Source organism: Coturnix japonica, chromosome W (assembly GCF_054131305.1).
Source record: "Coturnix japonica strain WE chromosome W, WE-NBRP24, whole genome shotgun sequence".
In the NCBI taxonomy this organism is placed as follows: domain Eukaryota; kingdom Metazoa; phylum Chordata; class Aves; order Galliformes; family Phasianidae; genus Coturnix; species Coturnix japonica.
The window spans coordinates 2,707,471-2,778,535 of NC_140701.1; the positions used below are offsets into that span (position 1 = coordinate 2,707,471).

Sequence of the window (71,065 nt, forward strand, 5' to 3'; positions counted from 1 at the left end):
CCAGCCATGCTGCACAGTATACAAATGGAATTGAGGAACTGCAGCTTCTGCACCAGATTCTGGCACGCACACAGAGACCGAGGAGTGTGAGTGGGGACAGCCATGGCCAGGGGGACCAGGCGTTGCGGGGTGTGGAGCAGCACAGGACAGCTGCAGGACAGCAGCAGCTCTGCCCGGCCATCAGCCCTCCTGCAGCCTGAAGGCAGAGCCAGAGGGACCGTCTGGAGATGCAGGTATAGCCACGATGGAGATGGCTGCTCTTACCATTTCCATGCTGATGGTGTTGGCTTGGATGAAGTCCACTGCCTCCTGTTCCACATCAGACAGAGGCAGCAATTCAGCATCTGAGCAAGGAGAGAGAGCAGTGCTATAGAGGGGCCAAAGGCAGGCGGGAGCAGAAGGAGCTCTGCCCTCTCCGGCCCTGGGCTCGCTCCCCTGGCACAGTCTGCCCGTGACAAGGGTTCCTGGTGTGGAGCAGGGGGCACTCGCTGCCCCAGCCCTGCCCACCCCGCTTTAGAACCTCACTCACCAGCATGCAGAGGCATCACCTCCGTAACTTGGTAGGGCTCTGCTGGAGATCTTCTGTCCTGGGGAGCCCCACTCTCCTCCCCGGCCATGCACGCGACGCCCATCACAGCAGCTGTGACGTGCTGGAACAGAACGGAAACACATTTCTGTTTTCTGTATTCACACAGCACAGTATGGGTACAATTCGTCAGAACTACCCTCGCATACCCTGCGGCAAAACCATGTGCGGGGACAAAACATGGCACGTACCTGGCAGTGAGATCACTTCAAGCTATCTGCAGCAGTTCCTTGTCGCTTTGCTCAGATGGAATGAGAGCAAAAGCTGCACCGAGGCAGTGGGCGGAGGGTGAGGAGAGGAGAGAGAAAGAGCAGGTCAGTGAGCAGGGCTAAGACATCCATGGAATAACACACACAGCACAACCGTCCCATCCACTTGCTGCAAGACATGCTGAGTCTCAGGCTACGTGATGCCTGTCCACCCAGCAACTTTACAATGCTTCCACTACTGAGCAAAGACAATGGAAGAAGCACGGGACAGGTGCCAACTTTACTGATACCCCCTTTGGAACGTGTGTACCAGGGGAAAATTACGTCTGATGGTCAAGAGTAAGCAATACGGTGCTGTGAGCTCCGACAGCCAGCAGTTCTCAACACCTCATTGCCCACCCATCCATCCAACGCCAGCTCAGCTTACCTACAAGCTGCTGCACACGACGGTGTGAAGAAAAAGGCAATAAAGGCAATAACTAAAGGCACTAACTAAAGGCACTAACTAAAGGTACTAACTAAAGGCACTAACTAACAACACTAACTAACAACCCTAACAACACTAACTAACAACACTAACACCACTAACTAACAACACTAACAACACTAACTAACAGCACTAACGGCACTAAAGGCACAAGACCAACAAGACAACCAACCACTCCGACCACTAGCTCACCCACAAAGGAACACAGAACGCACCGCTCCTCCCCTCATTCCAGCCGCTTATGACATCACCAACGGCCAACAGCCTGGTCCACCATGACCCCCCACAAGGCGGGGAGCCAAGACCACGTGGTCACATCTGATTCCAACACGGCACCACAACATTCCAGGACTCAGTGTGGGCTTGGAATTCTATCCTGGTGTGGCAGCGCAATGGGAGGCGTTAGGGCACAGTTGAAGAGCTGACAGACAACGGACGTTTCCAAAGGAGGGTGCCAGATTAACTCTCAGCATTCTCTTGCGGGGCTCTTAGGAATGCTTCAAACCCATTTTCACTGCCTAGCTCATTTCTAGAAAGTCCAGTTGAGAAATGCTCACTTTGTCTGGGGAACGCCTCTATGCATCATGAATGAAAAATAAAATAAAATGGGCACGCGACCCTATGAAACTTACCTCTCTGCTCTTGTTGTCAGCCAGACACCTCAGATGAGCATGACGTGTCCCTGCTCCTGAATGAAGATTCACCCAAGTCTGTGTTCCTCTCTGCTCCATCTCTGGCTCTAAAAGAAACACAGACAGAGATGATTACAAGATCCTTTGTGCAGACGAAAGACAAGGGTGCACACGAATTCTGTTTAGCAAGAAATACTACAGTCCCAATGGACTGCTGTGGTAGTATTTGAATCCTCATTTGGGGCTGGAGCTCAACAGGTCACACATCAGAAATAACACAAAGTGCATCTGGAAGACGTGTCTCAAAGCCCAGAAAATCCAACACGGGAGGGGGCTGGACAGTGGACCACAAGTGTCCATTTCCATTGCAGCTCCCTGTAGAGAACAGCACCAATCAGCAGGCGTGAATCAATTCATTCACAAGCTGCCCAATGACTCTGTTCTTTACGTGATAAAGAAACACACAGAGATTCCTGACCAAAAAGTTGGGAGTTAATAACGACCAAAGAGGTTCCTGTTCCTACACCTCATCCTCTCACCCCAACTCCTGGGTGATGCCCACAGGCTTCAAGTCAGCTCTCAAATCCATTGAACTCCAGTCACAGAACTCCATCAAAAAGGATGTCACACATGTGACACTTACATACATTTTGCATCAGAAACAGTGACGCCAGCAGGAGCAGAGAGGTGACTGTCCCCCTGTAGTCAGCACTGGTGAGGCCACAACTCTAATTCTGTGTCCAGTTTGTGCCCCTCACTGCAAAAAAGACACTGAGGCATTGGAACGTGTTCAAAGAAGGGCAACAAAGCTGGTGAGGGGTCTGGAGCACAATGGGGCCATATGAGGAGAGGCTGCAGGAGATGGGAATGTCCAGCCTGGAGAAGAGGTGGCTCAGGGGAGACCTCATTGCTCTCTATAACTTCCTGAAGGGAGGCTGCAGTGAGCTGGTGCTTGGCCTCTTCTCTCGTGTCATTACTGATAGAACTAGAGGGAATGGTTCCAAGCTGCGGCAGGAGAGGTTCAGGCTGGACATTAGGAAATATTACTTCTCAGAAAGGGTGGCCAGGCACTGGAATGGACTGCCCAGGGAGGTGGTGGAGTCACCCACCCTGGGGGTGTTCAAGGAACGTCTGCAGAAATCCCTGCTGAAATCCTGACCTCTGCCACAGGTGGCTGAGTGACACAAAAGCTGTGTCCTTGGTTCCTGGCCTTACCTTCACATGCCGTTCATCTTGCTCTGCAGCTCCTGTTCTGAATAATCTTCTTATATTCCCATGTGATGTACCCTGAAATACATCATTTAGTGAGTCTGAACAAAACCTAAGACATTAATTGGAACTGTGAAGAAATGTTTTTTGCACTTTACTTGGAGGATGTTACATGCTATACCTTCTTTTCTCAATTGTAACACATGATTTTTTATAAAAAGAAACATAGCAAGTCAGCTTTTCAGTGTGCACATTGATGAAACTTGGTGAAATACAACTTTAGAAAAAGGTAATTTGAAAATTTAAATATTCTTATCAGAATCTCTGCTATTAGTTACCGTTCCCATGTTCTGATTTGATGATGATTCTCTCAGAGCTGTTTTGTCACTCCCCACCTCAAATGCACTTCAAGTGCTTTAGGAGCATCACTGGAATTTTGAATAAACTCGATATATTTTAGCAAAGCTGCTACAGATGCACGACTGCAGTACTTTGGAAAAATATAATCTTGATTGAATGCTGAACAGTGTTATTTAATTATATTCCAGGTAATTAAATTAATTAAACCAAGGGAATCACCTCCCAGTCAATCAGCTCCCAGCACGGAAATCGCTTCCCTGCCAAGCAGATGCAACCAAAACAAGCTGCTACATCACTCTAGGGCCCCACTGAGTCTTCCCAAGGGGTCTCCAAAGGCTTCCCTGTTGACTTCTGGGAACCTGGGAACACTCACATGGAAGCCAGTGCCCCCTAATGTGCCCCAGAGGTTTCTCAGGGCCCCGCAATTAGCTCTACAGACATCCAGACATGCCCCAGAGCAAGCATGTGTGCTGTAGGGAGCCCAAGAGACATTCCAGAGCACCCTAGTACTCCTCAGTGCGCTCAAGGGTTCTTCACCTGTCTCTAAATATGCCCTATTGGACTTTGTTTTCTCTTCTGGAGCCTTCCTTACTTCTCAGCTTTGCTTTCTCATGCCATTTATCTCGCTCCACAGCTACTGCTCAGAATATTCTTTCTTGCATTCCCACATTCCAACAGAATCACAGAATTGTAGGGGTTGGAAGGGACCTCTAGAGATCATTGAGTCCAACCCCCCTGCCAAAGCAGGTTCCCTACACCACGTTGCACAGTTAGGTGTCCAGGCGTGTCTTGAATATCTCCAGAGAAGGAGACTCCACCACCTCCCTGGGAAGCCTGTTCCAGTGCTCCGTCAGCCTCACCGTAAAGAGGTTCTTGCACACATTTGTGCGGAACTTCCTATGCAGAAGTTTCACCCCATTACCCCTAGTCCTGTCCCCACGCACTACTGAAAAGAGACCAGCCGTGCCACTATGGCCCCCACACCTCAGGTATTTATAAACCTGGATCAAATCCCCTCTCAGCACCGCCAACGACAACCCTCTGCACTCTGCCAGTCAGACAGTTCTTGACCCAATTCACTGTACACTCATCTATTCCATGCTTCCTCAGCTTTGTTATAAGGATGTCATGGGGGACAATATCAAAAGCCTTTCTGAAATCAAGGTAGACTACATCTGCCACTCTCCCCCTGTTGCAGAACGGCGGGAGAAAAGCAGACGACCACACCTGTCATTGACATATGATCAGCTATTCTCGTTTATTCCTTGGCTGCGTGTACCTTTATAATACGGATAATTAGCTCATACATATTGCAAAAGTGGAGCTCATCATTGGTTCCCAATTACATACCATCCCCGAGTATCTTTGCAGCTTGTTGTTATCATCCTGAAAGTTACTCCCTTGCCGAGTTCACAAAACCATGGTTAGTTTCTCACCATCCCAGGGCATCCTGTTGATCTCACTGTCCTTGCAGGTGGCATGGCTGCTTGATTAACTGCACCGTGTTTACGACCCTTCTCAGCTAGCTGTAAAAAACACTCTCTACATCCCCCTATCCACCCAGCCAGTGACATCTTCATAAAAGGCCACCAGGTTGGTCAAGCACGACCTCCCCTTGGTGAACCCATGCTGAGTACTCCTGATAACCTGCTTTACTCCCAGTTCTCTGGAGATGGCATCCAGCACAAGCTGTTCCATCACATTCCCTGGGACAGAGGTGAGGCTGACTGGCCTATAGTTACCTGGGTCCTCCTTCTTGCCATTTTTTAAAGACCGGAGTGACACTGGTCATCCTCCAGTCTTCAGACACCTCCCCAGTTTCCAAGGCCTCTGAATGACTACAGAGAGCGGCTCAGCAATGACCTCCACCAGCTCTCTCAGCACCCGTGGATGCACCCCATCAGGTCCCATGGATTTATGGACCTTAATGTTTCCTAGGCACTCACGGACCACCTCTTCCCTGACTAAAGGGAAATCTCCCATTCCCCAGACTCTCTCATTAACCTCCAGGTTCTGGGATTCCTCAGGGAATGCCTTTTCACTAAAGACAGAAGCAAAGAAAGCATACAGTATTTCCGCCTTCTCAGCATCCTCTGTTACCAGGACCCCTTCCTCTGTTACCGACCCCTCCAACCCCCCCTTGTTTTTTGTTTATTAGCAAACTGCTAACATACTACAAAATAATAGCACTAATTACATAAGTAACATCATCATGCCAGCATCCCGACCACCTGCTTTAGAGATTTATCCTTCATTTTGTGTAACACTTCAAACACTGCAAAGAAACAAAGCAAGTGCAGAAACAGGACGCCACTTCCCTCAGGATTTTACAGTCTCATTCATGTCTGACAGATGGAGGCCCTGACAACAAGAGCTGTGTCTGTCCATAACAAGGACTCACCTCTGCAGGTGCAGGGGCAGCTCTCAGAGAAGCCTTCTTCATTTCTGCTTTCTTCTCTTTTTGTCTTTTGTCTGGGAGCTGGTGTCAATCTGCCTGAGGGAAGGGAGGCCCCTTCAGAGGGATCTAGATAAGCTGGATCAACCTCACTGGGCTGAGGTGAATGGGATGAGGTTCAGTGAGGCCAAATGCCAGGTCCTGCACTTTGGCCACAATAACCCCATGCAGCGCTATAGGCCTGGGGCTGAGCGGCTGCAGGACTGTGCAGAGGAAATGGACCTGGGGCTGTTGGTCGATGCTCAGCTGAACATGAGCCAACAGTGTGTCCAGGTGGCCAAGAAGGCCCACGGCATCCTGGCCTGTCTAAGAAATAGTGTGGCCAGCAGGAGCAGAGAGGTAATCATCCCCTTGGACTCAACACTGGGGAGGCTGCGCCTCAAGTCTTATGTTCAGTTTGGGGTTCCTCGCTACAAGAAGGTCATTGAGGCACTGGATCTTGTACGTGGAAGTCTGTCCCTCGAGCAGCTCCCATTCATCATCAGCTCCCATTCTGAACCCCACTGTGCAAAACAGCAAAACTTCTACTGCAAATGGCTGCAGTCACCAAAGCTCAGCCCACTATCCAGGTATCAGCCTTCTCCCTTCTGTTTTCCATCTTAGCCCATAGTTTTGCTTCCAGAAATGGAACTCCTCTTTAACAGCCAAAACACAAACTAATACATCACTTTCACTGCTCCTTCCCGCACCCCCATAGGAATGGTTACCTGACATCCCCTACAGCACAGCACCTGCTCACAAGTATCATTCAAACTCTATTCTTTCATACTTCTTGAGAGAGGACGGTAAAAACTCACTTATGCATGGCGGTAAGGACAGTCTGTCCCCATCACATCCCTCTGTGTGCTGAAAGCTGCCATTGGATCTCTTGCAGCCTGCTGGCTGCTGCTCACAAACACAGGGAACTGCACCACACTGATTCTAAAGAGAGAAAGGAAGAAACTCTGGTGGGAATGAGCACCCAAGGTTTGCAGAGATGCTCCAGATTGTGACAGAGATGGAATATCAGAGTGCTGGGACATGATTGATCACTAAGGAAAACACTTGGAAGCACATTCAATCTGCAGAAGCTGTAATTACTGGGCACAGTCAGCTTTCCTATGGCTCATCTGGAGGAGGCGGGTGCTCTCACACATCTGCTCAGGGGCTTCAGCTGAGACACTTGCACAATGCTGGGATCATTCTGATGGAAACTATGTCTTCAGATACCATGGTTAAATCCATCCAAAATGATCAAGCCGAGCCTTAGCTCTTGAGCAGCACTTCTTCCCCACCCTTCACTACTCCAAGCAGCTCCAACAAACTTCTCAGAAGAAATCCAGGCCAGCACAGACCTGGAAGACCAGAACCAAGTGCCGCTTGTGGGACGGCAGTGCCCACTCCTTGCTTCCACCCTGCTCCAGCAGGTTAAGGAGTCTGAGCCTCACTGGCCTTTGACAGCTCAAGACTTTCAGCACCTCATGCCAACATTTCTCACTAAGATACACCTCAGGCATTGAATTCTCTTCTCACTACCTCCTCCCAGTCCTCCCCTAGGAACAGAAACCATTCAGATTCTACAGCAAACTACAGCATCTGCACTGCAAGAGCACACTGAACCACCTGCAACAATGAAACATGGTTTTGGAGAGTGGGTTTGAAAACACACCTTTAGACAGCTGTCTCCCTGTAGCCAAAAGGAAACCAAGCAGCAAAAGAAGAGTCCAGCCTGAAACATGCCCATGCTACTAGCCCAGGTTTTTCACAGTGAATGTAAAATCCATCCTGCTCTTGAAGTAACAAATGACCAGTGGGTCTCCCCTTGCTCCACCCCTTCTCCTTCAAAGCCAGAAAAAGAAAGAAAAAACAAGCAGAAGAAACCCAGACGTACCTTTCCACACACAGAGCAGAAAGTGGAACAGCAGTTGGTCTCCTTCCTGAGACATGGTGGGGAGCATCCCAGAGGAAGCCCAAGTTCTTTGCTTCTCTCCACAGGGACTTCAAGCACTCTTGGCAAGAGCTGCTTTGGTTCTTTCTTCAACTGCTTCCATCACCAGAATCTCCTTTGGAAAAGGAACACTAAAGAAAGAATCAGCAAATGAGAAAGAATGAGCAATAACCACTTTCCCAGCTTTCTTCTGACATGCAATTAAGACTCACGACTTGGGCAAGGTCTTAAAATCAGCTGGTTACAAGAACTGTCCCAAAATATATCCAGCTTCTGTACAGCTGCCGTTATTTCTGACAGCGAGTGTAATCACAGAATCATAGAATGGCCCGGGCTGGAAGGGACCTCAAGGATCATGAAGATCAATCGCCTCCCTGTCCCTGCTGGCCATCCCCTCTTCTGATGGAGCCCAGGGGACCATTTGCTCTCTGAGCTGCAAGAGCACGCTGATGGCTCACGTTCTGTTTTTCATCCACCAGGACCCCCAGGTCCTTCTCTGCAGGGCTTCTCTTAAGGACTGCTCCTCCCAGGCTGTAGAAATGCCTGGGATTCCTCCAGCCCAAGTGCAAAACCTTGCACTTTGCTGTCTTGAACCTCATTAGATTCACCTAGGCCAACCTCTCGGTTGAGCTCCCTCTGAATGGCATCCCTTCCTTCCACTGCATCAGCCGCACCACTCAGCAAACAGCAGAGGGTGCACTCCATTGCATCATTGGTGTCACTGATAACCATGTTAAAAAGCACTGGTCCCAAGACAGATTCCTGGATGACACCACTTGTTATCAGCCTTCACCTGGACATCGAACCATGAATCACCACCCTCTGTCTGTGGCCTTTCAACCAATCCCTTATCCACCAGGTGGTCCACCTGTCAAATCCACATCCCTCCAGTTTAGAGATAAGGATGTGGTGGAGGGCCATGTCAAAGATCTCGCTCAAGTCCAGGTCAATGACATCAGTTTCCTTCCTTTTGTCCACAAATGCCGTCACTCCATCATAGAAGAGCACCAGATTGGTTAGGCATGGCCCTCCCCTGCTAAAGCCACGCTGGCTGTCTTGGATCACATGCTCATTCCTTATATGATCAAGCATGTCTTTGAGGCGGATCTGTTCTTCAGCATTTTCATCACAGTTCTACATTTGAATCAAATAATTGGTGTTGCTGCCACCAAGAAAACCTCTTTGTCTTCTACTCCTGCTGCAGCTTTCACCAGAAGCAAAGGGAGAGGCCACCTCCTAGATCCAAATTTTAAGAAACCAACACCCAATAGGTGTCATCTGAAGTAAAATAGGAGAGAAATCAAGATGACTCTTCTGCATCCAGCTTGGATCACTCCCTCACTCAGGCACACCACCATCAGATCAAGGAGATGCTGCCTTCAGCTTAGAGATTGTATGGGAAATCACACCTTGAACCTCTGATTAATCAGCTGAGGCAAGTGTTGGGTCAGCTGCGGGAGCACAGGTGAGAGTAATGGAGCTGTGCTCACAGAAGGGGTGGACCTCGACTCCACCTCCTCTGAGACCTCATTTAAGGGCTGACCACCACTGAGGCAGCATCTCTTGGAGATTGCTCCCCAGTTGAGACTGCCTCAGCTTTCTGGTCAAAACATCGACATTGGTGAGTTTTCCTTTGCTAACAACCTTTGACTATTTACCACCATCTTGGTTAACATCTTTTTATTAGCCACCCTTACAGAGACCATAAGGGTTTGGGCTTCCAAACTCTCAGCAAGCATTTGGATCAGCCAGCTTCCTGCTGGGGAGCCCCCTGCATCACTGCTGCCTCCTTTGGTACCGTACCTGCAGATGCTTCAGAGCTCATTAGCATGGACTTCCTTCCTCCCCTCAGCAGCTGCTCCTGCACTCACCTTCATTCCTGCTCAGATACCGGCCACTTCCAGCACCAGCTGACCTGCAAGACACAGAAAGGAAAGGTGGGAGTCATGCAAATCCCCAAGAAGCCCAAGGCTGCATCACCACCATGTATGGCAGCCTCAGGAAGTCAGCTGCAACTACAGCCTTTGTCAGAATGGAAACAGGAATCGTCAATTAAGTATGACCTCTGAACTCATTGCCACCATCAGAAACAGGCACTGAAATCACTCACTTCACTGCAGCTGGTTACCTCCAAATTCTTTTACTTTTAGGAAAATGCGGACACGGAATTGAAGGACACTAGAAAAGTGACATCTACTTCCCCATAGGTGGTTAAACTTGGAAGCAGGACTTGAGCAAGAAAAGCTTCTCAGCTCAGAATCACAGAATTATCAAGGTTGGAAAAGACCTAGAAGATCATCTGGTCCAACCATTGCCAATACTTCCCGGATAAATCATATTCCATACATCACATCCAAACGTTTCTTGAACACTCCCATGGTCGGTGACTCCACCACCTCTCTGGGCAGTTCATTCCAGTGCCTGACTACCCTTTCTGAGAAGTAATATTTCCTAATGTCCAGCCTGAATCTTCCCTGGCGCAGCTTAAAACCATTCCCTCTAGTTCTATCACTGATTACTCGAGAGAAGAGGCCAACCCCCAGCTCACTACAACCTACCTTCAGGAAGTTATAGAGAGTTATAAGGTCTCCCCTGAGCCTCCTCTTCTACAGGCTGAACAATCCCAACACCGTCAGCTGCTCCTTGTAAGGCCTGTGCTCCAAATCCCTCACTACCTTTGTAGGTGAAGACATTCCAGAACCGCAAGGTTTTCCTGCATGGAGAGGCTCAAAACTGAGTAGGTCAGACCTCCTTCTCTCCATCATTGCTGTCACGTGAAAGGCTGTCCTTGGAACTGCAGTGACTCATGCATCCTAACTGCACTCCATTGATGGAAGCACACCGTGCATCATCGCTACTTGCTGGGGTGTTCCTGTACTGGCAAGGGATGGATTCACCTGGAAAGAGTAGATACACAGCAGTTAGTGTAAACTTTCACTATCCAAGGAGGCAAAGGCTTGGTGCTGCCTGTCAAGCAGGTTTCAAGCAGCTTGCGAGACTCATTTGGGAAAGACAAGTGTCAACCAAAGATGTCAGGCACGGCTCGAACGCAGGAATACAGAAAGAGGTACAAGCCCACTGAAAGCATGAATTCTACCTGTGTTGCTGACAAGCAGTGTTTTGAAAGCTGGATTTGCACCCTTACCTGCCAGGACCAAGACTTCAGCTTCAGAGGGCTCCCTGGCACTGCTCTGCAGTTGGTTCTCGGCCACAGGGGATGGTTTGCCCAGGCAGAAGCAGGAACGCCAACTGCCAGCTGCTGACTCTGCCCTCTTACTGGGAGAACTTGGTCTGGAGAGAGAAAACAGAGCATGCTGTCAGTCGTGGTGCAGGGTGAGGGAAGAGCTGCACCGAGCCCTTGCCAATAGTTGCCTGTTCCCAGCACTACCTGGTTTCTGCTGAAACACAGCTTAGAAAAGCGCTCTGTTTCAAACAGCAGAGGACGCTTTCATTCCTACAGCTCAGCCCTCAAGTCCTGCTGGCTACATTTGCTTTTCTCTGGGGCTGGATTCTATATGAATTTGGTCTTGTCCCACATAACACAGCCAAACAACTTCTCAGCCTGACATTTTATTGAGTCTGGCCCTCCAGAATAATTGGTGCACTAACAAGCTCACAACATGCTTGATTAAAGCACGGAATTAAAAAGAAAGTCAGCCAAACAGAGGGTCACATAGAACAAAAAATGACAAATAAACACTCCTGAAAGGCTACGTACTGCAAACAGAGGGAACGGTGCGGAACAGGCTGGGTAGGGTTTATTCCACATCGAGCACAACAAAATCTGCACTAAAATGGGATGGGGGAATTCCATTCCACCACCAAATACAGGTGTCTCCAAGAGGCAAAAAAAAAAAAAAGAAAAAGAAAAAAAACAACCCAGAAGTTTGAACTTCAGAAGTTCAGTTCCTTTTCCCATTTCTGTTACTGTGAAGAAAATAATGCCATTTGTGTCCAAACTAAGGGCAAAAGAAATAAGTAACTCACATGACAAATGCACAGGTGTTGAATCTTCAGCATCCATTAAATCCAAGTTCCTTGTTTTTGTGGGTTTTTGTGTGTGTGTTCTGCTTTGTGTTGTGGCATTTATTTATTTATTTTTTTGTTATTTTTTAGTCAAAAGTTATTAGCAAAGGAAAACTCACCAATGTCGATGCCTTGACCAGAAAGCTGAGGTAGTCTCAACTGGGAAGCAGTCCCCACATCCCCCTCTGCCCCCCCCCACAATGGCCACTCCTGCGCACTGTGGCTCAGCCAATCGGAGCCGGCGGAGCTGCCGCTGCCCAATGGGAGGCCGGGGGAGGCCGGCGCTGGGACGGGGAGAGGAGAGAAGAGACAGAGGCAGCACTGAGGTGGGATGGGCTGATGGGGAGTGCGGGGAGGACAAGGGGGTGTGGGGCTGTGGGGGGGCAGAGGGGGATGTGGGGCTGCAATGTGTCAGCGTCAGGAGCACAGGTGAAGGCAGCTGAGCTGTGTGAGCAGTTGTGTTTGAGTCTGGCTGCAGCTCTCTTAGACCCCACTGAAGGGCTGAGTGCCACTGGGAAAGGATCTCTGTGTGGAGATTGCTTCTACTAGAGGTAGTTCTATCAGACTGTTCTATAGAGCTGTGCAGGGGCTGTAAAGGGAGCTGAGGGGGACTGTAGGGGGGATATGGGGCTGTGGTGGGCCATAGGAGGACTAGGGGCTCTAGGGGGCTCTGAGGGTGTGTAGGGGTTGTGGGGAGCTATTGGAGGATATGGGCAGGTATGGGGCTTTAAGGGGTGGTGTATGGAGAGATAGAGGGTTGTGGGGGCCTTAGGGTGATATGGGGCTACTGGGGGCTGTCGGGGGCAAATATGGGGAGGAATATGGAGTTGTAACAGATTGTGGGGGTGTAGGTGTGGTATATATATATCTATATATATAGATCTGTCATTGTCTTCATTCGAAGAAATCTGAAAATAAAGAGACCCAGCTGATAGTAAAGACTACCCAGAGGGATGGGATGACCATATGGACTGTGCTGAGGATGCTTTATAATGTGTGATAAACACTGTGAAGCAGTGTTGCTCCAGGAAATGGCCCAATACGACACAGAAGCAACTTTAAATATCTTCCAGTCACAAGCTGTTCATATCTAATGTCTATTTTACCCAATGTTTTCCAGTTCCAGAAGCAGAGGATGCCTTTATCAACAAGCAGAAGGTGCAGAAGGAGGTGAAGGCTGCACCAACAGAAAATGCCACGCTGAGCTGCGAGGTGGCCCAGGAGAAGATGGAGGTGAAGTGGTACAAGGAGGGGAAACTGATCACCTGGTGCAAGAAGTTCAGGGTGGAGTCAGAGGGCAAACAGCGTCGGCTGGTGGTGAGCCAGGTGGAGAAGAAAGATGCAGGGGAGTACAGCTGCGAGGCTGCTGGCCAGAAACTCACCTTCAAGATTCATGTCACAGGTAAGACAGGTGTTGTCTGAAATACAGCAGAGAACAGTATAGTAAAATCTAGTTTCTATTATACAGTGATCCAGGTGCAGTAGTCTGTGCTGAGTTTTTTTCCCTAGACTTGATTGCCTGGGTTTGTAGAAAGTATTTGGTTTTAGTCTCGCACAAAGTGCTGTTTCAGTCTGTCTGTAGAATAATAATTACTGATATATGTACAATGGAAGCAATATTCAAGATATTATTCAAATCTCTCCTGTGCCTGAGGTCCCAAACTGTAATTCCTGTTCACCGAAACATTTGACTAAGCTAAGTATGTGCAGTGAGGCTGGAGTGCATGTTGTGCGTGCAGCCTTTCATGGCAGGAGAAGCAGGAACTTCTCCTAGTAGTACACTGCCTTTTTACTATGCCTTTATGTTGGAGGCTGCATCTGGATAGGTGAGTCTGCTACTCACAGTAAGAGACCTGGTAGAGCTGACTATTCCCAGAGCTCAAAGTAAAATAGATATCTGCAAATCACACACAAAGAACAAAGGACTGCGTTGGTGAGCATATTTCCTTTGTGCCTTTGACAGTCACAGTTGTGGCAATGGTAGAGGCCATGAGGAGTCTGTTCAGGAAGCCAGGAGTACTGTTCTGGGTCATGAAAAGGCAGCCAGTGGTTTGACTATCACATGTTTATATGTTTTGATGTTTCACAGTAGGTCTTAAGTAAAAGGAACTCAGGTTTTGGTTGCCTGCAGGACAGATGTTCTTTTGGGTTCAATATGTTTGCATAGTGACTTGCAACCATGGGACTGGTGTTCAAGGACCCTCTTGGTTCCTTCAGTTCCTAGGTTCTTTCTTGCCTAGATTTGACACTTTGTTTCAACAGAAGAGCTGATATTCTCTAGTGAAGGTTATTAGTTTGGGCACAAGTGGTAACCTAAACCTGTTCCAACCTGTACATACAAACCTGCAAGATGGTCTCATTTCAGTCCCTCAGTCAATACTTTTTCTTTTCTTCCCTCAGAGCCAAAACCTGTGTTTATAAACCAGGAGCAGGTGCAGAAAGAGGTGCGTGCTGCCCTGGCAGCAAGTGCCTCCCTCAGCTGTGAAGTAGCACAGGATCCAACCGAAGTAAAATGGTACAAGGATGGAAGACTGCTTGCCTCCTCCAGAAAGTTCAGAATGGAATCTGTGAGCAAAACACGGCATCTGGTTGTGGAGCAGCTGGAGAAGAAAGATGCTGGAGAATACATCTGCGAGGCTGCTGGCCAGAAGATGACCTTCAAGTTGGAATCAACTGGTGAGCATTCGCTTTGGGAGCACTAAGCAGCTTTGGTGGGATGTGGTTGGGGTGGAATGGGTGGTTTCATTGACATGAGAGAACAGGCAGTGATGCTGTGAAACCAGATGGATGATGCTCAGCCTGGCCATGTGCCTCAGAGCTCTTTGCTCAAGGAAGCCAAGTGTAGTTGTGGGTTTGCTCTCAAGAGCACAGTTTGGTAGGGATGAGTTGGCGGTTGGACTAGATGACCTTAGTGGTCTTTTCCAGCCTTAGTGACTCTGTGGTTCTCTGCTTCAGGAAAGACCTGCTCTCTGACTTACACACGTGTCCAAGTCAAGGATGCAGCAGAAATCAAATCTGTAGCAGAAAAGGCAGAATCTCGTGCCCATCTCACAGTTAAAGGTAATTATGCTTCTGATGACGATTTTGCTTAAATTATCTTATATTATAAACCAGCTAACATCCTTTGCTTTAATGTCTAAGAAGTTAAACACCACCAGGACCTTTCACAGAAATAAAAACTCCTACCTACCTACCTTTCTGCCCACAAAGTATCCACCTTGTCTTTTGGGATTTACTTTTGCTAAGTAAAACAGATTATTTTCTTAGGAGGTTGATTTTCTACCGCTAGACTTGAGATTTGTGTTTGAACGTTGAGGGATAAAAAACATAGCTTGACTTTTTCTTCATTTTTTCTGTCTGTTGTAAAAGAGCACAGGGTTCTTTTTTTAATATATACAATGTTAGGGTATATATATGATGTTAAGTGCGATAAAGAAAAGGGAGACATTTGAGTTAGCACACTACTCAAGAGTTCAGTCCCCAGCTTTGCCACTGTTACAATTATAAGGGCAAGAACATTCTGGAAAATGAATTTCTCTTAAGTAGAGTCATTACGTTTGAGCTACAGAGACCTTTACTAGGAGAAAACTTGTTGTTCTGAGCTAAGTTGCTGTATTTAACCAAAGTAATTATCAATGTCCATGTTTCATTGAACCTCTTTTCCATTTTGTAATGCGAGGAGTTTGATATCGGGATGGGAAGGTCATGGTTTGATTTGGATGTTGGAGTAAGAATCAAAAGATCTGGGCTCTCTTCAGGTTGTCAGTCTTATTGTCTGACTTCTTAACATTCCTTTCTTTCTATTATTTTTTAATGATGTTTTAAGGCATTTTGAGCTGATAGGTGTAGTGTTCATGTGCAGTAATGCTGACATGAGTAAGTAGGGTGATAATGTAAGGGTTTTTTACATTCCTTCTAAATCTCTGCTTTCTCTTGTTCCATCTTTCTTAAAGAGCAATCCATTAATCTAGTAAAGGAGCTGTGTGATGAGGATGTGACTGAGCCTGAAGAAGCCAAATTTGAATGCGAGGTATCCATTCCTTCTGTGAAACCTCGCAGGTGGTATCTACGTGGGAAGTCTTACAGGCTGGCGGAAACTTGATTATGCAGCAAGAAGGCACCATCCACCGGCTGACCATACTGAAAACCACCACTGATATGACAGGCACCATTCAGTTCTCAATTGGCAGATCCAAATCCACAGCCAATCTGCTTGTTAGAGGTAACATATCCTGGCTTGGTTTACTTCATGAAGATGAAGAATTAATTAATGTCCAGTCTTCCTTCACTGGGGTCTTTGAAATATTGTGTGTGTGTCTGGAGGTTCTGCTCCATTTCCAGTTCAAAGTCATTGGACACTAAATGAGACAGCTGCGTCTCAGTAAAAGATCTGTATGAATAGTTGTGATGTGCTTACTATTCAGATCTACAGAGCTGAGGTTTTGTCCTTGGCTATACCAAAGAAGTTAAATCAGGTGAAATTAATTGTATTTCTGAAGTAGACAAGTTTAAGTTTGGTAGCACCTAAATTTGATGCAGTTTGTCATTGATTTTATCTGAAAGAAATTTGCAGGCTTTTTATCTCCTGTTGTCCCCAGTGTAAGAGTCTTCATTCACATCCTAAAGTACTTATTATATTTTCAAGTCACTCTTATTTGAATAAAAGCCTCAACTGGGAGCAATTTAATAAGCACAGAGCAAGAGCTGGAGCTTGCATTTGGTAGATACTATACAGTATTACTTTATAGAAATGTAATCAATGGCCTTCCCTATAGACAATCATTTGTTTTATCTTTAGAGTTGTTCAAAGAACCATTGTGAACATGAAATTAATTGGAATGGAATAGATGCAAGAGACTTTCCTCTTCTTCCAATTGTCCTCATCCTTTCTTCTCTTCCACCCCTGCTTTTCAGATTACCATATACAAATCACCAGGAAGTTGGAGGACAAGACAGCTTTGGAATGTCATTCTGTCATCCTGTCCTGTGACTTCAGGCCTTCTCCAAAGGTTGTGAAATGGTTCAAGGGCCACACACCCATCGAGCCCTCTGAGAAGTACAAGATCAAGAGGGATAAGCATTCAGCAGAGCTCCAGATTCTGAAGCTGAAGCCCAATGATGCTGGTGTGTACAAGTGCAAGGCAGGAATTGCAGAGACTGAGGCCACGCTGACAGCTGAAGGTATGAGCAGGGAGGGTGGCCTCTTCCATGTCCTATTTCACCTCAGATTTCTCTTCTTGAGGTTGATTTCTGCCGTTCTCTCCTGCTAACTTTGCAAATGTATAAACTTCACTGAGAAGATTACACAAAGATTATCTAGTCCAGCCATTCTACCACATCCCAGTATGCTTTATAGTAACAGTGGTAACAGTTCACCTTGTTTCCCTACAGCCCACGATGTAGAAGTAAGGAAGCACCTGCAGGATGTGGAAATTGAAGAAGAGAGCTCTGCTGTCTTCTCCTGCGAGCTGTCCCATGATGATGAGGATGTGGAATGGTTTCTGAATGGCAACCTCCTTTACACCAACAATTACAAGGACATCAAGAACGTTGGCAACTGCTGCACACTGACAGTGAAGCAGGTTAAGCCTGAGGATGCTGGCCCAGTGACAGTGAAGTCAGACAAGGTGTCAGAAAGCGCGCGCCTGAAGGTGAGAGGTGGGTCTGATCACAGCCCTCCTGGATGTAAGAGATGCTAAGGAGCTCCAGTTCATTCCATTGTGCAGCAATCCTGCTTCTAAAGCTCACCTCTCTGGGGTGACAAGTCATCAGGGGCTTTCTTCCAGTGGAAGGTTCCATTGCAGCAGATATCAACGAAGGAGGATGGTTTTGGTGTCCTGCCAAAGCATTCCATTGCTTTTTATCATCATTTTACTTAACACAAGGAGAGTTACAGGAGCAAATTTTTTTACTGCTTCAGTGCCATGCAGTGTCAATGCTGTTGTCTCCAAGGATTTATGACTGCAGGGAGAGATCATTCAGTGTGTGTTTTGCCTCTGGAATGACTAATGACCAGGCTGTGAGCAACCCGATCTAGCTGTGAATGTCCCTGTTTATTGCAGGGGAGCTGGGCTAGATGGCCTTTAAGGGTCTCTTCCAATTCTAAGGATACTGTGATTCTAATCTGCTCTCCCCAGTAATTAAGCTCTTTTACTCTACGCGCTCAGAGTTTGAAGGATTTCCTCTTTCTCCTTTCTTTTGCATTTGGTGGATCTTTTTTCCCCAGTGTAAACCTCTGATGTGTGAAATAGAAGATAGATAAAAGGAGTCAATAAAGAGGAAAATCAAAAGAGTCAGCAGCTTATCCTCTTAATACTGTGGCCTGCTGTATGAGCTCTGCTCCACGTGAGGGCAATGCCAGCTCTCCAGATTTAGAAGAGCTACATCCCAATTTTTTCATATGATATCAGTCCCACCCACGGCAATGCAGGCTGTCCCTCCTGTTCCCTGTATTCTCCTACTGAATACTTGAGAATTCCATAAAGCGTATTCAGTCAACAGACATGAAACCACTTTAGGTTCTATATTGGTGTCGTCAGTAATGGTAAAGATTTATTGATACCTCTTTAAAAATCTGAACACAACTGGAAATGTCTCAACTTCTGTATCACGTTGTTCTGTTTTGCCTGTTTAATTGCAGAGAAGCCTGCTGTCTTCATGAAGTGTTTGAATGATGCTTTTGTTGAGGAGTGGGGTGTGATTAAATTGGAATGCAAAGTCTCTAAAGAGAAGGTCAAACCAGTGTGGCAAAAGGACGGTGTTGTGCTCACTTCTGGCAACAAGTTTGAGCTGCTACAGTCTGGGAAGACCCTATGTCTCCTTCTCCATGACCTCGAGATGTCAGATGCAGGTTTATATACCTGTGATATTGGCACTGATGTTGCCAAGTCAAATGTCGGCGTTCAGGGTAAGTACTGTGGAAAGTGAAGGAGTGCTAAAAGCACATTCAGTGTGGTCACTATGTCTTACACCTATTCCCCCACGAGCCTTAATAGTTTCTACAATAGAACTGTATTTCTGCAATTTAGCGCAGTGATGTCTGGAAAATTCCCATTGCTTTTGAAGTAAATGTATCTCCTTTTGCCATGAAAATCACAAAACACGTCAAGAATGTCCTGGAAATGTTTCCTTTCTAAACATCCCTAAAATGGAGAAATGGTTTGAATACCAGTAGGGGTAGGATGGTAACAAATTAGCTAATAGAAACATTTAATGTCTTGTCGTAGGCAAAACCCTTTTTCTCACGCAGCATCCTAGAGTTGTCCTCTCTGTTAGGTTTTTCCCTCTGTAGCTCATTGAATCTTCATTGTGCTCCATGGACTGAGCTGCTCTCCTTGTAGTTCTTCCAGAGCAAAGCCAAGAGATTCACGTCTCTTTTTTTTATAGCTTTCTGGTAATTCTGAGTGGAGAATGTCTTAGAGAATACATCAGTGAGGAACGCAGCCATGATCTGCAAATCCTGAGTTCAAACACCAGTACTGCTACTCACATTGGTCACGAATGCCTTTTCTCCATCTAAACCTCATACTAACCTATCTCTTATCTTCCAGAGCTGAATATTGGCATTAGCAAACGGCTGAAAAACACTGAAATCCAGGAGGTAGAAGATTGCACTTTTGAATGCATTCTGTCCCATGAAAGCATTGATGAGTTCAAGTGGACACTGAATGGAAGCAGAGTGGAAAGTGGTGGGCGATTTAAAGCTTCTAACGTGGGTTGGTAAGAGACTCTCCTTATCAAAAGTGTGACTCCTACTGACTCTGGGGAAGTCGTTTTTATTGCCCGTGGTCTAACCTCCAAAGCCTCTCTGTCTGTGAAAGGTAATGAGATGGGAGAGATTCTGGGGTCTGATTCCTTCAACTGTCTTCTGATAAGATTGTCATGAGAGCTAACTCATAATATGGTTAAAGTGAATAGCAACCTTCTACTTGAACCTTGAAGCACTGAGAATTTCTCTTAAAAATAAGTAAAAGGAGGAACCATTTGACACAAATGTGAGAACTACCCAAAGCACTGGGGTAGTGTTGGAAATGGGCATCTCACTACAGCTTGTTCCATTAACAGTAAATCAGGAATGATCTGTTGAGGGAACTGTGGGAGCAAATATCCTCTAAGTATAAGCTGAAGGGATGGTCTTCACATCATCTAGCTGTACAACAAATTCCTATCTAGAACATGTGCATCTGAGAGCATCATCTGAGGCTCCCAGTGTAATCAGTGGAGAGAAGGAAGAGGCAGTTTTCAGACATGGTTCATCATCCTCAATGGGGTAGATTTAAGAGAGAATTAATGGTGCCTGGAATTCTATTGTCTGTACTTTACAGATTACTGCTGGCTGTAGGATGGCGTCTGTTGCAAGTGCCTCTCTAACTTATCTCCAGCATGTAGATGCGTGTATTTTGAGAGAGGCATCCTACCCTAAGTGTATGTTACTCAAAAAGCATGTTTTCTTTCAGAAAAACCTACTGAGGTAACAAAACAGCTGGAGGATAAGACAGCAGCAGCAGGGCAGGACATCAGCCTGAGCCGTGAGCTGTCGAAACCAGATGTGAACATCAGGTGGTACAAGGATGGCAAAGCAATCAGAAAAAGCCAGAAGTACGACTTGCAGCAGGAGGGAACTGGGGCCATTCTGATCATCCATGACTCTACCGCCAAGGACAGCGGGGAGTACACCTGTGAGACAGAGGACTCTGAAACAAAAGCCAGGGTCACTGTGCAAGGTGAGTTGAAAAGCACACTGGGGAAGGCATGTAGAGAAGTCGAGGTAAATATCTGCAGCCTGTGGGTGATGTTTTTCTCTTCTGTTTCCTTGAGCGGGATCAATTCTTAGTTTTCAGAAAATATGGTGGATTAAAATATTTTAGTTAAAATAATCTCTAAACTGAATGATAAATGGCATGAGAAAGCAAAGCTGAGAACTAAGCTCCAGAAGAGAAAACAAAGTCAAGTATGGCATATTTAGAGACAGGTGAAGAACCCTTGAGCGCACTGAGGAGTACTAGCATACTCTGGAATGTCTCTTGGGCTCCCTACAGCACACATACTTGCTCTGGGGCATGTCTGGATGTCTGTAGAGCTAATTGCAGGGCCCTGAGAAACCTCTGGGGCACATTAGGGGGCACTGGCTTCCATGTGAGTGTTCCCAGGTTCCCAGAAGTCAACAGGGAAGCCTTTGGAGACCCCTTGGGAAGACTCAGTGGGGCCCTAGAGTGATGTAGCAGCTTGTGTTGGTTGCATCTGCTTGGCAGGGAAGCGAGTTCCCTGGTGGGAGCTGACTGACTGGGAGGTGATTCCCTTGGTTTAATTAATTTAATTACCTGGATTATAATTAAATAACACTGTTCAGCGTTCAATCAAGATTATATTTTTCCAAAGTACTGCAGTCGTGCATCTGTAGCAGCTTTCCTAAAATGTATCGAGTTTATTCAAAATTCCAGTGATGCTCCTAAAGCACTTGAAGTGCATTTGAGGTGGCGAGTGACAAAACAGCTCTGAGAGAATCATCATCAAATCAGAACATTGGAACGGTAACTAATAGCAGAGATTCTGATAAGAATATTTAAATTTTCAAATTACCTTTTTCTAAAGTTGTATTTCACCAAGTTTCATCAATATGCACACTGAAGAGCTGACTTGCTATGTTTCTTTTTATAAAAAATCATGTGTTACAATTGAGAAAAGAAGGTATAGCATGTAACATCCTCCAAGTAAAGTGCAAAAAACATTTCTTCACAGTTCCAATTAATGTCTTATGTTTTGTTCAGACTCACTAAATGATGTATTTCAGGGTACATCACATGGGAATATAAGAAGACTATTCAGAACAGGAGCTGCAGAGCAAGATGAACAGCATGTGAAGGTAAGGCCGGGAACCAAGGACACAGCTTTTGTGTCACTCAGCCACCTGTGGCAGAGGTCAGGATTTCAGCAGGGATTTCTGCAGACGTTCCTTGAACACCCCCAGGGTGGGTGACTCCACCACCTCCCTGGGCAGTCCATTCCAGTGCCTGGCCACTCTTTCTGAGAAGTAATATTTCCTAATGTTCAGCCTGAACCTCTCCTGCCGCAGCTTGAAAACATTCCCTCTAGTTCTATCAGTAATGACACGAGAGAAGAGGCCGACCCCCAGCTCACTGCAACCTCCCTTCAGGAAGTTATAGAGAGCAATGAGGTTTCCCCTGAGCCACCTCTTCTCCAGGCTGGACATTCCCATCTCCTGCAGCCTCTCCTCATATGGCCCCATTGTGCTCCAGACCCCTCACCAGCTTTGTTGCCCTTCTTTGAACACGTTCCAATGCCTCAGTGTCTTTTTCTCAGTGAGGGGCCACAAACTGGACACAGAATTAGAGTTGTGGCCTCACCAGTGCTGACTACAGGGGGACAGTCACCTCTCTGCTCCTGCTGGCGTCACTGTTTCTGATGCAAAATGTATGTAAGTGTCACATGTGTGACATCCTTTTTGATGGAGTTCTGTGACTGGAGTTCAATGGATTTGAGAGCTGACTTGAAGCCTGTGGGCATCACCCAGGAGTTGGGGTGAGAGGATGAGGCGTAGGAACAGGAACCTCTTTGGTCGTTACTAACTCCCAACTTTTTGGTCAGGAATCTCTGTGTGTTTCTTTATCATGTAAAGAACAGAGTCATTGTGCAGCTTGTGAATGAACTGATTCACGCCTGCTGATTGGTGCTGTTCTCTACAGGGAGCTGCAATGGAAATGGACACTTGTGGTCCACTGTCCAGCCCCCTCCCGTGTTGGATTTTCTGGGCTTTGAGACACGTCTTCCAGATGCACTTTGTGTTATTTCTGATGTGTTGACCTGTTGAGCTCCAGCCCCAAAGGAGGATTCAAGTACTACCATTGGGAATGTAGTATTTCTTGCTAAACAGAATTCATGTGCACCCTTGTCTTTCGTCTGCACAAAGGATCTTGTAATCATCTCTGTCTGTGTTTCTTTTAGAGCCAGAGATGGAGCAGAGAGGAACACAGACTTGGGTGAATCTTCATTCAGGAGCAGGGACACGTCATGCTCATCTGAGGTGTCTGGCTGACAGCAAGAGCAGAGAGGTAAGTTTCATAGGGTCGCGTGCCCATTTTATTTTATTTTTCATTCATGATGCATAGAGGCGTTCCCCAGACAAAGTGAACATTTCTCAACTGGACTTTCTAGAAATGAGCTAGGCAGTGAAAATGGGTTTGAAGCATTCCTAAGAGCCCCGCAAGAGAATGCTGAGAGTTAATCTGGCACCCTCCTTTGGAAACGTCCGGTGTCTGTCAGCTCTTCAGCTGTGCCCTAACACCTCCCATTGCGCTGCCACACCAGGATAGAATTCCAAGCCCACACTGAGTCCTGGAATGTTGTGGTGCCGTGTTGGAATCAGATGTGACCACGTGGTCTTGGCTCCCCGCCTTGTGGGGGGTCATGGTGGACCAGGCTGTTGGCCGTTGGTGATGTCATAAGCGGCTGGAATGAGGGGAGGAGCGGTGCGTTCTGTGTTCCTTTGTGGGTGAGCTAGTGGTCGGAGTGGTTGGTTGTCTTGTTGGTCTTGTGCCTTTTGTGCCGTTAGTTAGTTAGTTTTGTTAGTTAGTTTTGTTAGTTAGTTAGTGTTGTTAGTTAGCGTTGTTAGTTAGTTACTGTTGTTAGTTAGTGCCGTTAGTTAGTTAGTTCCGTTAGTTAGTTAGTGCCTTTAGTTAATTAGTGCCGTTAGTTAGTTAGTGCCTTTAGTTAGTGGCTTTAGTTAGTATCTTTAGTGCTTTTTCTTCTCACCGTCGTGTGCAGCAGCTTGTAGGTAAGCTGAGCTGACGTGGGATGGATGGGTGGGCAGTGAGGTGTTGAGAACTGCTGGCTGTTTGAGCTCACATCACCGTATTGCTTACTCTTGACCATCAGACGTAATTTTCCCCGGTACACACGTTCCAAAGGGGGTATCAGTAAAGTTGGCACCTGTCCCGTGCTTCTTCCATTGTCTTTGCTCAGTAGTGGAAGCATTGTAAAGTTGCTGGGCGGACAGGCATCACGTAGCCTGAGACTCAGCATGTCTTGCAGCAAGTGGGTGGGACAGTTGTGCTGTGTGTGTTATTCCATGACTGTCTTAGCCCTGCTCACTGACCTGCTCTTTCTCTCTCCTCTCCTCACCCTCCGCCCACTGCCTCGGTGCAGCTTTTGCTCTCATTTCATCCGAGCAAAGCGACAAGGAACTGCTGCAGATAGCTTGAGGTGATCTCACTGCCAGGTACGTGCCATGTTTTGTCCCCCCGCATGGTTTTGCCGCAGGGTATGCGCGGGTAGCTCTGAAGAAGTCTGTCCATACTGTGCTGTGTGAATACAGAAAACAGAAGTGTGTTTCTGCTCTGTTCCAGCTGTTCACACTTGCTGTGATGGGTGCTGCGTGCAGTGGGATCAGCCGTGAGCCTGAGTTGGCGGCGCCGGAGGTACAGTATGAAGCTCTGGCCGGTCTTTTTTCCCTGTGTTGAGCCATTAGAAGGAGCTGCAGGTGTACTCTCCTGCAGGAAAGAATGGGCCAAAAAGGGCCTGGCCACCTGTCTGTGCCAGTGCCATTGCTGATTAGTCTGGGTAGAGAGAGATGCATCTTTGCATGGCCTGGCAATGCACGCCAGAAAGGGAAATAACTGTGATGAGACGTGCAGCTCCTTCTGAAGTGCTCCTGATAAGGACGGAGCGCATTTGCTGCAGCTTTCTTTGCAGATGTGCTCCTCACCTTGAAATCCTCCTGGTTTGTCCTCATCTCCTGACCACGGCCTGTGCTCTGTTTTGCAGGCTGATAACATGCGGGAGCCGCAGCTGGTGCGTGCTATGTCATCTTTAAACGTACCAGCGATTGCGGCAGCCCATGTTATTAGGAGCCACGTCGCCCAGGGGCCGGATGAGCTCTCTCTGGAGGTAAGCAGTTCCAGGCGTTCCTTGTTGTTGTGCACAGAATTAGTATAGAGTGTGAACGCCTCGGGAATACTCTCATATTTTGTGTCGTAGAAGAAGGCTTTTGTTTTAGCTGTGGTGAAGCTGGGATTGATGTTTCAATCTTTTGCAGGTTGGAGACATCGTGTGCATTGTTGATATGCCACCAAAGGAGATGAGCCCCTGGTGGAGAGGCAAGCGTGGCTTTGAGGTAGGCACACATTTTTGACTAGAGAGCACAGCTTCAGTAGAGTCGGGAATCTCCGGTTGGAGCTGCTCTGCCTGCACAGGATGGCTTCTGGATGCAAACAGTTGCCCTGTGTCGGTGTCAGAGGACCTTCCCTTTGGCTCTGGGCTTGGGCTAATGCCCACCTGTCTTTTTGTTCTTATTACAGGTTGGTTTTTTCCCTGGTGAGTGCGTGGAACTCATCAGGGGAAAACTGCCCGAGTCCATCCTACATTCATTGCCAAAGCCAGGTGCGTATTTTACATTTGACAATGCGGGTTAGTAAAATGGGGTCTGAACGTGGCTTTCAGGGGGTTCATTAATGCCCGAGTTGAGCAAGCTTAGAAAGAGAACTGCATTAAGCTCCTTGGGCACCTCCAGGGATGGGGAAAATCCGTTCTTGCGTGTCTTTGTTGGGAACATGCTTTCTGTTGTTACGTGTTCTGTTGAATGTGTTGCACTCGGCCTCGTCCAACCGAGCCAAGCCTGAAATGAACTTGTTTCTTTGTTTTGTTGCACAGAGCCAAAGAAACGGGGCAAGTTCATCTCCTGCCTTCGTTCCCTGTTGAAGGCCTGCCCCAGGAGAGCGAAGCAGCCTGAGCCTCCAACATTCTCGGGATCCATGTCCCTGCTTGACATCGTTGAGAGGTATTTAGCCAAAAGGACTTGAGGGCTGAGCTGTAGGAATGGAAGCATCCTCTGCTGTTTGAAACAGAGCGCTTTTCTAAGCTGTGTTACAGCAGAAACCAGGCATTGCCAGGAACAGGCAACTATTGGCAAGGGTTCGGTGCAGCTCTTCCCTCACCCTGCACCACGACTGACAGCATGCTCTGTTTTCTCTGCAGAATGAGTTCTCCCAGTAAGAGGGCAGAGTCAGCAGCTTGCAGTTGGCGTTCCTGCTTCTGCCTGGGCAAACCATCCCCTGTGGCCAAACGCCAACTGCAGAGCAGTGCCAGGGAGCCCTCTGAAGCTGAAGTCTTGGTCCTGGCAGGTAAGCATGCAAATCCAGCTTTCAAAACACTGCTTGTCAGCAACACAGGTAGAATTCATGCTTTCAGTGGGCTTGTACATCCTTCTGGCATTCAAGCCTGTGCCTGACATCTTCAGTTGACCCCTGTCTTTCCCAAATGAGTCTCTTGTCAACACAAGAGCTGGACCTGCACGAGGATCACTTTCAAGACAGTGACACTGTTGCTAGAAGCCTATTTGCTTCTGCCCACCATCACTGCATAGCCAAATGTCAAGAACCTGTTTCAAGATTCATCTTGTGAAACTTTGACACTAACTGCTGTGCGTCTACTCCTTCCTAGGTGACCCGAGCCCTTGTATATCTCCAAGACGCCAGGCATGTTACGATGCAGCATCCTGTGATTCCATCAATGAAGAACTGTTACTAAGCACAGGATGCTGCAGTTCAGATGAAAGCCTTCCGTATAACATCAGTTATAAAGAGAAGAATGCCATCATCGTTGAAGCTCTCGTTCATCCCATACCTGTTGAAGCTGCTGACCTGAGCCTGCCAGACTCCTCAGGCACCAGCCTGAACCGAGTGCCTTTCGAGGACAGCCCAGCCCAAGCACAGCACGAGTGCCCCGACAGCAGCACAACCATGCAGGCTCAGGTCAGCATTACAGAGGAGAAGCCAAACATCTTGGAGGGGGAGGTAGAATCAGGCCAAGAGTCCCAGGCTCCGGGCAACAGCACGACTTCTGAGACACTCTCGTCAGACAACAGAGAATGAGTCCCATCTTTCCTCCAGACCTCACACCCCCTCCTTTTTCCTATTGAATAAAGGCACGCTCGTGCTCAATCAACGCCTTGACTGAATTCTGAGTTTTCATTCGCAGAGATTGGGATGAGTACAAGAAACAGCAAGACAGCTCAGCTTGCAACGCTCTGGCTGTGGGGTGCGTGCAGGGACACTGTAACATACAGGGAAAGGCTTCCACTGCTTCCTCAAGCTGTAGTCCAGCCCTGCTACTGCTCTGTGGCACAAAGCCCTGAGGGATGTTCCATATTGTTAACCTAAGTGAAGCCAGCTTCATGCACTGTGTTTTGTTGTTGCTGGGTGAGAGGGGGATGCACGTTGGTGAGAAGATGAGCATTGCTGGATCTGCCACGAGTGTCCCTTCTGCCTCTAAGAATATGTCCTAAGTAGGATGTGAACACTGCTGGCACTTCCTCATTGCACGTGCTTGGAGGATCTTCAGTTCTTGCACATTTCAGGATGTCTGTCAGTGACTACGAGGAAATTCTCAAGTACTAGGAATTCCATGAAACAGTTGGAACGGGTAAGTGTCATCTTTGTAGAGAAACAGCACGCCTAACAGTCTGTCTCACCACTCTAGAATTAATCTGAGAATAGATTAACAGCTCTTGTCAGTTCTCTAAGTCAGGTTTCATTTGTATAAATTTGAAATTCGTTTTTTAAACCAGTTGGAAATTGTAATGTTATATTAGAGAAGAATTCACACTCAACTTTAAGCATCTGTGTTTTGATTTGTAGGTGGTTTTGCCAAGGTAAAACTCGGGCGGCATCTTCTGTCTGGTGAAAAAGTTGCACTAAAAATCATGGAGAAAGTTACTGTAGGGGTAAGCCAAAAGGCATTTAAATATGATAATATCTTCTGTTGGAGTTGTGGAGTTCTCAAGAACACGGGGGCAGGTGGGATGGTACATACGAATGCAGCCTACTGGTCCCATTGCCTTTTGAAAGATGCTGTAGAGCTGGAAAAAGTTTAACAGAGCACCACAAATCTTGTTGCTGGTTGTTCAGAGGGCAGTATTCTCTGGCTTTAAAATGGAGGAAGTTATTACATCATTACATTACATTACATTATTGTTACATTATTACAGCAACTTTACCAAAATGCCAATGAAAATGCTGAATGTTTTACTTTTCATTTTTCACAGCTCTGTTTCAGAATTTCTATGGGAGTGATGTCAGTCATTGCTGAGTTGATGTTGAATTGTGTACTGTCCCATATGTGCTTGTTCTGTTCCACAGCAGTCAGATGTGGTACCTGGTATGTCACAGTAGTTAGCGATTTCATCGCTTGCTTTTATGGTCTCTTAAGGATGACTTGCCTCATGCTAAAACAGAAATTGATGCCATGAAGAACTGAAGTCATCAACATGTTTGCCCATTGGATCACGTAAGAGAGACATCAAAGAAATATTTATAGTCATAGAGGTAAGAAATAGTTTCTGCTTTCTGTGCTGTCTTTCTTACTTATCTTTCTCTGATACTCTCTAAATGCATTTTCAGATAACCTTATCTTACAGGGAAGCTGTTTGATTGCATTGTTTCTAAGGACCGCCTTTTGGAAGAGGAAGCTCCAGTCTTTTTTTGACAGACTGTTTCAGCAATTGCTTCTGTTCACAGTCAGGGTTATGCCCAGAGACCTCAAACCAGTGAGCCTGAACTGCAGTCAGTCTTCCATAAATAATAATGAATGTGTTTTTATTTTTCTGTTGGCAGAGAGAGTTACAGTACTCCACTCCATTCCAGTGGATTGCAGGAGAGAACTGAAGGGGGGAGAAGTAACACAAAGTAGAACTCATGGGTTGAGATAGAATTATGTACTGAGATAGAGAAAAGGATAATAGTTATGATGAATGCAAAAGCAATTGCTCACCACCTACCAATCAGTGTCCAGTTAGCCTCCTAGTAGTGGAAGAGATTGACATGAAGTTCTACCCCCTTCAAAACTCCTTCCACAATATGTCATATAGTATGGAATATCCTTTGGCCAGTTTAAGTCAGCTGTCCTAGTTCTGTTCCTTCTCACTTCCTTGGGCTCTCAGCTGAGATTGACTGTGGCTCTGTACAACGCTGCCTGGCAGCAACTGTAAGCATCACTGCGCTATCTCCATTGTTTCTCTAGAATGAAAACGTAGTATTATATCAGACACTGAAGAAGATAATTCAGTCCCAGCTGAAACTCAGACAATAACTTGTGCTTAGGATTCTTTCCCTACAGGAAATGTTAGATATTTATTGCTATGTGGTGTTCTGTAGCTGAGCTGGATTTTGTTATCCTTGAAGAAGTATCTTCCTCTGAAAGGGGAGTAAAACATGATGCTCCTAATGAGCGGAGCAGAGACACAGATCTGATCTGAGTGTTGGTTTCACATTTTTGTGATGCTCTTTGCTGCAGTTTGTATCTCGAGAGAAGCCCTTGTGGTGTCAGTCTGTTGTGTAACCTGCTCTAGTTTTGTGCCTCAAGGAAGAGTGATCCTTTAAACAAACGGTGGCTATACAGAGGGTATGGGGTGAGATGCATTCCTCTGGCCCCATCCAATGGATTTTCTGTCACAAAGATCATTCTCCCCAGCTTCTCTTCTCTGAGTGGGAGCTTCAGCCCCCTGCACAGGCTGGAGGTCATCCATAGAACTATCTTCAGAGTTTGTTTCAGGTTGTTATCCTTCCTGGCCAAAAACCAGATACAGTATTGTAGATGTGGTGCAATGAGTGTTGAAGCAGGAATGACTTGTCCTGGTCTGGTTGTGCTGCTTTTTAATGCAGCTGATGATCTTGTTGTACTTCTTTTCTGTCAGAGCACACTGCTGGCTTGCATTCAGCCTGTGGTCTCTCACCACTTGTCCTCCTAGTCCCCAGGTCCTTTCCAACAGATACAAGCTAGTATTTCCAACCTGGGATATTGGAAGATGGGAACTTGCCAGCAGTCAGTGAAGATCTCTGAGACAGCGAGAGCGAGCGAGCTTTGAGTAGACTGGGAACCACTGTCCACAGCAGGAAATAAGAGAAAAGATGTTTCCTTGGGCATTTGGGTGGAAATCATTCCTGACTGCTTTCTCATCCACCGGGAAAATCTGCTGATTGACAATTTGAAGCTGATAGACTTTGGACTCTGTGCAAAGCCAGAGGTAAGAGGATGTGTTAAATCAAATACAATGTGCCCCCAAGTAATGCATGTTTGACCACCGTATGCAACAGGGGCTTGTCCAAACAAACTCCTTAAAATCAAGCTGTTTCTGTGGCTGACATGTCATTGCATCTTGTTTGGAATGGCCTGAACTGTATGAGAGTGGTTAACAGATTGCTCAGAAGCACAGGTAGATAATTTTCTCTAGCTAGACTCCCTGTTTTCATAGTCTAAGCTGTAGATAATCTTGTAGGTATATCACCTGTCTTATGCAAGGGTCTGTAATAGGAGCATGGGGTTGGTGTGCCTAAGGAACCCTCTAAGGAACTGCATGTAGGATGAGATTGTGGATAGAATAAAATGACTTTTGCAGGTGACGTACAAATCCTGTGATTGCATATGCTTGAACTGAATTGTTTCTTGATCTTCAAACTGATTTCCAGAATCCTTTATTAACATGTAAGATGGGTGCTGGTAAGAAAGAATGGGAAGACTGCCTTACTGATTCCAAGAGAATTACTTGTCCTCAAATGATTTTTCCTGGCCAAATTTAGAGCCTCTCACAGGTAATCGAGACCAACAGGCTGTTGTTGCACAATCAACAGGCACAATCTAGATGATCAGCTGAGGAAAATAAAGCATCATGCCAAGGGTACTAGATAAGTGAGCAGCTTGAGATCTGCACATTTATGTGATACTCATGGTCTTAGACAATATTTGTTTAGTGAGGTCACATTGAATGAAAACAAAATCTAAGATTAATGAAAATATACAAAGGAGAAGAAGCCTCTGAGGCTTCTGAAGTGTTATGACCAGAAGACATAAACTCTGTTTTTGAAAGAGCAATTTGCTCTGTTAATTATCCATCATTTTTGTGCAGTCTGTTTTGTCAGACTTGTCTTTAGCTTCCAAGTTGTATGTGAAGACTTGTTTGCACTGTAATGCACAATGTACGAAAAATTGAGAGATGAAAATGTGAAGAGTTTTTCTATCTTTGATTTCATGTCTGGAATTTTGGAACCCACTACTTGCAGTTGTTAATCTGTCCAAACTGGTCAGGTTTGCAATGCCCTCATTACTTCTTGAAAAGCTCTGCTGTTAAAGGCAGAACAATTCCTACAATTGCCATGGCCCCACTGTTGTTCTAATTCTTGTTTCTTTGTTTTCCACACGCTGCTTTTCAAGCCTCCTTTTTCTTTACAGTCCAAGTGAGAATTGCACTGTGAGGTGTCTGAACCTTGTTGTGCCTCTACATAAAGAGAACAGCAGCAAAGCCTGACAGGTGACTGTGCTGACAGCTCTCGTAGCCAGTAACACGTAACTGTGATAAATCCCTTGTGATGGCTTTGATTTAATTTTTGCCAGTGAAATCCTTGTAAAAGGAACTGCAGCAGTGTGATGAGCTAAGGTGAAGATGCTGGTTTTAGTAGTGCTCTAAGCTGAGTGGAAGGGCAATTGAATGAGGGTTATATGCTTTCTGTGGACAATAAGGTTGTGGTGCTGTTGGGGTGGGTCCAGAAGAGGGGCCACTGTGATGATCAGAGGGTTGGAGCAGCTCTCCTATGAGGAAAGGCTGGATTGTGGCTCTGGGCAGCCTGGTCTGATGGTTGGCGACCCTGCACATAGCAGGGGGTTGGAACTGGATGATCTTTGAGATCCTTTTCAACCCAGGCCATTCTATGGCTGTACAGTTCCATACTGGAACAAAGATAAAATGCTAACTATGTAAAACATGGAGTCAAACCTGTGTGATTTGTCCACACCAGGAGGTGATTAGAAAACAATTTTTTAAGCTACAAAGCTGCTTGCATGAAAGGAAAAGAAAATGAAACTACAAGAAAAAGGGAAAACCTTTCTTCCTGAAAATAGGAAGAATAATGGACCTGACATGAAATTTGGGTGAAGCTGCCTGATTTTATGAAGCTATTCCCATTATTTTCTTGGTGCTGTGTTTCCCAAATGAGTGGTTTCTGGCTGTGCTGCAGCACCAGTCTGCATGTGAACATCAGCTCTATTCACCATCTGGGAAGATTAGGACTTCCCTTCTCCCACCAGCACCACTGAATTACAGTTACTCAGTGGTTAAACAAAGGAATCCTTAAAGAAGGGTTTACAGCTGTCGTGTTATCTGAAGTGCTTGGGGCATTCTGATGCTATTAAGCTCTATGTATTAACAAGTTCAAAAAGAAAAGGTAGGCATCTGATTGTTGTGACAGTTTCTAAGTGATTTGGAAAGCTGTACCACCCAACCACTCCTTCTGTTTGATGGAGGTGACAAAGCTCAGTTTAATTTCTGACTGCTGTTTAAATCCTGAAGCTGGAGCTGGTTCCTGGAGCAGAAAAAGCTCGGAAGCTGTCCCTCCTACAAGCAGGCACCTCTGAGCAAAATATGACATCTCGATTTCTGATGGTAAGGTCAGGAGATCTGATTCCAGCGTCTAGCTTTCAGCTTCATGCTATGTTAGTGGGACCTTTGGCATCTAGCACTGACCAACAGCAACTGACAGGCTGGTAACAGTGTACCCCAAAACAGTTATGTGTCTATTTATGTTATGAGGGAAAATTGCATTGCATTGAGATTTCCTATTTTTACACTTTGCAGATCTAACTCGCTGCTGGAAGAATCCTGTACGCCTTATTCACACCATTTTCAATGAGCTGGATGAGTCTGTTGTTGGCATTTTAATACCATTGACCAGGCAGGCAATATGTATGGAGTATTTGGCTCTCTCTACAGTCATGAATGTTTGAGTATCATCAACATGTGGCTCATTGCTTCCATTTCAGGCTGCCCAGAGAAGCTGTGGGTGCCTGTCCTTGGTGTTGAAGGCGAGGTTGGATGGGTGATGGGCAGCCTGAGCTGGTTAGTGGGCAGCCAGCCCATGGCAGGGTGTTTAGAACTTAATGATCTTGAAGGTTTCTTCCAACCCAAGCCCTCCCGTGATCCTATGATTCTGTGATTTCATTCAGGTTTATTAAGATGAGATGAGTTCTCCTGAATGCGCTGTTCTCCATATGATTATAATTGGAGTCTAGATGGGTGACTTAAACCAGACTCCAAACTTTTTGATGGCCAAAATGAAATGAAATCAATCCTTTACTGTGTCAGTAGTCTGTAACTAGAGCCCATCAGGTAACTCCCAGCCTCCTGCCTGTATCAGTGGCTGCACACGGTGAAAAAGTCTGATGGGATTTTAACCTCTAAAATGTTCCAAAGCAACCAGAGGGTGAATATATTCACTATGCAAATACCTGCAGGAATAAGCTTGTCATGTATGTCCTCAGGTACCACAGTAGTTAATGGTGGGACTCAGTAGGTCATGCTGAAAGTTGAGTCTGCTGATCTTGAAGGTCTTTTCCAGCCTACATGACATTATGCTAATATTTCTGTATTTATTTCTGTTCAGCTCCCAGAAAACCTCCCACCCAGCCCCCAACTGACCCCGTGGTGAAAAATAAAACAGAAACCTCAGTGACGCTGGCATGGTCCCCTCCGAAGATGCACCGCCCCATTCCAATTGATGGCTACATTGTGGAACGCAAGAAACTAACTGGCTTCACGTGGGTGAGGTGCCACGAGTCTCATGTCCCCGTCCCAGAGTTCACGGTGAGCAATCTGTCTGAAGAGGCTGATGATCAGTTCCGAGTGTCTGCAGTCAATGCGCATGGATAGAGCCTGTATCTGGAATTCCCAGGGAGCGTGCACCTTGGTAAGCACAAAAACCCCAATGGAAATGGGTCAGTGTGAGCTGAGCAGCTGTGTTGGTTCCCTAAAGATGTTTCATTTGACTTTAAGGATAGCAGTGCATTAACACACCAAAGGCTTTCCTTTATTCCTAGTTCTCCTATCTCCTATCAACCTCCAGCTACCACTGAAGTGATACAAGTTCTGTTTCTGTGACAGAGACGTGAATATCCTTATCTTTTGGTATCTCACATGTGCAAGAGGCAGAACTTTCTGTAACAGATCTTAAGCACAGAAGTGCTTCTTCTAGCACTCATGCAAAGGGAGAAGTAGAAATGTACCCATGATTTAATCTTCCATCTCTAAATGAGATACCAGACTTGCATCTAAAGAGCATTAAGACCTCCATGTTGTTCTTCCTCAGGACCAGTCCTGGTTGTGAAATCCCCCCTAACAACTGGTGAAGCTGTACCTGGAGGGGATGCCATGTTTACTACTGATCTTACAACAATGTGTTGCAGCACTTGGTACCTCAGTGGTAAAGTCTTACAGGAAAGCGAGAGCTGCATCATCAAGAGAACCCAAACTACTCACAGCCTAATCATAAAGAACATCACCAAGAATGATGGTGGAGCAGAAGTGAAATTTGTTGCCGAAAATGTTGATGTCAGCAGCAAGATGAGAGTGAGAGGTATTTGCTTTGATCCTTCTCCTTTCCTCTTACAGTCAAGGCATAGTTGCTGTGATCTGATGATTAGAACTGGGGCTGCAGGCATTCACTGCCTGTACCAAATACCTGAAATTGCATCCCATGGACTGATGTGAGTCCTGGTAATGACCTAAACATGATAGCACTGAGTGTAGGGTAAGCCAGTCTACCCAGCTGCTTGGTATCTGAACCAGATTGCTTCATGCCAGCTGATGAATGTCTGCAGTTCACAGCTCTTGGCCAGTGCATTCAGTCAGCAGGTTTACCACTGCATCACCATAGAGCAGTACTTTCAGCTCCAGGTTCAGACAGCCTTTCTGATTGCACTGGAATAGTTTAGAAGTAGGGGAGCAATCATTCCAATAATATCTCTGTCAATCAGCTTTGCATGACAAAATAGAACAAAGATTCATGATGGGAGGACCTGTTTGTCATTGGGTGGAAACCTCCGCAGAAGCATGTTTAGAGCATTCTTAATCAGTAGAAGGAGATGTTTGGTTGATTTTTACTTAGTAAATCCGGCAAGAAGACCAAATGAAATATCTTGAATTGCTCAGCACTGACACAATGATGAGTGCAGGAACAGAAGGTGATACTTTTTCAGAGATGTTGCAGCAAACATTGACCACGTTAGCCTGATCTAAATTGAAATAACGAGGCCTTTGCTCCTGACAGGTGCTGCAGTGAGATTTACCAATAAGAGCAAAGATGTAGAAAAGATCTCCGCTCGGCTGCGTGAGGAAGCCAAACTGCAGGCTGAGCTTTCAGACACAGGCGCTACTGTGGAGTGGATGAAGGATGGGAAGGAGCTCAAGGCCAGTGAAAAATAGGAACTGCACATTGTGGGGAAGAAACACACCCTGAAAATTCACAGCGTCTCAATGGATGATGCTGGAAGTTGTCAGTGCATCTGTGAGGGGGATAAAATGCTCTATCAGCTTTCAGTGAAAGGTATGTGACAGTCTGGGCTGTCCTCTTCCTGCCCAGGGCCAGCAGACTGCATTCACCTGACTCCCCGACAGTCCAGCTGTTGTCAGACAGCATCTGGGGTGTTTTCAGTGGCTGTTTTGACTTGAACTGGCCAATCTGCTTTGTAGAGCCATTTGATTTCTGTGTTCTGTCCTGTGATTCGTCCCTAAGATATAGAGGAAGTCAAGGGAAAGATAGGAAAAAGAGCATCCCAGCCTTCCTGCTCTTCTCTCAGGGTGGCCATGAGAGATGATGTCAACAGCTCTTTTTGTTGCAGTGATCCAAAATGTAGAAGAGACCTGTGAAGAGTCACAGGGACTAAATTGATGGAGAGCAGAACTTCCTGCCAAGGCTTGTCAGCTAGTCTTAATTTTGCTTTTCTTCTCTCTCTTTGTCATGTTAGCATAATATTTCATACTGGCAGGTCTGCCCCCAGAATTAACCGGCACAGGCTGCTCAGGGAGGTGGTGGGATCCCTGGAGGTGTTCAGGAACTGTGGAGATGTGGCCCTGATGGATGTTATCAGGGGGCATGGTGGGGTGGGTTGGGGTTGGAATCAAAGGAGGACCCCCATGTATTTCATCAGGAAGCACTAAAATAGTAAAATAGGACCGTGGCCTTAGGCTTAAACTTTTGGCTAAGACAGTGGTGAGATTTTGAATCTTTGAAGTCAATTATTCCAGTGTGTGTTAATAGGGGCCAGTTTCATCATCTAACTTTTGAGCTCCAATTAATTTCCATAAAGGAATTCTTTTTTTCTTTTCGGTCCTGAATGATATCTCCATCTTTTAGGCTCAGTTTGTTTGCAATGTCCTGGTGAAGTGGTACAAAAATGGCAAAGAAATCATGACTAGTAACAAGTTCACAATGGAAGATAAAGGGAAACTGCATAATCTTCTGGCTTCACCTGTAACGAAAGAAGATGAGGAAACATACATCTGCAAAACTGGAGATGACACTCTGATTTTTGATTGGAAAGTCTCAGGTAAGTTTGTGAGGCAAACATGGGATCACAATCCATGTAAAGCACTTCAGACTTAATTCATTTGATTTGTCCAACCCTGTGGGTTTCCAGTATTTAGGACAAAGATTGCATAACTCTATTGAAGCAATTCTGACCTTCCTGTTGTTCCTATGCAAATCCACAGTATGAGCAAATAATGTAACTGTGTTGTGATGAATTCAAGACAGCCTTAGCTGCAGCTGGGGCTGGAGTCACGACTTGAGCCCTGACATCTGGGCTTCATTCTTCTAGTTCATCTATTGCCTCAGCACTTACATCATCTTTAAACCTATGACTGAAATGGTCCTAAGTTCTTAGCATGGGAATCCTGTCTCCTCTTTTGACAAATTAAACTCCACATTTGGAGAGTTGAGTGTCTCCTGCTGTACCCGAAGGATATTGTGATCTCTGAGGTGTCTCCCTGAGGTGCTGTAAGCACAGCCATTAGCTTATAGTGCAAGTAAAGCACTGTCAGGTCAAGCCTGGAGGAGTAATGCTTGTCACTGACCTGTTCCTGTTCAGGGTGGAGCTGGTGGGTAAAATAACACAAGAAATTGTCATTGAAATTCACTATCTGTGAAATTCAGCTGGCTGCATTCACAGAACCTGGCGTTAAGATCTGTTTTCTGGTTTATTTCTTGAGCCTATTTTCCATAACCCAGTCCTCATTTATGAACCGAAGCTCTACTGAAAACCTTTCGCTGTGTATGCTCATGCTGCAGTGCAGCTCTTGTGATCTTAAACAGCACATTCACGTTCCTCTGATCACAGGATCCTTAAGGTTGATTAAGACCCTCTAGTCCGACTGCTCACCCATCACCATCATGATGCTCACCATCAGCTAGCTAAAAACTCAGCAGAGATGATAGATCAAGCACAACACTGGATTTGGGATGGCTAGAGATTCCTAAGATATTGAAGGATTGCTTGCAGGTGGTGTTGGCTCAGGTATTCACCCTGCATCCCACCTCCCGTTCTGTTTGGTTGAGAATCATGCATTCTGCAATTTCACTTTGTAATTCAAAGACCCTGGCTTTATCTGTTAAAAAACTGATCTAAAACAAGCCAAGAAGACTCCGTTGGAACTGGTTGATGCAGAACAAAGGCATCCCCAAAGGACAAGTTGCACTGTTTGATGAACATTATTGGATGAGAGCTAAGCTAAGATTTAAAAAGTTCTGGGGCTGTCTCTGAGCATCAAATCCAGAGGAAGCCTGCATGATTCCCTGAGAATGGATACCTCCTACTTTGGTGTAGGGTGAAGGGAACACTAGCAGTAACTCCTATCACAAAATGTCACATGGCTCAGACAAAAAAGCCATTAAGAGGGCTTAATTAGAAGCACCAAATGGTCACAAGATGGTCTTAGGGCAGGGAAGTAATCTATCTATGTGATATTGATTGATGCTATTAGTTCTTCACAGCTTGACTCTAGAGGGACTGTTCTTCTTTGGTCACCTAGTTTTAAAAGAATAGATGGCTCCTGTCTATTACAATTTTTAATGCATTACTTGTTCACTGATGCCATAAATGTGCCTGGCATAGCAATTGGCCTTGGTATATTCAGTGACTGAAAGCAACAGTTGTTGCTGTAAGAAATGCAGTACTAAGCTAGGTCTGCCTGTAGCTGACAGCCATCAGCTTGCTCCTCAGGCCGGTTGTGTCTGGATGAAATGAAGGGCATGAAATACTGATGTGCTCATCAAACTCTGCTTGTTAGCTTAGAGACAAAGTGTTGAATAGGTTTGTTCATGCATTGCAAACACGTTACTTATCTGCCTTCATTTTAGCTTCAGAAGAACGTGTGCAGAATACAGAATTGATTAAAAGAAATAAGAACTGTCTGCATAGAACTTACTCTTTCCTTACACAGGAGAATCAAGCAGACGTTTGTATGTGAGTACCACCAGAGGTGAAACTTGATCACCCAAATGTAATGAGCAGAGACATTACAGTCAGTTCTAACTGTATCTTCATGCTGTGCTGAAAAAGCCTGAGTCAGGATGTAAACCACTTTCTCTTTTTTTCTTCAGATGAAGCCATTAATTTTGTCAACAAGCCCAAAACAACTCCAGAAATATCAGTCAGTCCTTCTGAAGACCTGGAGCTGGTGTGTGAGGTGTCAGCTGCAAGCGGAGCTGTCGTATGGAGAAAGATCAAACAGAGGTGAAGCAGGACCAGAAGACAACCATCATCTCCCAGGGGACGCACCGCAAGCTCATGGTCAAAAATGTGACCCTGAAAGACCAAGGGAGCTACAGCTGTGAAACAAAAGATGACAAAGCAACATTCCAAGTGAAAGTCAGAGGTGAGAAAATGTTTGGAATCCCAGTGAGAAAGGAACGGTTCATTTGGTGTGTCTTGCATTTGGAGGATCAACTGACAGCCTCTCTGGTGCAAAACATTTTGGCTATAGGACTTTCTTTGTCATCTAGTGTCATAGCAACACTTTTCTACATGTGCTTCTCCATCCAGGAATGAATTACTGCAACAAACAATAGGCAAGGAGGGTAACTTGTGCAGCTCTTGTAGTCAGCTGGTGTCTGCAGGGTTACAGTGCAAGAGCACACCAGGCATGCAAGGAGTGAGAAAAGGGGAGGTGGTTGAAGAGATCTGGTTACAAAATTTGAATGACACAATGAGGTGGAAAATGCCAATAATCAGACTCATAAATGGCCTGGGTTGCAAAGGCCCACGGTGCTCATCCAGTTCCAGCCCCCTTCTTCCTATGTGCAGGGTTGCCAAGCAGCAGCCCAGGCTGCCCAGAACCACATCCAGCCTGGCCTTGAATGCCTGCAGGGATGGAGCATCCACAGTCTCCTTGGGCAACCTGTTCTAGAGGGCTGTTCCCTTCTGATTTACTGGAAATGTAGAGAGACACGAGAAGAAAAAAAGAGAAGGGAGGAGGTTCAGCAGTGCATGCAGGTGTTCTAAATCTCATGTCCAAATCTGCTGTCAGACTGCAAAATCTTTAGCTTTGTGATATGATGTGAAATGATATGAAATTATATGATATGATATGAAATGATATGAAATGATATGCCTATCATTTCCCAAGGCAAAATAGAGGGAAAAGTGTTTTCCTGTCATAATGAGGCATCACGATGCTCCCTGTGAAGGGCAAGTATAGTGAAAATGGGGAACTGGAGTAAGCTCTGCAGCAGACTACAGCAAAATGGTGTGGCTGTTGTGATGTCCCTGCAGAGAAAGAAGACGTGTTTACAAACAAGGACAAGGTACAAGAGGAGGGGAAGGCTGTACTGACTCAAAATGCCACGCTGAGCTTTTGAGGTGGCCCAGAAGAAGACGGAGGTGAAGTGGTACAAGGAGGGGAAACTGATCACCTGGAGCAAGATGTTCAAGGTGGAGTCAGAGGGCAAACAGCGTCGGCTGGTGCTGAGCCAGGTGGAGAAGAAAGATGCAGGGGAGTACAGCTGCGAGGCTGCTGGCCAGAAACTCACCTTCAAGATTCATGTCACAGGTGAGACAGGTGTTGTCTGAAATACAGCAGAGAACAGTAAAGTAAAATCTAGTTTCTATTATACAGTGATCCAGTTGCAGTAGTCTGTGCTGAGTTTTTTTCCCTAGACTTGATTGCCTGGGTTTGTAGAAAGTATTTGGTTTTAGTCTCGCACAAAGTGCTGTTTCAGTCTGTCTGTAGAATAATAATTACTGATATATGTACAATGGAAGCAATATTCAAGATATTATTCAAATCTCTCCTCTGCCTGAGGTCCCAAACTGTAATTCCTGTTCACCGAAACATTTGACTAAGAGAAGTATGTGCCGTGAGGCTGGAGTGCATGTTGTACGTGCAGCCTTTCATGGCAGGAGAAGCAGGAACTTCTCCTAGTAGTACACTGCCTTTTTACTATGCCTTTATGTTGGAGGCTGCATCTGGATAGGTGGGTCTGCTACTCCCTGTAAGAGACCTGGTAGAGCTGACTATTCCCAGAGCTCAAAGTAAAATAGATATCTGCAAATCACACACAAAGAACAAAGGACTGCGTTGGTGAGCATATTTCCTTTGTGCCTTTGACAGTCACAGTTGTGGCAATGGTAGAGGCCATGAGGAGTCTGTTCAGGAAGCCAGGAGTACTGTTCTGGGTCATGAAAAGGCAGCCAGTGGTTTGACTATCACATGTTTATGTGTTTTGATGTTTCACAGTAGGTCTTAAGTAAAAGGAACTCAGGTTTTGGTTGCCTGCAGGACAGATGTTCTTTTGGGTTCAATATGTTTGCATAGTGACTTGCAACCATGGGACTGGTGTTCAAGGACCCTCTTGGTTCCTTCAGTTCCTGGGTTCTTTCTTGCCTAGATTTGACACTTTGTTTCAACAGAAGAGCTGATATTCTCTAGTGAAGGCTATTAGTTTGGGCACAAGTGGTAACCTAAACCTGTTCCAACCTGTACATACAAACCTGCAAGATGGTCTCATTTCAGTCCCTCAGTCAATACTTTTTCTTTTCTTCCCTCAGAGCCAAAACCTGTGTTTATAAACCAGGAGCAGGTGCAGAAAGAGGTGCGTGCTGCCCTGGCAGCAAGTGCCTCCCTCAGCTGTGAAGTAGCACAGGATCCAACCGAAGTAAAATGGTACAAGGATGGAAGACTGCTTGCCTCCTCCAGAAAGTTCAGAATGGAATCTGTGGGCAAAACACGGCGTCTGGTTGTGGAGCAGCTGGAGAAGAAAGATGCTGGAGAATACATCTGCGAGGCTGCTGGCCAGAAGATGACCTTCAAGTTGGAATCAACTGGTGAGCATTCGCTTTGGGAGCACTAAGCAGCTTTGGTGGGATGTGGTTGGGGTGGAATGGGTGGTTTCATTGACATGAGAGAACAGGCAGTGATGCTGTGAAACCAGATGGATGATGCTCAGCCTGGCCATGTGCCTCAGAGCTCTTTGCTCAAGGAAGCCAAGTGTAGTTGTGGGTTTGCTCTCAAGAGCACAGTTTGGTAGGGATGAGTTGGCGGTTGGACTAGATGACCTTAGTGGTCTTTTCCAGCCTTAGTGACTCTGTGGTTCTCTGCTTCAGGGAAGACCTGCTCTCTGACTTACACACGTGTCCAAGTCAAGGATGCAGCAGAAATCAAATCTGTAGCAGAAAAGGCAGAATCTCGTGCCCATCTTACAGTTAAAGGTAATTATGCTTCTGATGACGATTTTGCTTAAATTATCTTATATTATAAACCAGCTAACATCCTTTGCTTTAATGTCTAAGAAGTTAAACACCACCAGGACCTTTCACAGAAATAAAAACTCCTACCTACCTATCTTTCTGCCCACAAAGTATCCACCTTGTCTTTTGGGATTTACTTTTGCTAAGTAAAACAGATTATTTTCTTAGGAGGTTGATTTTCTACCGCTAGACTTGAGATTTGTGTTTGAACGTTGAGGGATAAAAAACATAGCTTGACTTTTTCTTCATTTTTTCTGTCTGTTTGAAAAGAGCACAGGGATCTTTTTTTAATATATACAATGTTAGGGTATATATATGATGTTAAGTGCGATAAAGAAAAGGGAGACATTTGAGTTAGCACACTACTCAAGAGTTCAGTCCCCAGCTTTGCCACTGTTACCATTATAAGGGCAAGAACTTCCTGGAAAATGAATTTCTCCTAAGTAGAGTCATTACATTTGAGCTACAGGGACCTTTACTAGGAGAAAACTTGTTCAGAGCTAAGTTGCTGTATTTAACCAAAGTAATTATCAATGTCCGTGTTTCATTGAACCTCTTTTCCATTTTGTAATGCGAGGAGTTTGATATCGGGATGGGAAGGTCATGTTTTGATTTGGATGTTGGACTGGGAATCAGAAGATCTGGGCTCTCTTCAGGTTGTCAGTCATATTGTCTGACTTCTTAACAACATTCCTTTCTTTCTATTATTTTTTAATGATGTTTTAAGGCATTTTGAGCTGATAGGTGTAGTGTTCATGTGCAGTAATGCTGACATGAGTAAGTAGGGTGATAATGTAAGGGTTTTTTACATTCCTTCTAAATCTCTGCTTTCTCTTGTTCCATCCTTCTTAAAGAGCAATCCATTAATCTAGTAAAGGAGCTGTGTGATGAGGATGTGACTGAGCCTGAAGAAGCCAAATTTGAATGCGAGGTATCCATTCCTTCTGTGAAACCTCGCAGGTGGTATCTACGTGGGAAGTCTTACAGGCTGGCGGAAACTTGATTATGCAGCAAGAAGGCACCATCCACCGGCTGACCATACTGAAAACCACCACTGATATGACAGGCACCATTCAGTTCTCAATTGGCAGATCCAAATCCACAGCCAATCTGCTTGTTAGAGGTAACATATCCTGGCTTGGTTTACTTCATGAAGATGAAGAATTAATTAATGTCCAGTCTTCCTTCACTGGGGTCTTTGAAATATTGTGTGTGTGTCTGGAGGTTCTGCTCCATTTCCAGTTCAAAGTCATTGGACACTAAATGAGACAGCTGCGTCTCAGTAAAAGATCTGTTTGAATAGCTGTGATGTGCTTACTATTCAGATCTACAGAGCTGAGGTTTTGTCCTTGGCTATACCAAAGAAGTTAAATCAGGTGAAATTAATTGTATTTCTGAAGTAGACAAGTTTAAGTTTGGTAGCACCTAAATTTGATGCAGTTTGTCATTGATTTTATCTGAAAAAAATTTGCAGGCTTTTTATCTCCTGTTGTCCCCAGTGTAAGAGTCTCCATTCACATCCTAAAGTACTTATTATATTTTCAAGTCACTCTTATTTGAATAAAAGCCTCAACTGGGAGCAATTTAATAAGCACAGAGCAAGAGCTGGAGCTTGCATTTGGTAGATACTATACAGTATTACTTTATAGAAATGTAATCAATGGCCTTCCCTATAGACAATCATTTGTTTTATCTTTAGAGTTGTTCAAAAAACCATTGTGAACATGACATTAATTGGAATGGAATAGATGCAAGAGACTTTCCTCTTCTTCCAATTGTCCTCATCCTTTCTTCTCTTCCACCCCTGCTTTTCAGATTACCATATACAAATCACCAGGAAGTTGGAGGACAAGACAGCTTTGGAATGTCATTCTGTCATCCTGTCCTGTGATTTCAGGCCTTCTCCAAAGGTTGTGAAATGGTTCAAGGGCCGCACACCCATCGAGCCCTCTGAGAAGTACAAGATCAAGAGGGATAAGCATTCAGCAGAGCTCCAGATTCTGAAGCTGAAGCCCGATGATGCTGGTGTGTACAAGTGCAAGGCGGGAATTGCAGAGACTGAGGCCACGCTGACAGCTGAAGGTATGAGCAGGGAGGGTGGCCTCTTCCATGTCCTATTTCACCTCAGATTTCTCTTCTTGAGGTTGATTTCTGCCGTTCTCTCCTGCTAACTTTGCAAATGTATAAACTTCACTGAGAAGATTACACAAAGATTATCTAGTCCAGCCATTCTACCACATCCCAGTATGCTTTATAGTAACAGTGGTAACAGTTCACCTTGTTTCCCTACAGCCCACGATGTAGAAGTAAGGAAGCACCTGCAGGATGTGGAAATTGAAGAAGAGAGCTCTGCTGTCTTCTCCTGCGAGCTGTCCCATGATGATGAGGATGTGGAATGGTTTCTGAATGGCAACCTCCTTTACACCAACAATTACAAGGACATCAAGAACGTTGGCAACTGCTGCACACTGACAGTGAAGCAGGTTAAGCCTGAGGATGCTGGCCCAGTGACAGTGAAGTCAGACAAGGTGTCAGAAAGCGCGTGCCTGAAGGTGAGAGGTGGGTCTGATCACAGCCCTCCTGGATGTAAGAGATGCTAAGGAGCTCCAGTTCATTCTATTGTGCAGCAGTCCTGCTTCTAAAGCTCACCTCTCTGGGGTGACAAGTCATCAGGGGCTTTCTTCCAGTGGAAGGTTCCATTGCAGCAGATATCAACGAAGGAGGATGGTTTTGGTGTCCTGCCAAAGCATTCCATTGCTTTTTATCATCATTTTACTTAACACAAGGAGAGTTACAGGAGCAAATTTTTTTACTGCTTCAGTGCCATGCAGTGTCAATGCTGTTGTCTCCAAGGATTTATGACTGCAGGGAGAGATCATTCAGTGTGTGTTTTGCCTCTGGAATGACTAATGACCAGGCTGTGAGCAACCCGATCTAGCTGTGAATGTCCCTGTTTATTGCAGGGGAGCTGGGCTAGATGGCCTTTAAGGGTCTCTTCCAATTCTAAGGATACTGTGATTCTAATCTGCTCTCCCCAGTAATTAAGCTCTTTTACTCTACGCGCTCAGAGTTTGAAGGATTTCCTCTTTCTCCTTTCTTTTGCATTTGGTGGATCTTTTTTCCCCAGTGTAAACCTCTGATGTGTGAAATAGAAGATAGATAAAAGGAGTCAATAAAGAGGAAAATCAAAAGTGTTCAGCAGCTTATCCTCTTAATACTGTGGCCTGCTGTATGAGCTCTGCTCCACGTGAGGGCAATGCCAGCTCTCCAGATTTAGAAGAGCTACATCCCAATTTTTTCATATGATATCAGTCCCACCCACGGCAATGCAGGCTGTCCCTCCTGTTCCCTGTATTCTCCTACTGAATACTTGAGAATTCCATAAAGCGTATTCAGTCAACAGACATGAAACCACTTTAGGTTCTATATTGGTGTCGTCAGTAATGGTAAAGATTTATTGATACCTCTTTAAAAATCTGAACACAACTGGAAATGTCTCAACTTCTGTATCACGTTGTTCTGTTTTGCCTGTTTAATTGCAGAGAAGCCTGCTGTCTTCATGAAGTGTTTGAATGATGCTTTTGTTGAGGAGTGGGGTGTGATTAAATTGGAATGCAAAGTCTCTAAAGAGAAGGTCAAACCAGTGTGGCAAAAGGACGGTGTTGTGCTCACTTCTGGCAACAAGTTTGAGCTGCTACAGTCTGGGAAGACCCTATGTCTCCTTCTCCATGACCTCGAGATGTCAGATGCAGGTTTATATACCTGTGATATTGGCACTGATGTTGCCAAGTCAAATGTCGGCGTTCAGGGTAAGTACTGTGGAAAGTGAAGGAGTGCTAAAAGCACATTCAGTGTGGTCACTATGTCTTACACCTATTCCCCCACGAGCCTTAATAGTTTCTACAATAGAACTGTATTTCTGCAATTTAGCGCAGTGATGTCTGGAAAATTCCCATTGCTTTTGAAGTAAATGTATCTCCTTTTGCCATGAAAATCACAAAACACGTCAAGAATGTCCTGGAAATGTTTCCTTTCTAAACATCCCTAAAATGGAGAAATGGTTTGAACACCAGTAGGGGTAGGATGGTAACAAATTAGCTAATAGAAACATTTAATGTCTTGTCGTAGGCAAAACCCTTTTTCTCACGCAGCATCCTAGAGTTGTCCTCTCTGTTAGGTTTTTCCCTCTGTAGCTCATTGAATCTTCATTGTGCTCCATGGACTGAGCTGCTCTCCTTGTAGTTCTTCCAGAGCAAAGCCAAGAGATTCACGTCTCTTTTTTTTATAGCTTTCTGGTAATTCTGAGAGGAGAATGTCTTAGAGAATACATCAGTGAGGAACGCAGCCATGATCTGCAAATCCTGAGTTCAAACACCAGTACTGCTACTCACATTGGTCACGAATGCCTTTTCTCCATCTGAACCTCATACTAACCTATCTCTTATCTTCCAGAGCTGAATATTGGCATTAGCAAACGGCTGATAAACACTGAAATCCAGGAGGTAGAAGATTGCACTTTTGAATGCATTCTGTCCCATGAAAGCATTGATGAGTTCAAGTGGACACTGAATGGAAGCAGAGTGGAAAGTGGTGGGCGATTTAAAGCTTCTAACGTGGGTTGGTAAGAGACTCTCCTTATCAAAAGTGTGACTCCTACTGACTCTGGGGAAGTCGTTTTTATTGCCCGTGGTCTAACCTCCAAAGCCTCTCTGTCTGTGAAAGGTAATGAGATGGGAGAGATTCTGGGGTCTGATTCCTTCAACTGTCTTCTGATAAGATTGTCATGAGAGCTAACTCATAATATGGTTAAAGTGAATAGCAACCTTCTACTTGAACCTTGAAGCACTGAGAATTTCTCTTAAAAATAAGTAAAAGGAGGAACCATTTGACACAAATGTGAGAACTACCCAAAGCACTGGGGTAGTGTTGGAAATGGGCATCTCACTACAGCTTGTTCCATTAACAGTAAATCAGGAATGATCTGTTGAGGGAACTGTGGGAGCAAATATCCTCTAAGTATAAGCTGAAGGGATGGCCTTCACATCATCTAGCTGTACAACAAATTCCTATCTAGAACATGTGCATCTGAGAGCATCATCTGAGGCTCCCAGTGTGATCAGTGGAGAGAAGGAAGAGGCAGTTTTCAGACATGGTTCATCATCCTCAATGGGGTAGATTTAAGAGAGAATTAATGGTGCCTGGAATTCTATTGTCTGTACTTTACAGATTACTGCTGGCTGTAGGATGGCATCTGTTGCAAGTGCCTCTCTAACTTATCTCCAGCATGTAGATGCGTGTATTTTGAGAGAGGCATCCTACCCTAAGTGTATGTTACTCAAAAAGCATGTTTTCTTTCAGAAAAAACTACTGAGGTAACAAAACAGCTGGAGGATAAGACAGCAGCAGCAGGGCAGGACATCAGCCTGAGCCGTGAGCTGTCGAAACCAGATGTGAACATCAGGTGGTACAAGGATGGCAAAGCAATCAGAAAAAGCCAGAAGTACGACTTGCAGCAGGAGGGAACTGGGGCCATTCTGATCATCCATGACTCTACCGCCAAGGACAGCGGGGAGTACACCTGTGAGACAGAGGACTCTGAAACAAAAGCCAGGGTCACTGTGCAAGGGGAGTTGAAAAGCACACTGGGGATGGCATGTAGAGAAGTCGAGGTAAATATCTGCAGCCTGTGGGTGATGTTTTTCTCTTCTGTTTCCTTGAGCGGGATCAATTCTTAGTTTTCAGAAAATATGGTGGATTAAAATATTTTAGTTAAAATAATCTCTAAACTGAATGATAAATGGCATGAGAAAGCAAAGCTGAGAACTAAGCTCCAGAAGAGAAAACAAAGTCAAGTATGGCATATTTAGAGACAGGTGAAGAACCCTTGAGCGCACTGAGGAGTACTAGCATACTCTGGAATGTCTCTTGGGCTCCCTACAGCACACATACTTGCTCTGGGGCATGTCTGGATGTCTGTAGAGCTAATTGCAGGGCCCTGAGAAACCTCTGGGGCACATTAGGGGGCACTGGCTTCCATGTGAGTGTTTCCAGGTTCCCAGAAGTCAACAGGGAAGCCTTTGGAGACCCCTTGGGAAGACTCAGTGGGGCCCTAGAGTGATGTAGCAGCTTGTGTTGGTTGCATCTGCTTGGCAGGGAAGCGAGTTCCCTGGTGGGAGCTGACTGACTGGGAGGTGATTCCCTTGGTTTAATTAATTTAATTACCTGGATTATAATTAAATAACACTGTTCAGCGTTCAATCAAGATTATATTTTTCCAAAGTACTGCAGTCGTGCATCTGTAGCAGCTTTCCTAAAATATATCGAGTTTATTCAAAATTCCAGTGATGCTCCTAAAGCACTTGAAGTGCATTTGAGGTGGCGAGTGACAAAACAGCTCTGAGAGAATCATCATCAAATCAGAACATTGGAACGGTAACTAATAGCAGAGATTCTGATAAGAATATTTAAATTTTCAAATTACCTTTTTCTAAAGTTGTATTTCACCAAGTTTCATCAATATGCACACTGAAGAGCTGACTTGCTATGTTTCTTTTTATAAAAAATCATGTGTTACAATTGAGAAAAGAAGGTATAGCATGTAACATCCTCCAAGTAAAGTGCAAAAAACATTTCTTCACAGTTCCAATTAATGTCTTAGGTTTTGTTCAGACTCACTAAATGATGTATTTCAGGGTACATCACATGGGAATATAAGAAGACTATTCAGAACAGGAGCTGCAGAGCAAGATGAACAGCATGTGAAGGTAAGGCCGGGAACCAAGGACACAGCTTTTGTGTCACTCAGCCACCTGTGGCAGAGGTCAGGATTTCAGCAGGGATTTCTGCAGACGTTCCTTGAACACCCCCAGGGTGGGTGACTCCACCACCTCCCTGGGCAGTCCATTCCAGTGCCTGGCCACCCTTTCTGAGAAGTAATATTTCCTAATGTCCAGCCTGAACCTCTCCTGCCGCAGCTTGAAAACATTCCCTCTAGTTCTATCAGTAATGACACGAGAGAAGAGGCCGACCCCCAGCTCACTGCAACCTCCCTTCAGGAAGTTATAGAGAGCAATGAGGTTTCCCCTGAGCCACCTCTTCTCCAGGCTGGACATTCCCATCTCCTGCAGCCTCTCCTCATATGGCCCCATTGTGCTCCAGACCCCTCACCAGCTTTGTTGCCCTTCTTTGAACACGTTCCAATGCCTCAGTGTCTTTTTCTCAGTGAGGGGCCACAAACTGGACACAGAATTAGAGTTGTGGCCTCACCAGTGCTGACTACAGGGGGACAGTCACCTCTCTGCTCCTGCTGGCGTCACTGTTTCTGATGCAAAATGTATGTAAGTGTCACATGTGTGACATCCTTTTTGATGGAGTTCTGTGACTGGAGTTCAATGGATTTGAGAGCTGACTTGAAGCCTGTGGGCATCACCCAGGAGTTGGGGTGAGAGGATGAGGCGTAGGAACAGGAACCTCTTTGGTCGTTACTAACTCCCAACTTTTTGGTCAGGAATCTCTGTGTGTTTCTTTATCATGTAAAGAACAGAGTCATTGTGCAGCTTGTGAATGAACTGATTCACGCCTTCTGATTGGTGCTGTTCTCTACAGGGAGCTGCAATGGAAATGGACACTTGTGGTCCACTGTCCAGCCCCCTCCCGTGTTGGATTTTCTGGGCTTTGAGACACGTCTTCCAGATGCACTTTGTGTTATTTCTGATGTGTTGACCTGTTGAGCTCCAGCCCCAAAGGAGGATTCAAGTACTACCATTGGGAATGTAGTATTTCTTGCTAAACAGAATTCGTGTGCACCCTTGTCTTTCGTCTGCACAAAGGATCTTGTAATCATCTCTGTCTGTGTTTCTTTTAGAGCCAGAGATGGAGCAGAGAGGAACACAGACTTGGGTGAATCTTCATTCAGGAGCAGGGACACGTCATGCTCATCTGAGGTGTCTGGCTGACAGCAAGAGCAGAGAGGTAAGTTTCATAGGGTCGCGTGCCCATTTTATTTTATTTTTCATTCATGATGCATAGAGGCGTTCCCCAGACAAAGTGAGCATTTCTCAACTGGACTTTCTAGAAATGAGCTAGGCAGTGAAAATGGGTTTGAAGCATTCCTAAGAGCCCCGCAAGAGAATGCTGAGAGTTAATCTGGCACCCTCCTTTGGAAACGTCCGTTGTCTGTCAGCTCTTCAGCTGTGCCCTAACACCTCCCATTGCGCTGCCACACCAGGATAGAATTCCAAGCCCACACTGAGTCCTGGAATGTTGTGGTGCCGTGTTGGAATCAGATGTGACCACGTGGTCTTGGCTCCCCGCCTTGTGGGGGGTCATGGTGGACCAGGCTGTTGGCCGTTGGTGATGTCATAAGCGGCTGGAATGAGGGGAGGAGCGGTGCGTTCTGTGTTCCTTTGTGGGTGAGCTAGTGGTCGGAGTGGTTGGTTGTCTTGTTGTTCTTGTGCCTTTTGTGCCGTTAGTTAGTTAGTTTTGTTAGTTAGTTAGTGTTGTTAGTTAGTTAGTGTTGTTAGTTAGTTAGTGTTGTTAGTTAGTTACTGTTGTTAGTTAGTGCCGTTAGTTAGTTAGTTCCGTTAGTTAGTTAGTGCCTTTAGTTAGTTAGTGCCGTTAGTTAGTTAGTGCCTTTAGTTAGTGGCTTTAGTTAGTATCTTTAGTGCTTTTTCTTCTCACCGTCGTGTGCAGCAGCTTGTAGGTAAGCTGAGCTGACGTGGGATGGATGGGTGGGCAGTGAGGTGTTGAGAACTGCTGGCTGCTTGAGCTCACAGCACCGTATTGCTTACTCTTGACCATCAGACGTAATTTTCCCCGGTACACACGTTCCAAAGGGGGTATCCGTAAAGTTGGCACCTGTCCCGTGCTTCTTCCATTGTCTTTGCTCAGTAGTGGAAGATTTGTAAAGTTGCTGGGCGGACAGGCATCACGTAGCCTGAGACTCAGCATGTCTTGCAGCAAGTGGGTGGGACAGTTGTGCTGTGTGTGTTATTCCATGACTGTTATAGCCCTGCTCTCTGACCTGCTCTTTCTCTCTCCTCTCCTCACCCTCCGCCCACTGCCTCGGTGCAGCTTTTGCTCTCATTTCATCCGAGCAAAGCGACAAGGAACTGCTGCAGATAGCTTGAGGTGATCTCACTGCCAGGTACGTGCCATGTTTTGTCCCCCCGCATGGTTTTGCCGCAGGGTATGCGCGGGTAGCTCTGAAGAAGTCTGTCCATACTGTGCTGTGTGAATAGAGAAAACAGAAGTGTGTTTCTGCTCTGTTCCAGCTGTTCACACTTGCTGTGATGGGTGCTGCGTGCAGTGGGATCAGCCGTGAGCCTGAGTTGGCAGCGACGGAGGTACAGTATGAAGCTCTGGCCGGTCTTTTTTCCCTGTGTTGAGCCATTAGAAGGAGCTGCAGGTGTACTCTCCTGCAGGAAAGAATGGGCCAAAAAGGGCCTGGCCACCTGTCTGTGCCAGTGCCATTGCTGATTAGTCTGGGTAGAGAGAGATGCATCTTTGCATGGCCTGGCAATGCACGCCAGAAAGGGAAATAACTGTGATGAGACGTGCAGCTCCTTCTGAAGTGCTCCTGATAAGGACGGAGCGCATTTGCTGCAGCTTTCTTTGCAGATGTGCTCCTCACCTTGAAATCCTCCTGATTTGTCCTCATCTCCTGACCACGGCCTGTGCTCTGTTTTGCAGGCTGATAACATGCGGGAGCCGCAGCTGGTGCGTGCTATGTCATCTTTAAACGTACCAGCAATTGCGGCAGCCCATGTTATTAGGAGCCACGTCGCCCAGGGGCCGGATGAGCTCTCTCTGGAGGTAAGCAGTTCCAGGCGTTCCTTGTTGTTGTGCACAGAATTAGTATAGAGTGTGAACGCCTCGGGAATACTCTCATATTTTGTGTCGTAGAAGAAGGCTTTTGTTTTAGCTGTGCTGAAGCTGGGATTGATGTTTCAATCTTTTGCAGGTTGGAGACATCGTGTGCATTGTTGATATGCCACCAAAGGAGATGAGCCCCTTTTGGAGAGGCAAGCGTGGCTTTGAGGTAGGCACACATTTTTGACTAGAGAGCACAGCTTCAGTAGTGTCTAGAATCTCCGGTTGGAGCTGCTCTGCCTGCACAGGATGGCTTCTGGATGCAAACAGTTGCCCTGTGTCGGTGTCAGAGGACCTTCCCTTTGGCTCTGGGCTTGGGCTAATGCCCACCTGTCTTTTTGTTATTATTACAGGTTGGTTTTTTCCCTGGTGAGTGCGTGGAACTCATCAGGGGAAAGCTGCCCGAGTCCATCCTACATTCATTGCTAAAGCCAGGTGCGTATTTTACATTTGACAATGCGGGTTAGTAAAATGGGGTCTGAACGTGGCTTTCAGGGGGTTCATTAATGCCCGAGTTGAGCAAGCTTAGAAAGAGAACTGCATTAAGCTCCTTGGGCACCTCCAGGGATGGGGAAAATCCGTTCTTGCGTGTCTTTGTTGGGAACATGCTTTCTGTTGTTACGTGTTCTGTTGAATGTGTTGCACTCGGCCTCGTCCAACCGAGCCAGGGCTGAAATGAACTTGTTTTTTTGTTTTGTTGCGCAGAGCCAAAGAAACGGGGCAAGTTCATCTCCTGCCTTCGTTCCCTGTTGAAGGCCTGCCCCAGGAGAGCGAAGCAGCCTGAGCCTCCAACATTCTCGGGATCCATGTCCCTGCTTGACATCGTTGAGAGGTATTTAGCCAACAGGACTTGAGGGCTGAGCTGTAGGAATGGAAGCATCCTCTGCTGTTTGAAACAGAGCGCTTTTCTAAGCTGTGTTTCAGCAGAAACCAGGCATTGCCCGGAACAGGCAACTATTGGCAAGGGTTCGGTGCAGCTCTTCCCTCACCCTGCACCACGACTGACAGCATGCTCTGTTTTCTCTGCAGAATGAGTTCTCCCAGTAAGAGGGCAGAGTCAGCAGCTTGCAGTTGGCGTTCCTGCTTCTGCCTGGGCAAACCATCCCCTGTGGCCAAACGCCAACTGCAGAGCAGTGCCAGGGAGCCCTCTGAAGCTGAAGTCTTGGTCCTGGCAGGTAAGCATGCAAATCCAGCTTTCAAATCACTGCTTGTCAGCAACACAGGTAGAATTCATGCTTTCAGTGGGCTTGTACATCCTTCTGGCATTCAAGCCTGTGCCTGACATCTTCAGTTGACCCCTGTCTTTCCCAAATGAGTCTCTTGTCAACACAAGAGCTGGACCTGCACGAGGATCACTTTCAAGACAGTGACACTGTTGCTAGAAGCCTATTTGCTTCTGCCCACCATCACTGCATAGCCAAATGTCAAGAACCTGTTTCATGATTCATCTTGTGAAACTTTGACACTAACTGCTGTGCGTCTACTCCTTCCTAGGTGACCCGAGCCCTTGTATATCTCCAAGACGCCAGGCATGTTACGATGCAGCATCCTGTGATTCCATCAATGAAGAACTGTTACTAAGCACAGGATGCTGCAGTTCAGATGAAAGCCTTCCGTATAACATCAGTTATAAAGAGAAGAATGCCATCATCGTTGAAGCTCTCGTTCATCCCATACCTGTTGAAGCTGCTGACCTGAGCCTGCCAGACTCCTCAGGCACCAGCCTGAACCGAGTGCCTTTCGAGGACAGCCCAGCCCAAGCACAGCACGAGTGCCCCGACAGCAGCACAACCATGCAGGCTCAGGTCAGCATTACAGAGGAGAAGCCAAACATCTTGGAGGGGGAGGTAGAATCAGGCCAAGAGTCCCAGGCTCCGGGCAACAGCACGACTTCTGAGAAACTCTCGTCAGACAACAGAGAATGAGTCCCATCTTTCCTCCAGACCTCACACCCCCTCCTTTTTCCTATTGAATAAAGGCACGCTTGTGCTCAATCAACGCCTTGACTGAATTCTGAGTTTTCATTCGCAGAGATTGGGATGAGTACAAGAAACAGCAAGACAGCTCAGCTTGCAACGCTCTGGCTGTAGGGTGCGTGCAGGGACACTGTAACCATACAGGGAAAGGCTTCCACTGCTTCCTCAAGCTGTAGTCCAGCCCTGCTACTGCTCTGTGGCACAAAGCCCTGAGGGATGTTCCATATTGTTAACCTAAGTGAAGCCAGCTTCATGCACTGTGTTTTGTTGTTGCTGGGTGAGAGGGGGATGCACGTTGGTGAGAAGATGAGCATTGCTGGATCTGCCACGAGTGTCCCTTCTGCCTCTAAGAATATGTCCTAAGTAGGATGTGAACACTGCTGGCACTTCCTCATTGCACGTGCTTGGAGGATCTTCAGTTCTTGCACATTCAGGATGTCTGTCAGTGACTACGAGGAAATTCTCAAGTACTAGGAATTCCATGAAACAGTTGGAACGGGTAAGTGTCATCTTTGTAGAGAAACAGCACGCCTAACAGTCTGTCTCACCACTCTAGAATTAATCTGAGAATAGATTAACAGCTCTTGTCAGTTCTCTAAGTCAGGTTTCATTTGTATAAATTTGAAATTCGTTTTTTAAACCAGTTGGAAATTGTAATATTATATTAGAGAAGAATTCACACTCAACTTTAAGCATCTGTGTTTTGATTTGTAGGTGGCTTTGCAAACGTAAATCTTATGCGGCATCTTCTTACTGGTGAAAAAGTTGCACTAAAAATCATGGAGAAAGTTACTGTAGGGGTAAGCCAAAAGGCATTTAAATATGATAATATCTTCTGTTGGAGTTGTGGAGTTCTCAAGAACACGGGGGCAGGTGGGATGGTACATACGAATGCAGCCTACTGGTCCCATTGCCTTTTGAAAGATGCTGTAGAGCTGGAAAAAGTTTAACAGAGCACCACAAATCTTGTTGCTGGTTGTTCAGAGGGCAGTATTCTCTGGCTTTAAAATGGAGGAAGTTATTACATCATTACATTACATTACATTATTGTTACATTATTACAGCAACTTTACCAAAATGCCAATGAAAATGCTGAATGTTTTACTTTTCATTTTTCACAGCTCTGTTTCAGAATTTCTATGGGAGTGATGTCAGTCATTGCTGAGTTGATGTTGAATTGTGTACTGTCCCATATGTGCTTGTTCTGTTCCACAGCAGTCAGATGTGGTACCTGGTATGTCACAGTAGTTAGCGATTTCATCACTTGCTTTTATGGTCTCTTAAGGATGACTTGCCTCATGCTAAAACAGAAATTGATGCCATGAAGAACTGAAGTCATCAACATGTTTGCCCATTGGATCACGTAAGAGAGACATCAAAGAAATATTTATAGTCATAGAGGTAAGAAATAGTTTCTGCTTTCTGTGCTGTCTTTCTTACTTATCTTTCTCTGATACTCTCTAAATGCATTTTCAGATAACCTTATCTTACAGGGAAGCTGTTTGATTGCATTGTTTCTAAGGACCGCCTTTTGGAAGAGGAAGCTCCAGTCTTTTTTTGACAGACTGTTTCAGCAATTGCTTCTGTTCACAGTCAGGGTTATGTCCAGAGACCTCAAACCAGTGAGCCTGAACTGCAGTCAGTCTTCCATAAATAATAATGAATGTGTTTTTATTTTTCTGTTGGCAGAGAGAGTTACAGTACTCCACTCCATTCCAGTGGACTGCAGGAGAGAACTGAAGGGGGGAGAAGTAACACAAAGTAGAACTCATGGGTTGAGATAGAATTATGTACTGAGATAGAGAAAAGGATAATAGTTATGATGAATGCAAAAGCAATTGCTCACCACCTACCAATCAGTGTCCAGTTAGCCTCCTAGTAGTGGAAGAGATTTACATGAAGTTATACCCCCTTCAAAACTCCTTCCACAATATGTCATATAGTATGGAATATCCTTTGGCCAGTTTAAGTCAGCTGTCCTAGTTCTGTTCCTTCTCACTTCCTTGGGCTCTCAGCTGAGATTGACTGTGGCTCTGTACAACGCTGCCTGGCAGCAACTGTAAGCATCACTGCGCTATCTCCATTGTTTCTCTAGAATGAAAACGTAGTATTATATCAGACACTGAAGAAGATAATTCAGTCCCAGCTGAAACTCAGACAATAACTTGTGCTTAGGATTCTTTCCCTACAGGAAATGTTAGATATTTATTGCTATGTGGTACTGTGTTCTGTAGCTGAGCTGGATTTTGTTATCCTTGAAGAAGTATCTTCCTCTGAAAGGGGAGTAAAACATGATGCTCCTAATGAGCGGAGCAGAGACACAGATCTGATCTGAGTGTTGGTTTCACATTTTTGTGATGCTCTTTGCTGCAGTTTGTATCTCGAGAGAAGCCCTTGTGGTGTCAGTCTGTTGTGTAACCTGCTCTAGTTTTGTGCCTCAAGGAAGAGTGATCCTTTAAAAAAATGGTGGCTGTACAGAGGGTATGGGGTGAGATGCATTCCTCTGGCCCCATCCAATGGATTTTCTGTCACAAAGATCATTCTCCCCAGCTTCTCTTCTCTGAGTGGGAGCTTCAGCCCCCTGCACAGGCTGGAGGTCATCCATAGAACTTGCTTCAGAGTTTGTTTCAGGTTGTTATCCTTCCTGGCCAAAAGCCAGATACAGTATTGTAGATGTGGTCCAGTGAGTGTTGAAGCAGGAATGACTTGTCCTGGTCTGGTTGTGCTGCTTTTTAATGCAGCTGATGATCTTGTTGTACTTCTTTTCTGTCAGAGCACACTGCTGGCTTGCATTCAGCCTGTGGTCTCTCACCACTTGTCCTCCTAGTCCCCAGGTCCTTTCCAACAGATACAAGCTAGTATTTCCCACCTGGGATATTGGAAGATGGGAACTTGCCAGCAGTCAGTGAAGATCTCTGAGACAGCGAGAGCGAGCGAGCTTTGAGTAGACTGGGAACCACTGTCCACAGCAGGAAATAAGAGAAGAGAAAAGATGTTTCCTTGGGCATTTGGGTGGAAATCATTCCTGACTGCTTTCTCATCCACCGGGAAAATCTGCTGATTGACAATTTGAAGCTGATAGACTTTGGACTCTGTGCAAAGCCAAAGGTAAGAGTATCTGTTAAATCAAATACAATGTGCCCCCAAGTAATGCATGTTTGACCACCGTATGCAACAGGGGCTTGTCCAAACAAACTCCTTAAAATCAAGCTGTTTCTGTGGCTGACATGTCATTGCATCTTGTTTGGAATGGCCTGAACTGTATGAGAGTGGTTAACAGATTGCTCAGAAGCACAGGTAGATAATTTTCTCTAGCTAGACTCCCTGTTTTCATAGTCTAAGCTGTAGATAATCTTGTAGGTATGTCACCTGTCTTATGCAAGGGTCTGTAATAGGAGCATGGGGTTGGTGTGCCTAAGGAACCCTCTAAGGAACTGCATGTAGGATGAGATTGTGGATAGAATAAAATGACTTTTGCAGGTGACGTACAAATCCTGTGATTGCATATGCTTGAACTGAATTGTTTCTTGATCTTCAAACTGATTTCCAGAAGCCTTTATTAACATGTAAGATGGGTGCTGGTAAGAAAGAATGGGAAGACTGCCTTACTGATTCCAAGAGAATTACTTGTCCTCAAATGATTTTTCCTGGCCAAAGTTAGAGCCTCTCACAGGTAATCGAGACCAACAGGCTGTTGTTGCACAATCAACAGGCACAATCTAGATGATCAGCTGAGGAAAATAAAGCATCATGCCAAGGGTACTAGATAAGTGAGCAGCTTGAGATCTGCACATTTATGTGATGCTCATGGTCTTAGACAATATTTGTTTAGTGAGGTCACATTGAATGAAAGCAAAATCTAAGATGAATGAAAATATACAAAGGAGAAGAAGCCTCTGAGGCTTCTGAAGTGTTATGACCAGAAGACATAAACTCTGTTTTTGAAAGAGCAATTTGCTCTGTTAATTATCCATCATTTTTGTGCAGTCTGTTTTGTCAGACTTGTCTTTAGCTTCCAAGTTGTATGTGAAGACTTGTTTGCACTGTAATGCACAATGTACGAAAAATTGAGAGATGAAAATGTGAAGAGTTTTTCTATCTTTGATTTCATGTCTGGAATTTTGGAACCCACTACTTGCAGTTGTTAATCTGTCCAAACTGGTCTGGTTTGCAATGCCCTCATACTTCTTGAAAAGCTCTGCTGTTAAAGGCAGAACAATTCCTACAAGTGCCATGGCCCCACTGTTGTTCTAATTCTTGTTTCTTTGTTTTCCACACGCTGCTTTTCAAGCCTCCTTTTTCTTTACAGTCCAAGTGAGAATTGCACTGTGAGGTGTCTGAACCTTGTTGTGCCTCTACATAAAGAGAACAGCAGCAAAGCCTGACAGGTGACTGTGCTGACAGCTCTCGTAGCCAGTAACACGTAACTGTGATAAATCCCTTGTGATGGCTTTGATTTAATTTTTGCCAGTGAAATCCTTGTAAAAGGAACTGCAGCAGTGTGATGAGCTAAGGTGAAGATGCTGGTTTTAGTAGTGCTCTAAGCTGAGTGGAAGGGCAATTGAATGAGGGTTATATGCTTTCTGTGGACAATAAGGTTGTGGTGCTGTTGGGGTGGGTCCAGAGGAGGGGCCACTGTGATGATCAGAGGGTTGGAGCAGCTCTCCTATGAGGAAAGGCTGGATTGTGGCTCTGGGCAGCCTGGTCTGGTGGTTGGCGACCCTGCACATAGCAGGGGGTTGGAACTGGATGATCTTTGAGATCCTTTTCAACCCAGGCCATTCTATGGCTGTACAGTTCCATACTGGAACAAAGATAAAATGCTAACTATGTAAAACATGGAGTCAAACCTGTGTGATTTGTCCACACCAGGAGGTGATTAGAAAACAATTTTTTAAGCTACAAAGCTGCTTGCATGAAAGGAAAAGAAAATAAAACTACAAGAAAAAGGGAAAACCTTTCTTCCTGAAAATAGGAAGAATAATGGACCTGACATGAAATTTGGGTGAAGCTGCCTGATTTTATGAAGCTATACCCATTATTTTCTTGGTGCTGTGTTTCCCAAATGAGTGGTTTCTGGCTGTGCTGCAGCACCAGTCTGCATGTGAACATCAGCTCTATTCACCATCTGGGAAGATTAGGACTTCCCTTCTCCCACCAGCACCACTGAATTACAGTTACTCAGTGGTTAAACAAAGGAATCCTTAAAGAAGGGTTTACAGCTGTCGTGTTATCTGAAGTGCTTGGGGCATTCTGATGCTATTAAGCTCTATGTATTAACAAGTTCAAAAAGAAAAGGTAGGCATCTGATTGTTGTGACAGTTTCTAAGTGATTTGGAAAGCTGTACCACCCAACCACTCCTTCTATTTGATGGAGGTGACAAAGCTCAGTTTAATTTCTGACTGCTGTTTAAATCCTGAAGCTGGAGCTGGTTCCTGGAGCAGAAAAAGCTCGGAAGCTGTCCCTCCTACAAGCAGGCACCTCTGAGCAAAATATGACATCTCCGTTTCTGATGGTAAGGTCAGGAGATCTGATTCCAGCGTCTAGCTTTCGGCTTCATGCTATGTTAGTGGGACCTTTGGCATCTAGCACTGACCAACAGCAACTGACAGGCTGGTAACAGTGCACCCCAAAACAGTTATGTGTCTATTTATGTTATGAGGGAAAATTGCATTGCATTGAGATTTCCTATTTTTACACTTTGCAGATCTAACTAGCTGCTGGAAGAATCCTGTACGCCATGTTCACACCATTTTCCATGAGCTGGATGAGTCTGTTGTTGGCATTTTAATACCATTGACCAGGCAGGCAATATGTATGGAGTATTTGGCTCTCTCTACAGTCATGAATGTTTGAGTATCTTCAACATGTGGCTCATTGCTTCCATTTCAGGCTGCCCAGAGAAGCTGTGGGTGCCTGTCCTTGGTGTTGAAGGCGAGGTTGGATGGGTGATGGGCAGCCTGAGCTGGTTAGTGGGCAGCCAGCCCATGGCAGGGTGTTTAGAACTGGATGATCTTGAAGGTTTCTTCCAACCCAAGCCCTCCCGTGATCCTATGATTCTGTGATTTCATTCAGGTTTATTAAGATGAGATGAGTTCTCCTAAATGCGCTGTTCTCCATATGATTATAATTGGAGTCTAGATGGATTACTTAAACCAGACTCCAAACTTTTTGATGGCCAAAATGAAATGAAATCAATCCTTGACTGTGTCAGTAGTCTGTAACTAGAGCCCATCAGGTAATTCCCAGCCTCCTGCCTGTATCAGTGGCTGCACACAGTGAAAAAGTCTGATGGGATTTTAACCTCTAAAATGTTCCAAAGCAACCAGAGGGTGAATATATTCACTATGCAAATACCTGCAGGAATAAGCTTGACATGTATGTCCTCAGGTAGCACAGTAGTTAATGGTGGGACTCAGTAGGTCATGCTGAAAGTTGAGTCTGCTGGTCTTGAAGGTCTTTTCCAGCCTACATGACCTTATGCTAATATTTCTGTATTTCTTTCTGTTCAGCTCCCAGAAAACCTCCCACCCAGCCCCCAGCTGACCCCATGGTGAAAAATAAAACAGAAACCTCAGTGACGCTGGCATGGTCCCCTCCGAAGATGCACCGCCCCATTCCAATCGATGGCTACATTGTGGAACCCAATAAACTAACTGGCTTCACCTGGGTGAGGTGCCACGAGTCTCATGTCCCCGTCCCAGAGTTCACGGTGAGCAATCTGTCTGAAGAGGCTGATGATCAGTTCCGAGTGTCTGCAGTCAATGCGCATGGACAGAGCCCGTCTCTGGAATTCCCAGGGAGCGTGCACCTTGGTAAGCACAAAAACCCCAATGGAAATGGGTCAGTGTGTGCTGAGCAGCTGTGTTGGTTCCCTAAAGATGTTTCTTTTGACTTTAAGGATAGTAGTGCACTAACACACCAAAGGCTTTCCTTTATTACTAGTTCTCCTGTCAACCTCCAGCTACCACTAAAGTGATACAAGTTCTGTTTCTGTGAGAGAGATGTGAATATCCTTATCTTTTGATATCTCACATGTGCAAGAGGCAGAACTTTCTGTAACAGATCTTAAGCATAGAAGTGCTTCTTCAAGCACTCATGCAAAGGGAGAAGTAGAAATGTACCTATGATTTAATCTTCCATCTCTAAATGAGATACCAGACTTGCATCTAAAGAGCATTAAGACATCCATGTTGTTCTTCCTCAGAACCAGTCCTGGCTGTGAAATCCCCCCTAACAGCTGGTGAAGCTGTACCTGGAGGGGATGCCATGTTTACTACTGATCTTACAACAATGTGTTGCAGCACTTGGTACCTCAGTGGTAAAGTCTTACAGGAAAGCGAGAGCTGCATCATCAAGAGAACCCAAACTACTCACAGCCTAATCATAAAGAACATCACCAAGAATGATGGTGGAGCAGAAGTGAAATTTGTTGCCGAAAATGTTGATGTCAGCACCAAGATGAGAGTGAGAGGTGTTTGCTTTGATCCTTCTCCTTTCCTCTTACAGTCAAGGCATAGTTGCTGTGATCTGATGATTAGAACTGGGGCTGCAGGCATTCACTGCCTGTACCAAATACCTGAAATTGCATCCCATGGACTGATGTGAGTCCTGGTAATGACCTAAACATGATAGCACAGAGTGTAGGGTAAGCCAGTCTACCCAGCTGCTTGGTATCTGAACCAGATTGCTTCATGCCAGCTGATGAATGTCTGCAGTTCACAGCTATTGGCCAGTGCATTCAGTCAGCAGGTTTACCACTGCATGACCATAGAGCAGTACTTTCAGCTCCAGGTTCAGACAGCCTTTCTGATTGCACTGGAATAATTTAGAAGTAGGGGAGCAATCATTCCAATAATATCTCTATCAATCAGCTTTGCATGACAAAATAGAACAAATAAACATTCATGATGGGAGGAGCTGTTTGTCATTGGGTGGAAACCTCTGCAGAAGCATGTTTAGAGCATTCTTAATCAGTAGAAGGAGATGTTTGGTTGATTTTTACTTAGTAAATCCGGCAAGAAGACCAAATGAAATATCTTGAATTGCTCAGCAGTGACACAATGATGAGTGCAGGAACAGAAGGTGATACTTTTTCAGAGATGTTGCAGCAAACATTGACCACGTTAGCCTGATCTAAATTGAACTAACGAGGCCTTTGCTCCTGACAGGTGCTGCAGTGAGATTTACCAATAAGAGCAAAGATGTAGAAAAGATCTGCGCTCGGCTGCGTGAGGAAGCCAAACTGCAGGCTGAGCTTTCAGACACAGGCGCTACTGTGGAGTGGATGAAGGATGGGAAGGAGCTCAAGGCCAGTGAAAAATATGAACTGCACATTGTGGGGAAGAAACACACCCTGAAAATTCACAACGTCTCAATGGATGATGCTGGAAGTTGTCAGTGCATCTGTGAGGGGGATAAAATGCATGAGTTTGCATGATGAGGCTCTTCATCATCTTCTGCTGGCTTGTCACCCTTGTTGATCCATGGAGAAACAAGAAAGGCCTAGAGTAGTGTATGCACTTTGGCATTGGAGAGCTTACTTAATTGCTTCTTCTCAAAGAACAAACTCCAGAGAGTCATGGAGACATCTCCAAACAGAATTGAATAATGGGACTAAATTGATGGAGAGCAGAACTTCCTGCCACGGCTTGTCAGCTAGTCTTAATTTTGCTTTTCTTCTCTCTGTCATGTTAGCATAATATTTCATACTGGCAGGTCTGCCCAAAGAATTAAATGAATTAGCTGATGGACGTTTCCATGTGCTTTGCACTGTAATGTGACTATCAAATGAGTAATCAATGCTGTTATTTTAAAATCTGTGTTGGCAAGCTGTAAGACAAACAACTGCTGTTGGTAGCTTGGTTACTGCAGAATCAGCTTTTGTGTATCTCATAGATAGGGAAGAGACCCTTAAGGGTCAGCTAGTTAAACTCCCTTGCAATGAACAGGGGCACCGCAGCTCCATCAGGTGCTCTGAGCCCTGTCCATCCTGACTTTGAACATCCTCAGGCTCACAAATCTTATACCTATGCCACACACTCGCAGTATTTCACCATTCAGCATCACCACTTGTATCTTCTCTTGCTGTAAATCAGAGCGAGCTGGTAAATCTGTGCGGGTCAGCTGTGCGGGTCAGCTGTGTCTCTCCCATGGGCATCACGTGGCTGCTGGGAGGCTCTGAAGAGCTGCAGCCAGAGGTGTGTCACCCGCTGGGCCTCGTGCCCAAAGGAGCCCACAGGAAAGGGTTGTTGCAGTTTGTCATGCACTGCACTGCCATGAGACTTGACGTGCCAGACATCCTCTGACACGTGAGCTCCTGCATCCAGGCAGGACATCTGAGACGTCTCCTTCAGCCTGACGTGGCTGCAGTTTCACACTGGTTTTACTAAGGAAGGAGAAGGCACGTGGATGAAACTCTTTTCCTGCACTTCCTGGCATTAGCTCATAGTACAAGTAAAGCACTGTCAGGTCAAGCCTGGAGGAGTAATGCTTGTCACTGACATGTTCCTGTTCAGGGTGGAGCTGGAGGGTAAAATAACACAAGAAATTGTCATTGAAATTCAAGATCTGTGAAATTCAGCTGGCTGCATTCACAGAACCTGGCGTTAAGATCTGTTTTCTGGTTTATTTCTTGAGCCTATTTTCCATAACCCAGTCCTCATTTATGAACCGAAGCTCTACTGAAAACCTTTCGCTGTGTATGCTCATGCTGCAGTGCAGCTCTTGTGACCTTTAACAGCACATTCAAGTTCCTCTGATCACAGGATCCTTAAGGTTGATTAAGACCCTCTAGTCCGACTGCTCACCCATCACCACCATGATGCTCACCATCAGCTAGCTAAAAACTCAGCAGAGATGATAGATCAAGCCCAACACTGGATTTGGGATGGCTAGAGATTCCTAAGATATTGAAGGATTGCTTGCAGGTGGTGTTGGCTCAGGTATTCACCCTGCATCCCACCTCCCGTTCTGTTTGGTTGAGAATCATGCATTCTGCAATTTCACTTTGTAATTCAAAGCCCCTTTCTTTATCTGTTAAAAAACTGATCTAAAACAAGCCGAGAAGACTCCGTTGGAACTGGTTGATGCAGAACAAAGGCATCCCCAAAGGACAAGTTGCACTGTTTGATGAACATTATTGGATGAGAGCTAAGCTAAGATTTAAAAAGTTCTGGGGCTGTCTCTGAGCATCAAATACAGAGGAAGCCTGCATGATTCCCTGAGAATGGATACCTCCTACTTTGGTGTAGGGTGAAGGGAAAACTAGCAGTAACTCCTATCACAAAATGTCACATGGCTCAGACAAAATGCCATCAAGAGGGCTTAATTAGGAGCACCAAATGGTCACAAGATGGTCTTAGGGCAGGGAAGTAATTTATCTATGTGATACTGATTGATGCTATTAGTTCTAAACAGCTTGACTCTAGAGGGACTGTTCTTCTTTGGTCACCTAGTTTTACAAGAATAGATGACTCCTGTCTATTACAATTTTTAACTCATTATTTGTTCACTGATGCCATAAATGTGCCTGGCATAGCAATTGGCCTTGGTATATTCAGTGACTGAAAGCAACAGTTGTTGCTCTAAGAAATGCAATGCTAAGCTAGGTCTGCCTGTAGCTGACAGCCATCAGCTTGCTCCTCAGGCAGGTTCTGTCTGGATGGAATGAAGGGCATGAAATACTGATGTGCTCTTCAAACGCTGCTTGTTAGCTTAGAGACAAAGTGTTGAATAGGTTTGTTCATGCATTGCAAACACGTTACTTATCTGCCTTCATTTTAGCTTCAGAAGAACGTGTGCAGAATACAGAATTGATTAAAAGAAATAAGAACTGTCTGCATAGAACTTACTCTTTCCTTACACAGGAGAATCAAGCACACGTTTGTATGTGAGTACCTCCAGAGGTGAAACTCGATCACCCAAATGTAATGAGCAGAGACATTACAATCAGTTCTAACTGTATCTTCATGCTGTGCTGAATAAGCCTGAGTCAGGATGTAAACCACTTTCTATTTTTTTCTTCAGATGAAGCCATTAATGTTGTCAGCAAGCCCAAAACCACTTCAGAAATATCAGTCAGTCCTTCTGAAGACCTGGAGCTGGTGTGTGAGGTGTCAGCTGCAAGCGGAGCTGTCGTATGGAAGAAAGATGTGAAGCAGGACCAGAGGACAACCATCATCTCCAAGGGGACGCACCGCAAGCTCATGGTCAAAAATGTGACCCTGAAAGACCAAGGGAGCTACAGCTGTGAAACAAAAGATGACAAAGCAACATTCCAAGTGAAAGTCAGAGGTGAGAAAATGCTTGGAATCCCAGAGATAAAGGAACGCTTCGTTTTGTGTGTCTTGCATTTGGAGGATCAACTGACAGCCTCTCTGGTGCAAAACATTTTGGCTATAGGACTTTCTTGGTCATCTAGTATCATAGCAACACTTTTCTACATGTGATTTACATCCAGGAATGAATTACTGCAACAAAGGGGAGTACAGCTGCAAGGCTGCTGGCTAGAAACTCACCTTCAAGATTCATGTAACTGGTAGGAAACACGTTTTGGTTGATATTCTTTGATTATTCCCTAGTCTGGCTGTGGAAATGTCTGTGTGAACGTGTCCTCTTTATTCTGCCATGAAACTGTTTTGAGAAGGATGAAAAGAAATGCTTACAAACGTGCAGCTAAAATGATTATTTGTTTTTAACAATATTTCATCCAGCTCTTCCCCTACAATTACTTTTATCATCAGCTGTCCATGGATGTCCAACTGTGATTTGTACAATGTGCAACACTGCTCTACCAGTTGATATTTCAACAGTACTATTTACACAGACGTCCTTTTCTGCTCCAAATCCACACCAGCCATGGGAGAGGGAGTAGGTGAGCATCTTCCTCCATTAGCTTGATCTAAATCTGACAGCTTCATCCAATCCAGGGCTTCTCCAAGACCTTTGAAAATTCTGTTACTGTTGAGGAGACAGCAGGCTTCTGGGCTTAGGTTAGAATATGGTGCCCTGTTGATGGGTCCTGAGAGTGTCCAAGCCTTACATGGAGAAAACCATCACTGCTCTTAAGATGTTTTGCAAGCAGGTGAAACTTGATTGAAGTGTGGCAGTGATGCTTTCTGAGATCTCTGGCCCCTAGTTTTTCTAGGCTTTTTGTTTGCCTCTTAAGATACAGTGAGCTGCTCTTAATTGTGGCTGTGTCCTTTGCCACGAGCATACCTCTGAGCACACAGTTATTTTGAGCTCCTCTTCTTCCAGTGGCTCGGATGAGCAATTCTGAGAGATATGCAGAATGGGGATGGCTGTGCTGCTGCTTCCTTTTCTGTCTTAGCTGTGGTTTTCCCTTGCAGGGCACAGTTCTCTGCCTGGGCCCAAGTCTGTGTGGGTCTCTCCATCCACAAAGCTGCTCACCATGCAGGCGGCACAGGCTGAGAGGAGAGGCCAGAGCAGCTCTCCTGTTGCAACACGGAGCAGCAAGATACAAGTGGAGGAAGGGCCTGCAGCTGTACTGAGGAACTCCAACGCAATCATTGATTTTCCATCTGAAAGATAAAGAAAGAGGAATTCCCTTTCCAGCCCCTACCATCATTGTTCGGATGATTTTTATTGGTTTATTTTTTGTCCATTATATCTTTGAGGATTCAACTAACACACAGTTGCCCTATGGCCTCAGTGGAGCCACACAAGGTGCCTTTCCTTCCTGGTTGGGCAGGCAGTCACAAGATGCAGAAAGCCATGCTGGCGTCTATCCTGTTCTGTGCTGGCTGTACATGGAAATCTTGGGGTTTTCCAGATTTCAGGGCCATGTGCCTGAAACCAATTGTGCTTCTCCTGTAAGCAGAGCTGTTGGTCAGACTTGCTGGCACTAGAAATTAAAGGTGGCAGTGAGCTGAGGCCGAGGAGGTGTTAATGTAAGAGTCAGGGATGCTTTTGAACTTCCCTTATAACTGTACGGTTCCTCAGAAAGCAGTTACGCCTGCCAGCTCCTTTCCTGTCCGGCTGTGGAGCCTTTGCTCACATGCTCCGAATCTTGCTTGAAATCATTGAGAGGAATGTAGCCAGCAGGACTTGAGGGCTGAGCTGTAGGAATGGAAGCATCCTCTGCTGTTTGAAACAGAGGGTGTTCCTAGGCTGTGTTTCAGCAGAAAGCAGGCAGTGGCGGGAACAGGCAACTATTGGCAAGGGCTCGGTGCAGCTCTTCCCTCATCCTGCACCACGACTGACAGCATGCTCTGTTTTCTCTCCAGACTGAGTTCTCCCAGTAAGAGGGCAGAGTCAGCAGCTGGCAGTTGGCGTTCCTGCTTCTGCCTGGGCAAACCATCCCCTGTGGCCAAACACCAACTGCAGAGCAGTGCCAGGGAGCCCTCTGAAGCAGAAGTCGTGGTCCTGGCAGGTAAGGGTGCAAATCCAGCTTTCAAAACACTGCTTGTCAGCAACACAGGTAGAATTCATGCTTTCAGTGGGCTTGTACCTCCTTCTGGCATTCAAGCCCGTGCCTGACATCTTTGGTTGACTCCTGTCTTTCCCAGATGAGTCTCACAAGCTGCTTGAAACCTGCTTGACAGGCAGCACCAAGCCTTTGCCTCCTTGGACAGTGAAAGTTTGACGCTAAATGCTGTGTATCTACTCTTTCCAGGTGAATCGATCCCTTGCCAATACAGGAACCCACCAGCAAGTTGCAATGATGCACGTTGTGCTTCCATCAATGGAGTGCAGTTAGGATGCATGAGTCACTGCAGTTCCAAGGACAGCCTTCCACGTGACAGCAATGATGGAGAGAAGGATGTTTGACCTATTCAGTTTTGGGCCCCTCCCTGCAAGAAAACCTTGCGGTTCTGGAACGTCTTCAGCTACGAAGGTAGTGAGGGTTCTGGAGCACAAACCTTACAAGGAGCTGCTGAGGGAACTAGGATTGTTCAGCTTGGAAAAGAGCAGGCTCAGGGGAGACCTTATAACTCTCTATAACGTCCTGAAGGGAGGTTGTAGTGAGCTGGGGTTTGGCCTCTTCTCTCGTGTGATCAGTTATAGATCTAGAGGGAATGGTTTTAAGCTGTGCCAGGAAAGATTCAGGCTGGACATTAGGAAATATTACTTCCCCTAAAGGGTATTCAGGCATTGGATAGCACTGCCCAGGGAGGTGGTGGAGTCACCGACCATGGGAGTGCTCAAGAAACGTTTGGATGTTGTGTTGAGAGGTATGATTTATCCGGGAAGTATTGGTAATGGTTGGACCAGATGATTTTGTAGGTCTTCTCCAACCTTGATAATTCTGTGATTCTGAGCTGAGAAACTTTTCTTGCTCAAGTCCAGCTTCCAAGCTTAACCACCTACAATGAAGTTGATGTCGTTTTTCTGGTAGCCCTCAAGACAGTGTCCGCATTTACCCAAAATCAGGAGGTAACCAGCTGCAGTGAAGTGAGCAATTTCAGTGCCTATTTCTGATGGTGGCAATGAGTTCAGAGGTCACACTTAATTGACGGTGCCTGTTTCCATTCTGACAAAGGATGTAGTTGCAGCTGACTTCCCGAGGCTGCCATACGTGGTGGTGACGCAGCCTTGGGCTTCTGCGTTTGCATGACTCCCACCTTTCCTTTCTGTGTCTTGCAGGTCAGCTGGTGCTGGAAGCGGCCGGTATCTGAGTAGGAATGAAGGTGAGTGCAGGAGCAGCTGCTGAGGGGAGGAAGGAAGTCCATGCTAATGAGCTCTGAAGCATCTGCAGGTCCAGTACGAAAGGAGGCAGCAGTGATGCAGGGGGCTCCCCAGCAGGAAGCTGTCTGATCCAAATGCTTGCTGAGAGTTTGGAAGCCCAAGCCCTTATGGTCTCTGTAAGGGTGGCTAGTAAAAAGATGTTAACCAAGATGGTGGTAAATAGTCAAAGATTATTAGCAAAGGAAAACTGACCAATGTTGGTGCCTTGACCAGAAAGCTGAGGCAGTCTCAACTGGGGAGCAGTCTCCAAGAGATTCTGCCTTAGTGGTGGTCAGCCTTTAAATGAGGTGAGGTCTCAGAAGAGGTGCAGTCGAGGTCCACCCCTTCTGGGAGCACAGCTAGATTACTCTCACCTGTGCTCCCGCAGCTGGCCCAACACTTGCCTCAGCTGATTAATCAGAGGTTCAAGCTGTGATTTCCCATACAGTCTCTAAGCTGAAGGCAGCATCTCCTTGATCTGATGGTGGTGTGCCTGAGTGAGGGAGTGATCCAAGCTGGATGCAGAAGAGTCATCTTAATTTCTCTCCTATTTTACTTCAGATGACACCTATTGGGTGTTGGTTTCTTAAAATTTGGATCTAGGAGGTGGCCTCTCCCTTTGCTTCTGGTGAAAGCACAGAAGTGCAGCAGGAGTAGAAGACAAAGAGGTTTTCTTGGTGACAGCAACACCAATTATTTGATTCAAATGTAGAACTGTGATGAAGATGGTGAAGAACAGATCCGCCTCAAAGACATGCTTGATCACATAAGGAATGAGCATGTGATCCAAGACAGTCAGCGTGGCTTTAGCAGGGGAAGGCCATGCCTAACCAATCTGGTGCTCTTCTATGATGGAGTGACGGCATTTGTGGACAAAAGGAAGGAAACTGATGTCATTGACCTGGACTTGAGCAAGATCTTTTACATGGCCCTCCACCACATCCTTATCTCTAAACTGGAGGGATGTGGATTTGACAGGTGGACCACCTGGTGGATAAGGGATTGGTTGAAAGGCCACAGACAGAGGGTGGTGATTCATGGTTCGATGTCCAGGTGGAGGCCAATAACAAGTGGTGTCATCCAGGAGTCTGTCTTGGGACCAGTGCTTTTTTACATGGTTATCAGTGACACCAATGATGCAATGGAGTGCACCCTCTGCTGTTTGCTGAGTGGTGGGGCTGATGCAGTGGAAGGAAGGGATGCCATTCAGAGGGAGCTCAACCGAGAGGTTGGCCTAGGTGAATCTAATGAGGTTCAAGACAGCAAAGTGCAAGGTTTTGCACTTGGGCTGGAGGAATCCCAGGCATTTCTACAGCCTGGGAGGAGCAGTCCTTAAGAGAAGCCCCGCAGAGAAGGACCTGGGGGTCCTGGTGGATGAAAAACAGAACGTGAGCCATCATTGTGCTCTTGCAGCTCAGAGAGCAAATGGTCCCCTGGGCTCCATCAGAAGAGGGGATGGCCAGCAGGGACAGGGAGGTGATTGATCTTCATGATCCTTGAGGTCCCTTCCAGCCCGGGCCATTCTATGATTCTGTGATTACACTCGCTGTCAGAAATAACGGCAGCTGTACAGAAGCTTGTTTTTTCTTTCTTTTTCTGGCTTTGAAGGAGAAGGGGTGGAGCAAGGGGAGACCCACTGGTCATTTGTCACCTCATGAACAGGATGGATTCTGCATTGACTGTGAAAAACCTGGGCTAGTAGCATGGGCATGTTTCAGGCTGGACTCTTCTTTTGCTGCTTGGTTTCCTTTTGGCTACAGGGAGACAGCTGTCTAAAGGTGTGTTTTCAAACCCACTCTCCAAAACCATGTTTCATTGTTGCAGGTGGTTCAGTGAGCTCTTGCAGTGCAGATGCTGTAGTTTGCTGTAGAATCTGAATGGTTTCTGTTCCTAGGGGAGGACTGGGAGGAGGTAGTGAGAAGAGAATTCAATGCCTAAGGGGAGGGGAGATCGGGGATTGGTGGGAGAGGGAGCCAATAGGAGGGAGAGAGGAGTTGGGCGCAGGGTGAGGGTAACACCCATTTGTGATGTCATAATGCCCCTTTGTGATGTCATAATGCTCCTTTCTGACATCACGATGCCCCTTTCTGACGTCACGATGCCCCTTTGTGATGTCATAATGCCTCTTTGTGACGTCATAACAATCCTTTGTGACGTCATGATGCCCCTTTGTGATGTCATAATGCCCTTTGTGACGTCATAATGCTTATTTATGATGTCATAATTCCCCTTTTTGACATTATAGTGCCCCTTTGTGACATCATAATGCTTATTTGTGACGTCATAATGCCCATTTGTGACATCATATCACCCCTTTGTGATGTCATACTGCCCCATATGAAGTCCAGGCAGAGTCAAAACTTATGGACCTGCACGAGGATCACTTTCAAGACAGTGGCTCTGTTGCTTCAAGCTTATTTGCTTCGTCCTGCCGCCACTCTACTACCAAATATCAACAACCTCTTGCATGATTGAACTTGCAAACGTTTGACACTAACCCTTGTGTTTCTGTGCCTTCCTAGATAATTCGAGCCCTTGTCAACCCCAAAGATCCAAACCAAGTAGTGATGTGCAGTGTGTTTCCATCAATGGAGAGTTCTTATTAAGCACAAATCGCTGCAATTCGGATGACAGCCTTCCACATGGTAACAGTGATGGACACAAAGAGCTCATCCACGTTCATGCTCTCATATCTCCTGGCTCTGCTGAAGCTCCTGACCTGAGCCTGCCAGACACCACAGTCACCTGCCTGGATTGTGACCCAGCGCCTTTGCAGTGCTGCCCATCCCAAGCACAGCCCGAGTGCCCCAACAGCAGCACCACCATGCAGGAGCAGGTCAGCATCAGTGAGGTGAAGCTGAGCATCTTAGATGGGGACTTAGAGTCAGGCTGCCAGTCCCAGGCACCAGGCAGCAGCACCAGCTCTGAGCCACTCTCATCTTGACAAGAGGAGTCCCATCTTCACCCTTGACCTCTCAAGCCCTCCTGTCTTTTATTGAATAAAGTCACTCTCATGCTCAATCATCGCCTTGGCTGCATTCCGAGTCTTCATTCACAGGGAT

At 45.7% G+C, this 71,065-nt stretch overlaps 2 protein-coding genes and 2 long non-coding RNA genes across 4 annotated transcripts in view; 3 read left to right on the forward strand and 1 right to left on the reverse strand.

Moving 5' to 3' along the window:
* LOC146754218 (uncharacterized) overlaps positions 1-104 on the reverse strand; it is a 4,491-nt gene extending 4,387 nt beyond the window's left edge. The window contains exon 1 of the mRNA XM_085527484.1: positions 1-104. This exon is cut by the window's left edge and continues 67 nt beyond it. Coding sequence (XP_085383610.1) covers positions 1-104 — 104 coding nt within the window.
* A 20,355-nt stretch (positions 105-20,459) lies between these two features.
* On the forward strand, positions 20,460-22,948 carry LOC146754219 (uncharacterized). The gene is made up of 3 exons (XR_014938861.1): positions 20,460-20,614; positions 21,682-21,753; positions 22,854-22,948. It is a non-coding gene; the product is annotated as an uncharacterized LOC146754219 (long non-coding RNA).
* A 28,214-nt stretch (positions 22,949-51,162) lies between these two features.
* LOC146754220 (rho GTPase-activating protein 32-like) lies at positions 51,163-51,805 on the forward strand. The gene is made up of 3 exons (XM_085527485.1): positions 51,163-51,281; positions 51,430-51,507; positions 51,692-51,805. Exons 1-3 carry the CDS (start codon positions 51,168-51,170, stop codon positions 51,803-51,805), a joined length of 306 nt encoding a protein of 101 aa, XP_085383611.1. The 5' UTR covers positions 51,163-51,167.
* Positions 51,806-64,253: 12,448 nt separating this feature from the next.
* LOC146754221 (uncharacterized) lies at positions 64,254-66,010 on the forward strand. Its single transcript, XR_014939035.1, has 3 exons — positions 64,254-64,854; positions 65,060-65,190; positions 65,666-66,010. It is a non-coding gene; the product is annotated as an uncharacterized LOC146754221 (long non-coding RNA).
* The last annotated feature ends 5,055 nt before the right edge of the window (positions 66,011-71,065 follow it).

Bases quoted from the DNA above. Each gene is read 5' to 3' on its own strand.
- LOC146754220 (XM_085527485.1), top strand. From the start codon at position 51,168: ATGCGGGAGCCGCAGCTGGTGCGTGCTATGTCATCTTTAAACGTACCA. The intron at 51,282-51,429 runs GTAAGCAGTTCC...AATCTTTTGCAG, and splicing joins CGGATGAGCTCTCTCTGGAG to GTTGGAGACATCGTGTGCAT. The intron at 51,508-51,691 runs GTAGGCACACAT...TTATTATTACAG, and splicing joins GAGGCAAGCGTGGCTTTGAG to GTTGGTTTTTTCCCTGGTGA.